The 72,089-nt window shown below is 44.7% G+C and overlaps 4 protein-coding genes across 4 annotated transcripts; all 4 read right to left on the bottom strand.

Moving 5' to 3' along the window:
* Positions 1-217: 217 nt before the first annotated feature.
* LOC127684142 (olfactory receptor 5-like) lies at positions 218-1,159 on the bottom strand. Its single transcript, XM_052181110.1, has one exon. The coding sequence runs from the start codon at positions 1,157-1,159 to the stop codon at positions 218-220; it is 942 nt and encodes a 313-aa protein (XP_052037070.1).
* Positions 1,160-11,696: 10,537 nt separating this feature from the next.
* Positions 11,697-16,427, bottom strand: LOC127673867 (olfactory receptor 5). Its single transcript, XM_052169650.1, has 2 exons — positions 16,407-16,427; positions 11,697-12,641 (listed from the first exon to the last, which is right to left on the bottom strand). Exons 1-2 carry the CDS (start codon positions 16,425-16,427, stop codon positions 11,697-11,699), a joined length of 966 nt encoding a protein of 321 aa, XP_052025610.1.
* Positions 16,428-34,338: 17,911 nt separating this feature from the next.
* On the bottom strand, positions 34,339-35,304 carry LOC127684814 (olfactory receptor 2A1/2A42-like). The gene has a single exon (XM_052181641.1). It carries the CDS (start codon positions 35,302-35,304, stop codon positions 34,339-34,341), a length of 966 nt encoding a protein of 321 aa, XP_052037601.1.
* Positions 35,305-53,132: 17,828 nt separating this feature from the next.
* Smim17 (small integral membrane protein 17) lies at positions 53,133-70,466 on the bottom strand. Its single transcript, XM_052181100.1, has 4 exons — positions 70,241-70,466; positions 58,763-59,034; positions 57,256-57,332; positions 53,133-54,558 (listed from the first exon to the last, which is right to left on the bottom strand). The coding sequence occupies exons 2-4, from the start codon at positions 58,902-58,904 to the stop codon at positions 54,448-54,450; spliced, it is 330 nt and encodes a 109-aa protein (XP_052037060.1). The 5' UTR covers positions 58,905-59,034; positions 70,241-70,466; the 3' UTR covers positions 53,133-54,447.
* Between the last annotated feature and the right edge of the window lie 1,623 nt (positions 70,467-72,089).

Below are 72,089 nucleotides of genomic sequence, written 5' to 3'. Positions count from 1 at the left end.
GGACTTGGGTCATCAGGCTTGAGAGCAATGGTCTTTGCCCACTGAGCCACCCTGTCCTCCCCTGCGATATTCCTCTTTTTCATGTTGTCTCTAAGAAGTCCTTTTATACAATGCTCTAGAAACATTCACCATCTTTCTCTGGGATTTCTTTATGTGTATTTGGCCATGAACTGTTTTTCAAGCAAGGAGAGAAAGGACATCAGCTCTCTCAAGAATCTCAGCACCGACAGGGGGTTCTCTTCAACACAGCCTGGACCTCTCTATTCCTCAAGCAGTAGATGACCGGGCTGCACATGGGTGTGGCCACCGTGTAGATGACTGACAGCACCTTATTGAGATCTGTGGATTTGACATGGCTGGGCCTGGAATACATAAAGAGGACCACGGAGTAAAAAAGACCCATTACAAGGAGGTGGGAGGCACACGTGGAGAGGGCTTTGTGACTCGCCGCTGCTGACGGCATTCGGATCAGCACCCTGCCGATAGCCACATAAGAGGCCAGAGCGACCGACAGTGACCCACAGAAGATGGCGACGGCTGAGATAAAGTGGATCAGCTCTGTGAGAGCCACATGGCTGCAGGACAGGTTGAGCAGTGGAGAGACATCACAGAAGAAGTGGTTGAGGACATTGGGGCCACAGTAGGACAGACTTGCAATGCATGTCGTCTTGATCACAGACATCAACAGTCCACCCACCCAGGAGGACAAGGCCAATCCCCAACAGACCTGGGGCTTCATGATCAGTGAGTAGTGCAGTGGACAGCAGATCGCCACGTAGCGGTCATAGGCCATGGAGGCCAGGAGAGCGCACTTGGTGCCAATGAGAGAGGTGAATAAGAACAGTTGAGCCATGCAGAAGGAGAAGGACACAGGGTAAGGGCTGGACCTCAGCCCCAAGAGCAGGGTGGGCATGGTGACCGACACATAGCACATCTCCAGGCAGCTGAGGTTGCCCAGGAAGAAGTACATGGGCTTGTGGAGCAACTCATGGTGGCTACCGATGAGGTAGATGACTAACATATTCTCTAAGAGTATCAGCAGGTAGAGAGTCAGAAAGATAACAAACAGGCTGTCCTTGATGTCTTTACTGGCAGACAACCCCAGCAGGATAAAATCCTGGTCAACAGACCAATTGGCAAGTTGTAGAGATCTCTCCATCTAAGTGAGGAAAGAAATAGGTTTATAAAGACACTGGTCTGTTCAAAAGTGTAAAGGTATCTATGGTTAAACCTTAGAGCTGAACCAGCTTAGCACGGGCTTGACCTGAAGCAAACAGAGCAATGAGGGGAAACTGGAAAACTGCAAAAGCAGAAATGGAACATTGACACACACAGGAACCTACGGAGGCTTAAATCCTAAGAAACGTACATATCCAGTATTTGTGGGTCCCGGTTACTGTGCCGGCGAAAGCAGAGTCAAGGAGCTTGAAGACGACGCAGTATTTAAGAGCACCAGCTGCTCTTGCCGAAGACCTGGGTTCGATTCCTGGCACCCACATGGCAGTTCACAGCCGTCTGTAACTCCAGTTCCAGGTGATTGATTACGTCCTTATGACCTCTGAGAGAAGCAGGCATGGACATGCAGGCAAAACCATCATACACATAATATAAAATAAATAAATCTAGAAGAAATTAAATGGGGTGAAATCCATCCTCACAAAGCCGCTAGCTCTTGTGAACATTTAGTTTTTGTTTTGTTTTGTTTTGGTTTGATTTGGTTTGGTTTGATTTGGTTTGGTTTGGTTTGGTTTGGTTTGGTTTGCTTTGCTTTGCTTTGCTTTGCTTTGCTTTGCTTTGCTTTGCTTTGCTTTGCTTTGCTTTGCTTTGCTTTGCTTTGCTTTGCTTTGCTTTGGTTTGCACGGTTGAGAATTAAACCAGGGTTCTGCTCATCATACATAAGAACTGTAAGACTTAACCATTTCCCAAACCCCTCATGATATTTAAATATAGCAATAGATAAGATTGTGCTTTATAAAATAAGGAAAATTTTCGTGCTTTTAATGACCTTAAATGACCAGTTCTGGGTCAGAGTTCTTTCTTCAAAATTCTCCCAAGATCTCAGAAGTTGTATGCTTTATTTCAAATAAGACTTACAACTATCTTTTCTGAGTATATCTCTCTTAACTGTCATCATTTACAAAGGAAAGATAGACAGACAGACAGATTAGATAGATAGATAGATAGATAGATAGATAGATAGATAGATAGATAGATAGATACCAGTATAATATAATCTTTTTCTGACAATTTTCGTGAGTGCAGGACAGGTTGGACAGAGAAGAACCATTTTGATTGATTGATTGATTGATTGATTGATCGATTGATCGATTTTATATATGAGTCTTTGGTTTACACAAATATATGTGTATTGTGTGCCTGCTGGTGCCTACAAAGATCACTATAATTCATTGGATCACCGAGAGCTGGAGCTCAGAATGGTTGTGAGTTGCCATGTGGGTGCTGAAAATCCAATCTGGATCCTCTGCAAATGCAACAAGAGCTCTCAAGCACAATGCCATCTCTCCACCCCTCACTTTTATTAGAACAATATGTTAACTGAAACTCATAAAGTTTGGCTAAAGGAAATCCTTCAAGAACAGTGTGTATTTATATCTTTGTATGTTCATATATGCATATGTGTGTATGTGCATGCATGGGTGTGCATGTCTCTGTGTTAGTAGATACATGTGTGTGTGCCAGTGCATGTGTGTTTTGCATGCACATGAGCATGCATCTGCATCTATGAGTGTATATGCAGAGCCCATAGTACACTATCAGGGTCTTCTTCTACCACTTTACACCATTTTGCCTTCAGACAGGGTTTCTCACTGAACTGTAAACTCACAGCTTTAGTTAGCCTAGCAAGTGAGCTCTAAAGATCCACCTGTCTCTGCCTTCCCGTGCTGGGATTACAGGTACCTGGCATTTTGGACTTCTTATGTGAGTTCAGCATATACAAACGTGCGTCCTCATGCTTTCTTAGTAAGCATTCATGTATATATACCTAGTATGCTATCTCATCCATACACAGCAGTCTTTGTAAAGGAAAGAAACTAGGCATATTGAGCATAACTTATGGTCTAAAGAATATTTGAAACATAAACATCAGATGTTTTACTACTTTAAATGTATAGGCATTGATCAAACCATACACACACGGGACTGTTCTGGAGCTCATGGATAATAAATCCCATGGTCAAAGAAGAGATGGCAGGTCCTGTTCTATGTGACAGATACCATGGGATTCTGTGTCAAATGTGGAGAGTGTGGTGTTTGTGTCTAATCACTAGCAAATGTCTGGTATATTACCTGTACTAGATGCCTGTAATAAAACTATGGGGGGAAATGAGTGTTTGCAACCTTTTGGTATTTTAATATTCTAGGTAATGAGAGATTTAAAAACTCAAATAGAAGGTCGAATGTAAAAATCAGACAGTAGGCACTAGGGAAATCTCTGTCATTAACCTGTCTGTCTCCCAGGCATGAGTTTAGATACCCAACACGCAGCTGTAACTCCAGTACCAGCTTTGGAGGGAAAAAATGGATGGATCCAAGTAGTTTGCTGGCCAGGTAGCTTAGCCAAACTGGTATCCCACTGGTCAGCGAAGACCCTATCCCCAAAACTATGGTGGAGAGAGACTTAGGAACTCACCCAATCCCACATGCATGCTCACGTGCACACACACATGCACACACTTACGGGAGGGGAGAGAGAGAGAGAGAGAGAGAGAGAGAGAATGCCAGAGGATGGACGCTAAAGAAACAGCTCAGGCCAAGATGCATATAGCTGTCCGGGTCTAGAGGAGGCTATTTTAAGACTCAGAGAACTCTTCACTGGGTAGGAAAGTAATGTTTTAATTTATTCTTGAATGACAAGAAAGAAAATGAACCTGGTGTCGGAATTGTGGGGAACCACTCAGTCTGTGCCTGGATAATCAGTGATCTGCGCCAAACAAGAAAACAAAAAAACAAAACAAGACACACACACACACACACACACACACACACACACACCAAAAGCTCAGTCATTAATGAAATAACCCAAATGTGATGTGGCTTTCCTGTCCGTGGCTGGGCACTCACCAGTCAGGTACCCCTGGCGTTTGAGATGCTAAGAGTTTCTGTGTTAACTGCCACATACTGCAGGAGAACAAGCTTCTCTGGCTGGAGAAGTCTCTCGTAACATTAGCAAAGCGTAGTGAGAAAGACTGTCACGGATGGGAGATGTGGGGGAGCACTGTGAACTGCTGTCTGCATCCGGATAGTGCAATCCAGAACAACAACACAACTGCGGCTGCCCATGCAAGACAGCACGGCGTGCAACGTGTGACCCCAAAGTGGGGAGGGTCAGGTTGTAAGAAACAAAGGGGCAGTCAGGAGTGGGAGAGGGCTACGGGAGGGCAACTGGGTGAACCTGTTCATAGCATTGTATACATGTGTGAAATTGACAAATTTAATGTTTAAAATCCCTAAAAATTTAGCAGTGCACAAGTATAACTTTGTGGCCTTAGGTGCACAATAATAAAGGAAAAGCACTTAAAACATCTGTCTTGTCAAAGATTTTATGAACTCACAGAGACTGAAGCAAGCACAGGGCCTGCACAGGTATGCACCAGATCCTCTGCGTGTGTGTGTGTGTGTGTGTGTGTGTGTGTGTGTGTGTGTGTGTGTGTGTGTGTATGTATATGTATATGTGTGTATGTGTATGTATATGTATATATGTATATGTTTATGTATGTATGTGTGTGTGTGTGTTTGTATATATCTTCCAGTTTAGCAGGTTTTTTTCAAATTCCTGAGTGTGTGAATGAATGAATCTCAGATTCTTGTGCTTTCTCTTAGGGTGTTTTCCTTCCATCGGATTGTCCTGTCCAAAGAATGCTTTTTGTTTTATTCTACTGTATTTTATTTTGTTATATTTTATCTTTTAAAAGTCTGTTCTTTTCTATGAGAGACAGAAAGGGAGTGGGTCCAGGAGGAGGAGGAGGAGGGAAGGAACTGGAGGAGGAAAGGAGACCAGAATCAAAATGTATTTTCCAAGAAAAGAGTCTATAAACACCTACACTGTGCAATTTAAAAATTTGCATTACCTAAAGAAATTCTGATCACCAGATTACAAGATAGGAAAATGCCCCACTGTGTGTTACTGATAAAGGGTTTATCCATAAAATATATAAAGATATTAGTTGATTGGTGTGAGAAGCGAATTCAGAGAGAGAGAGAGAGAGTCCTAGAACAGTATTCCTCAACTTTCCTAATGCTGAGACCCTTTCATGACGTTCCTTATGTTGTGGTGACCCCTAACCATAAAAATAATTTTGTTGCTACTTAACTGTAAGTTTTGCTACTGTTATGAATAGGAATATAAATATCTGAGATGCAGGATATCTGATATGCGACCCCCAGGGTGGTCTCAACCGCTGGGTCTCGAGCCACTGTCCTAGAGTGGCTTTTAACCTATTTCAATTAAAATTAACTTAAATCTAGGAAAATTTCTCATCTTATTAGAAAACAAGCAAATGGAAATTGAAGGTGAAGTGAGATACCGGTTTTTACAGCCATAGAGATGTCCTGTATATGAACATTAGGGCGCGTTGAGCTTTAGTGTATAGGTTTTCACAGCCTGGGGGGAGCCGAGATGGGTATTGCCTCTTGAGAAATGAAGTAACCATCATCTAACAAATTGTAGCATGTTGTTGCCTCAAGTCACACTAACAGCTACACTTTTTGGTGCCCTGAATAAGGTATCTAAAGTCTGCAAACAGCTGATAAGACAACTGATACATAAAGCAAGCCCTGTTTATACAATGGAATGCTACTTTGTGAGTCAATGAGTCTAGCTAGCATCCTTGGTGGCCAATCTCAGACACATAATCCTGAGAAAAAGTAAAATGCATTAACCATGCCACTGATACTAATCATATATATAAAGTAAAATTGAAAAAATGACTTCATGGCATTTCAAAGGTCGTTTCAAGGCTGGAAAGATGGCGCCGTGGGTAACGGATCCGGGCTTGGAAAGCCTGGCAGCCCTAGTCCCATTCTCTGGGCAAGGAAAAAACTGACTTCCAAAGGTTGTCTTTTAACGTCCACATGCATGCTGTGGCATGTGCGTGCCTGCATCCCTCCCCGATTATACACACAAACACACGATGATCATGATCATGATAGAATTTGAAAAATACTGTTAAGCCAGCAAGATGGTCCGTGAATGAGTAAAGAGGCCACCCGGCCTGGTGGAAAAAGAGAACTGACTCTCAAATTGTCCTCTGCGTGCGCGCATCACAGGCACACACACACACACACACACACACACTGCTTTTAATTTAAAAGTATTGTTTATAAATACGAAAGCAATACTTTTGCTGAAAGTGCTTTTAGGTCACCAGGCTTTTGCAGCAGTCAGGATGGATCCCCAGAAGCCTAGCCAGTGTCACCAGCAGGATGTGTTGTACCTGAAAAGAGTCCTTAGGGCCCTGGGGCTGCCCCTGGTGCTGAAGCCGCGTCCGGTTCCAGGACTGTGCTTTGCTGCCGGAGCTGACCGTGGTCCTGAAACTAACTCCTGTTCCTCTTCTCCTGCATACCTTTCCTCCTAGGCTGGTTGATTTCCTCCTCTGGTCCACTTACCCCTTGGTCATTTGTCTCTCAAGCGTCCCCTTATCACTCCCTGCAGCTGATATAACTTCTCCAGAAGGCTTCTTCATATTATTACTTTACCTCTCTGATAACATAGGAGGCCCTATGACCCTGAATGATTTTCTCAAGAATGGTGATAGTGTTGTAAAGGGTACTGGACGATTTGGGAAGCGTCAAAGATGTTTTAAAGCATGGGTTGAGGATGAAACAGCAATTAATGTAGTCGATTCTGGCTTTGGACTCATATAGTGACATACAGTCCTGGGTCTGTGCCTCTGCTCCCAGGCTCCGGGATGGCAGGCATGAACCACCATGCCTAGCTCTAACGGTACCTTCTTTTGAATTATCTATTACATAAAGACACTATATCATAGCTTTCAGCTGTTGCCTGTGTTCAGTGTATTGGGTGATTTAGAGATGACATGCTCTGTAAGCACTTTTACGAGGATAAGAATAAGAAAGTGTTTTCCATCATGAATACCTCACAGTGGCATGCATACATAAACACCAAGGACATTTTTTAAAGTTTAACAAGATAACACTCACCTTTACATCACACAGGTAGGTTTGATGGTGTCTTCACTTATGAGAGATATGAGTGAAGACGTTCTGTGTCCTCTTAATACTATTATTGACCCAATAAGCTGATTTTATGAATCTCAGCTTGAGATATACTGCCAACTTAAAAGCACAGCACAGAAATGACACTAAGCTGGTTCTAATCCATTACTGTCTGCATAGGTTCTGGAATTACAAAGTTCATATATTCATCCCCAGCATGAAATTGTTACCCATTTTTTTCTTTTCAAAAATATCTTATTGGTATATAGTTATTGCACAGTATTGAGATAAATGTATTATGAGGTATAAACATATTTACCTCTCCCATTTCGTCACTTTATTCTCCCCCCCCCCATACAGAAGATCTATTCTCCCATGTTCTTTGTGGTTTCATAGATAACCTTGAATTCTTACAGTTTAATAAATCTATGGAGATTTATTAACATGAAGTCTGTGTGTCATACAGGCCATTTCTAGCATCTATAGACATCTTATAGGAGGAAACTCTCTGTCGTCTCTGAAATCATGAGATCAAACTTTTCTTACCTCTCTGTTAAGGCAAAGTGGGATTCTTTCTTCCTCTTTAAGAATATCCAGTTTCTCACCTAGACACAGCAAAGGTGTCAGTGACTTAAGTGGCTGGACAACTAATTCAAAGTCAAGTATTTGGGAAAGTTATCTTTAGTTCTTGGCATTGAGTTCTCAACTACTCATATTTCTCTACTTCTGCATTTTCAAGAAAATCCTGTTCTAGCCAGCTCCAAGCTGAGGGGAAAATTTAAACCCAAGAGCGGTGCCTTAGAGGGCTGTGTTAGTCTCTGTGGGTTTGGAGGAAAGACTCAAGTGAAACTTTTCATAATGTAGTACTGGAGCTTGTGAGGGTGACCCAAAGGCAGAATTTGTTCCAAATCAGTTCTGGGGCAACTCCTAATATGGCCAAGGACGTATGCCAAACACTGGCATCCAACAGGTATACGTAACACAGTCACCACTCTTGGGTTGCTCCTAAGATAGCGAAGGGCATTGAACCTACAAAAGACATTTATAAAATCTTGTAATAAATAGAAAGTGACATGGCAGGTGCAGAGGGTGAGAATCTGGTGATTTGGAAATATTTGCAAGATGTTTATATGAACTTGGCCTCTAAAGGCTATCATAAGGACACTTCTACTTGGTACAAGTCAAGAAAAAGAGGCAGGAATTCAAAGAAACCCTCTCTCTCCACTAGCTCAGTATTGTGAAATATGAGAAATTATTTTATTAAAAAATAAATCATGCTTAACACAGAAAGTTGAAAGCAGACAGAAATTTAAAAAGCAATACCTCTTCCACACTGAGATAACTTATTTTTTCAAGATTTAATTTATTTATTTTATGTATATGAGTACACTCTAGCTGTACAGATGGCTGTGAGCCACTATGTGGTTGCTGGGAATTGAACTCAGGACCTCTAGAAGAGCAGTCAGTGCTCTTAACTGCTGAGCCATCTCTCCAGCCTGAGATAACTTATGAAAAAAGCACCAATTTCTAAAACCTATTCTATTTTCTTCTACACAAATTGCATTTTTAATTTGTTTTGAAACAGAGTCACACATAGCCTAGACTACCCATGAACTCGTTATGTAGTTGAATATGGTCTTGAACTTCAGACCCTTTTGCCTCCACCTTACAAGCTCTGAGATTACAGGCATGCATCCCTGCTCCTCATTTATGTAGGACTGCAGGACAAAGACAGATCTGTGCACACTGACAGGCACTCAACAAACTGACGGCTTAGATCCTCATCCTCCCAGGGCACTTTTAAAGCTGAAACATATGTATACTGTATGAAGCTGGTTTCATTATTCAGAATTCTTTATTTTTATTTATATGCATGTGTGTTGTGTATGTATGTATGTGCCTAGTGATGCAGAAGGCACAGAAAGATATTGGATCTCCTAGAACTGGAGTTACAGATGATTCTGAGCCACCATGTTGGTGCTGGAAACTGAACCTGGGTCCTCTGCAAGAGCAGCCTGTGCCCATAACTGCTAAGCCGTCTCTCTAGCTCCAGACAATACCCATGTCAGGTGTCTCACAACAACCGGTAATTCCAGCTCCAGGTGAATCTGACGCCGTGACACTATCTTTTAGCTTCTGGGGCACCTGTACACACACACAGAGGGAGAGAGACACACACACAGAGACACAGAGAGAGAAAGAGAGGGAGGGAGAAAGAGAAGGAGGGAGAAAGAGAGAGACAGAGAGACAGAAAGAGGGAAGAGAGGATACATACATGCATGCATACATACATACATGCATACATACATGCATGCATACATACATACATGCATACATACATACATCTTTTTAAAACCACAAAATGTCATAAATATGCTTTAAGATAGATAAAATATTCTAAATTATTTTCCTTGCAAAAATTCTTTCAGTTGTCTTCTGAGTCAACTCTCACACACATTCACATATGTAATGAATACTGCCAATTTTGCTCTGAAAATTGTATTAACCTTTGGTTAATACATTTTATTATTAAAGTTAACAAATAAAACATCACAATGCCCTTGAATGGTTCTTGCTTTCTCAAAATTCCTATAAAAATATGTATTAGATGTTTATCCTCTTTCTTTAAATGCTTCTTATTCAAATATTTTTAATTACAATTTTACTCTAAAATTTAAAGTTTGAGTTGCAAACTTCTGGTACTTTTACTAATGTGAAAAACCACAATTAGCCTTTTATATCATATTTCATCATATAGCATATTGTATTCAGTCATTGTCACATTAGTTAATATTTTTCATTCCAGTTTCATACACTTGACACAAAGTTTAATCAACCTTTTTATCTACTGTAATCTATTGCATCAATTGTCTTATTAGATATTCACATAAGTGAAGACACTGGGTCAAAGCTTACAATCAATTTTAAATGTTTTATACAGGTTAGTAGGTCATTGTCCAAGAAAGTTTAAACAGTTTGGTATGTCGAAGGAATTCATGAGTGTATGTTAATATTTCTAAAAAACAAAAACAACAAATAAAAAAACAACAACAAAAACATCCTTAAGATGTGGGAATCACCTGAATGTTCCCCACTATAGTGTAGTGGTGGTGTAACGTCCTACTTAACACTTTCTGCAAGAGCCAGTGAAGTTTTTAGATTCATTGAACATTTGTGTTGTTTCAGATACTAATTCTATGTGTATAAATATCACCACTTGCCCTGACATTTGTTTTGAGGTTTTCTGACTGTTGGTTTTTAAAAATTGAAATAAAGTAATGATTTATTAACTCATTTTCATATACAATGTTTGCCCTACCCCACCACTCCTATCATCTGCCCCCAATCCATTTCCACTGAAGTCTTTCCTCCCCACGCTCTGCATATGAACGCAGAAGGTATATGTTTGTGTGACTTTAAATGTATATATAAATTTAAGACATGTATCTTAAGTAAATTAGAAGTGTGTTCTAAAAGTAAGGTATAGAACATTTTGCCAAATAGTTTGTCAGTTACACAAAAAGTCAGCCATTCAGTTAACATCTAGCTAGCTCAGCAATTCCACACCTAAGTATAACCTCAAGAAAACAAAACCATGCTCCTTCTCAAAGGTTATGAATTATGAGGCTGGGAAGGTCATGCAGTGGTCACAAGCACTTGTCGATCTTGCAGAGAACTGGAGTTCAGTTGTTGCACCCATATTAGATAGTTCATAATCACCTGTAACTGCAGCTCCGGGAGATCCAATGCTTGATTCTGGCCTCTGCAGGGACCTGTGTGCATGTACATGTGCTCTTGCACATATATGGACACAATGAGTACATGTTCACAGACAGTCAATTGACAACAGACCTGCTGTGGAAACAGTTGAGCTATCAGTCAGAATGGACACATTAAACATAGTCTGTGCAATCTGATGTCATGTGGAAACACATGAATCACTGACACCTGCTACACTATTCGTAAACTTAATGCATTATGAACTATGAAAATATCTAGCTTAAAAGGTGGCATTACATAATTTCATATCTACAAAATGCCAAAAACAGGGAAACCTATGCAGATAGAAAGTAGATTAGTGAATTTTTTAGTAGGAGTAGAGATACCACAGAAATAATTTCCAGTTTGTACAGGTATTTCTCTGGGAGTGATGGAACTACACAGTGATGATGGTTGTGCAACTTTGTGAAATATTCTAACACTGAGTTGTTTGTGTTTAATCATGAATTTTATATTTCACGAAATAGTATGTTGGTAAATAGGGCTGGTGAGATGGCTCAGCAGTTAAGAGCACTGACTGCTCTTCCAAAGGTCCTGAGTTCAAATCCCAGCAACCACATGGTGGCTCACAACCATCTGTAATGAGATCTGATGCCCTCTTCTGTTATGTCTGAGGACAGCTACAGCGTATTTATATATAATAAATAAATAAATAAATAAATCTTTAAAAAAAAGGATGTTGGTAAATTATGTCTCTCCTCTTGGTCTTAAGCACCTGGTCAAGCTGAAGACCAGCGCATGGTTCTGTGGAGAGCTGACTGCACCTCTTTGTTCCTGAGACAGTAGATGACGGGGTTGCACATGGGGGTGACCACTGTGTAGATGACAGACAGCACCTTGTTGAGGTCCATGGCTTCTATGCGACTGGGGCGAGCGTAGATGAAGATAGTGGCTGAGTAGAAGATGCCCACCACCACCAGGTGGGAGGCGCAGGTGGAGAAGGCTTTGTGACGGGCAGCAGCTGATGGCATGCCTAGAACTGCCCTGCCAATGGCCACATAGGAGGTCATGGCCACAAGGAGTGAACCCCAGAGGATGACAATGGCTGAAATGAAGTCTACCAGCTCTGTGAGGGCCACATGGGTACAGGACAAGTTAAGAAGAGGAGAGACATCACAGAAGAAGTGGTTGAGGACATTGGGGCCACAATAGGACAGGCTTGCAATGCATGCTGTTTTGATCACGGAGACAAGCAGCCCACCCAGCCATGAAGACGAGGCTAAGCCCAGGCAGACCTGGGGCCTCATGAGCAGTGGGTAGTGCAGTGGGCGGCAGATGGCCACATAGCGGTCATAAGCCATGGAGGCCAGGAGGGTGCACTCTGTGCAGATGAGAGAGATGAAGAAGAAAAGCTGGGTCATGCAACCTGTGAACAGAACATGGCAGGGCCCCGTCCACAGCCCCATGAGTAGGGTGGGCATGGTGACCGACACATAGCACATCTCCAGGCAGCTGAGGTTGCCCAGGAAGAAGTACATGGGCTTGTGGAGCTCGCTGTGGCTGCAGACGAGGTAGATGATGAGTGTGTTCTCCAGGAGTGTCAGCAGGTAGAGAGTCAGGAAGATGACAAACAAGGCATCCCTTATGCCCAGCCTTGTGGACAAGCCCAGTAGGACAAACTCCTGGACTCTGGTCACATTTGCCAACTCAAGTGACTTCTCCATCTACAAACAAAATACATCTACGAAATATTTTCCAAATCTCTCTCCTCATATCCTATACCATCCTAAATCAAAACTATAATCACAACTACATAAACAGTAACTTTTTAAAAAAAATTACGACGTTCATGTATTTTGCAGAGGGTCTTGTGTGGAAGGGGGGTCTTTAGAGTCTGTGTGGCTGGAGGCAGTACTCCCCTCCCATCACGTAGCTTCCAGGGATCAAACCCAGCTCCTCAGGCTTGACTGTGAGCACCCTTACCCATGAACCATCTCACCAGCCCTGAAATTACTTCTGGTTGAGTCATTTCACTTCTAAATTTGACCTATAAAAGTCTTTGTGTATCATCTGGTTGGAAACATTTCTGAAACATAGCTGATATAAGATCACCCCTCTCTCTTTAAAATGTCCATACATCCTTATTATTCTTTTAATAAACATTCTCTACACCCTCCTTTTTTGAGACAATGTCTCAGGTAGTCCAGGCTGACAGTGAACTCATTGTGTATCTAACAATAGCCTTGAATTCCTGGTTATCCTACCTTCATCTCCTGAGTGCTAAGATTACAGGTGTATAGACCACACCCAATTTATTATAATGCGGTACTCTTGCCCTCCAGTGCTCTGATTTCCAACTAATTCAGGTGCAAAGTCCTCTCTGCACATCCACTGAGACCTCATGGTTCCCCTTCCTTGTCCTCAAATGCTCCAAGCTCCTTCTAGTCCTAGGAAATACCCAAATGATGTTCCTATTGTCTAGAACATACTTCACCATGTTCTTGCTTTTTATTTTAAGTATTGTCCCCAGATAGGCCTCTCTTCGAGGTCCCATGTCAAATACCATGTCATTGTTCCTTATTCTATGTCTCCCTTCTTCCTTGTGAAGTGACTGTTATTAGTTTAAATTATTGGAAGGGGGCTGGAGAGATGCCTCAGTGGTTAAGAGCACTGGCTGTTCTTGTAGATGACCTAGGTTTGGTTCTTGGCGCCCACATGGTGGTACACAACCATCTATAACTCCATTCTAGGCTATCCCATGAGTTTTTCTGACCTCCAGTGTACCAAGCATGTACTTGATATGCATAGATGCATACAGACAGGCACATACATGCACATAAAATAAAAAGAACAAATCTAAGGGGGAAATTAAATTAGTGGTATGTTTTTTCTCAATTGATTATTTTCTCTCTAGCTAATTAGTAAGCCCCCTAAGCGCAAAATTGCACTGACTGATGTCAGTCTAACTCAAGACTGTTCTCCACACTCAGTCAAGGGCACTCATATAGTGTGCTGTACATACTCAGGGGATGTTTACATAATGTTCGGTGGATCAAGGATGACTTTCTAGGCATCACCTCCCAGAGGCTTCACAATAAGTGGATTCAAGATCTTTGGGACTTAGACTCAATTTACAATGGTTGTTGAATTATTTTAACTTGGTTTTGCAGTTTACTTTAGAGAGTGTCTCAGATCCAGGCTATCTTAGCACTCACTGTGTAAACCAGGGTGACCAGCAAGCCTCCAGAGTACTGAGATTACAGATGTGATACAACACATCTGGCTCTTATGTTACTGAGTTAGAAGAGAAAACAACGTTGTGCATGTGGAAAACTGTTCCTCCTATTACAATTCTCAATGTTCTGAATTTACTCAACCTTCAAGGTTTTTTTTTCTCTATGGAAGGTTTTTTAATGATACTGACTTCCATGAACTGTGGTAGAGATGACACAAGAAAATGAAAAATGAAGTCTTATAGAATTAAGTTACAATTAATTCATATAACATTTTACCTATCCTCTTTAATACTACAGTGAATATCAGTCGTTTTTCTGGACACACTGAGGTATAACATAATTCTCACCTCCCTAACTGTGGGTTTGATTTCCTGCGATTTAAAAACAATGGCAACATTAAACCCCATCTGCTAGACGGTCGGCAGTTTTCTGGAGACATTGTTCTTTTTCACAGCTGCACTGAATGAGTATAGCTAATCTTATTTTATTTTCCATGGGTCACTCTGATGGACATTTTCCAAGTCCCCATCCTACTGATAATACCACTGAGTCATATCTTAGTTTTGAAAGCTCTTTGTGATTGTGTAGTGCAAAATGTGAATACTGAAGAGTAGTTTCATCTTCTAAGCATCCCTCTAGCATCAACACTGGGAGATGCGCCCAGGAAGGCACAGTGGAGAAACGGGAATAAGTAACACTTTGCCCCAGACAAGCGCTTTCTGTTTTCTTCTTCATTGTTGACTAAGCCTGGATAAATCACTCTAATACATGACACTTAATAGCCTTTGGAAAACAGATGTGATTATCTTCATTGGAAATGTATACCTCCACTATCAAATAAGGGTCAAATAGACCTGGGCTTCTATGTTGTTATATATTAGATTATATAGTACACATTAATAGTAATGATCACAGAAGAACTGACATGCCTTCCTAGAGCCTCCATTTCCTCCCAGACAAATTATGAGTTATTATATTGATGGTCTAACAGGACTCATATTTGCCAACTTTCTGAAAAATGTTAAACAATAAATACTACCTACTATGATTAAGACATAGGCATTCAGATGTAAATATCATATTTATGGAAGGTACAATATTTTGTGAACCCAGGTTGCAAAGCATTTTGTGGGTAGGGTGTTACCTCGTTCACTTTGCAGGAGAAAGCAATCCCAGGAAGAAGAGGAATCTTGACTGAGGACACTCAGAGAGTAAGCAGCAGAACCAGCAAAGACAGGATCCTCCTGGCTCTGAAGCTAATGACCATTGCTTTGCTCTACACGTGTGTGAAATGATGCTGCAAATCCCTCTTTCTCCTGGCCTCTGAACTAGATTCTGGGTCTGGACCGAAGGCAGCCATGCAAAAATAAACTCGGCAGGCAAAGGCACTTTCCATGAAGCTTGACAGCATGAGTTTGATCCCTGAGACCCATGTGGTTTAAGGAGAGAACTGGCCTCTCCCATGTTGTTCTCGGACTTTCACACATGTGCTGTGCCCCCCCCCATATATACACACACAAATCAATACATTAACCAGAAAGTAAGCAAGAAGAAAAGAACAGTAAAAGGGCTCAGTAAAATTTTTGGGCAAATGACAACGAAACTGTACATCCAAAATGAGAAGATGTGCTCTCACTTTGATGAGAGCCCCTCAAACAATTGAAAATTCAGGCCACATTTTTATCTCCACTTATCCTCCAGAGAAATCTTGTTGTGGCAGAAAAAAAACCTGGGGTTTAGAATCATGTGAGCCAGGACTCAAATTCAAGGTCCTAAACTAGTCAGTTGTGTGACAGTCAGCATGGACTTAATTTCAACATGGACTTAGAAGTGTTCAGTTTTTCCCACGTATAAAATAAGGGCTGTGTGCATAGCTACATCATAGGGCAGAGAGGAGAAGGCATGGAGGTAAAACAAGAAGCTTTGACAAGGCACCTGCCACGAGTGCTAGACTCTAAGATACCACTTTTCTCATGCTCATTCTTCCTCCTCCAGTCCCTGCACCATGGCTTCCACGTTGCTTACCTGAGAAGTTTAAGTACAATGCTCCTCTACTGGGGTCTCTGCTCAGTGATGAGATGACCCGTGTGTCCACTCTGTGGTTGATTCCTCAGCAATGAAGACAAAGAATTCAGCCTTCCGTGGGCCAGGGCATATCCTTGGGAGCCTGTGGGCACTGTCCTTGTTTCTGAAACAACCGTTCTAAACACTTATCCCCTCAGTGGCTGAGGATCTCTGAGACTGCCCCCAAACCTCTGTGGAATTAAACAACATATGGAAGGGATTTTTTTTTCTAACTTGCTATTAGGCTTGGGGAAGAGGGCAAATGCATGCCCAGTCTGGAGTGATTTCCCACCAAGTTGGTAAGCAAGCATCCACTGCCTTCTGTGTGATAGAAGGCTCTATGCATGCCAGCAACATGAAAATAAATCTAACACTGTCCCACCTCCCAAAGTCCCTGGCAAAGGTCGATATGAAAACAGAGGCAAAGACTGGGGGTGGCAGAGAGGAAGACAGGCTGCGTTAGCTTTTTCGAGGAAGACATGAACAAATGTCTATTCACCCCAGATAGGACACCAATAACAAACCAGTATAATGACGCCACTCAACTCCAACCTGGAAAATGTAAAGAACTGAGTGAGGCTCTGCTTGCAGGACTGTACCTAACCCCCAAATATCTACATCACCATGAAACCTCCCACCCCCATTATAGATAATGATCTCATAGAAGCTGCATCATGATGTCTCAGCGACAATTATCCTTCCACTTCTGGTATGCTCTGGCATCCCCCAAGTTGAGCCACAATTAGGGGTGGGGCAAGAAGGAACTCCACTTATGAGCTTTGTCACACACACACACACACACACACACACACACACACACACACACACTCGACTTTCACTAAGGAATGTCAAGAGTTCTTTTACTATCACTACAGACCTACCTACCCCTATGCCAGTCTACTCAATTAGTTTCCAAGGAGGTCTCCACTACAATATGTTTGTGTTATCTTGGAGAAAACTAGAATTTCCAGAAAACTCTCTATGGCTGCCTTCATCCTGAATTGGTAAGGAAACATTCCTTTGTGCAGACACCTTGAGGGTCAGGGGTGAGGAGAACACAACATCTGTCCCAACACCAGGAGTAACTGGGACCGGTAGGACCCACGCACACAGGAACTCCACAAGACCAGTGCCAGTGCTCTGAGCAGACCTTGGGCACAAACTCCACAGCCAGTCCCACAACACCCAGAAGAGGCTGTACTCACAGGCGTGTTTACATGCCCAGGATCACAGGATCACAGGAGCTCGGTCACAAGATCTCAAGATCCCAGAAGCAGCTTGACTCCCAGGAGTTTGGACACACCCAGGATCTCAGGATCACAGGATTGTGGAATCACAGGATCACAAAGACAGCTTGACCCTGAGGAGTTCTGACATAACCCGGATACAATCAGATGTAGTGAGGGCAGGTAGCACTAGAGAGAACCAGATGGTGGAAGGCAAGCATAAGAACATAAGCAACAGAAACCAAGGTGACTTGGCATCATCAGAACCCAATTCTTCTACCACAGCAAGTCCTGGATATACCATCACATTGGAAAAGCAAGATTTGGATCTAAAAATCACATCTCAGGACGATGATAGAGCACTTTAAGAAAGACATAAATAACTCCCTTACAGAAATACGGGAGAACACAGATAAACAGCTAGAAGCCCTTAAAGAGGAAACACAAATCCTTTAAAGAATTCCAGGAAGAGACAATCAAACAGGCGAAGAAGATAAGCAAAACATTCCAGGATCTAAAAACGGAACTAGAAACAAAGAAATCACAAAGGGAGACAACCCTAGAGACAGAAAACCTAGGAAAGAAATCAGGAGTCATATAAACAAGCATCACCAACAGAATACAAGAGATAAAAGAAAGAATCTCAGGTGCAGAAGATACCATAGAAAACATTGACACAACAGTCAAAGAAAACACAAAAAGCAAAAAGCTCATAACCCAAAACATCCAGGAAATCCAGGATACAATGAGAAGACAAAACCTAAGGATTATAGGTATAGAAAAGAGTGAAGATTCCCAAATTAAAGGGCCAGTAAATATCTTCTTTTTTTATTGGATATTTTCTTTATTTACATTTCGAATGTTATCTCCTTTCCTGGTTTCCCCTCCAAAAGCACCCCATGCGATCCCCTCCTCCCCCTGCTCACCAACTCACCCACTCCCGCTTCCCCATCCTGTCATTCCCCTACACTGGAGCATTGAGCCTTCTCAGGACCAAGGGCCTCTCCACCCATTGATGCCCAACAAGGCCAGCCTCTGCTACATATGCAGCTGGAGCCATGGGTCCCTCCATGTATATTCTTTGGTTGGTAGTTTAGTCCCTGGGAACTCTGGGGGATACTGGTTGGTTCATATTGTTGTTCCAGTAAATATTTTCAACAAAATTATAGAAGAAAACTTCCCTAACCTAAAGAAAGAGATGCCCATGAACATACAAGAAGCCTATAGAACTCCAAATAGATTGGACCAGAAAAGAAATTCCTACCATCACATAACAATCAAAACACCAAATGCACTAAATAAGAAATAATATTAAAAGGGAAAAAAGTCAAGTAACATATAAAGGCAGGCCTATCAGAATTACACCACCAGAGACTATGAAAGCTAGAAGATCCTGGACAGATGTCATACAGATTGTAAGAGAACACAAATGCCAGCCCAAGCTACTATACCCAGCAAAACTCTCAATTACCATAGAGGGAGAAAACAAGGTATTCCATGACAAAACCAAATTTGCACAATATCTTTCCACAAATACAGCCCTACAAAGGATAATAGATGGAAAACACCAACACAAGGAAAAAAATACACCCTAGAAAAAGTAAGAAAGTAATCTTTCAACAAACCCACACAAACGTAATTCCAACTCTAATAACAAAAATAACAGGAAGTAGCAATAACTTTTCATTATTATCTCTTAGTATGAAAATTAATATTACCAACATATCCTAATCAATTGAAATTCAAAAACATGAGGACTTAGAAATTTGCTGGCTATTACCCAGTAGTCAATCTAATTTGGTAATTGGAGAGATATGCCCAATATTGTACAACTCATAGACACTCTCTGCTTGTTTGTACGTGACAGTGTCTTGCTGTGTGCCACATAATGGTCTTGAGATCATGCTTCTCCTATCTCAGCCTCTCTCTAAGTAGAATTGTTTATTTGATATTTTTACACTGTGGTATGGTTTTCAGAACAGCTTACATATTTCAAAACTATTTATACATCCAAAAGAAATGTAGACAATTAATTTGGGAGGTGGCTTGTAAGAGAGCAACAAAGACTGAGACTGAATGTTTTGCTTGATATTTATAATTATTATATCAGTTTTGAAGAAGATGACCTTATAAGTTACTCTTTTCTGAGATAAATGCTTTTCAAAATCATCACAGCCAATGGACCAGAATCTTACCCTCACCTAATGTCTGTGCCACCCTCCAAGCAGAACCATTGTTCACTGAAACAGTTGATGAATGACTTCATGGATAGACCATCCTAATACGCATGCCATTTCTTAAATGAATGTAGCCTGTTCCCTGTGGGCTGAGAATGATGACAATCACTCAAGTCAAATAGATTTGATCATAGCAGGAAATCTGTACACAAATAATTGTGCCCACAATTCATTCCTTGGCGCAGCAGAACTGTCAACTCTTAGCTTAGCTACTATGGAGGTAAAATCCTTTGGGGATGTGAGGGACATTGAAGTACAGCCTTATTACAATGAACTCCAGTGTCTAAAAATTGTTCTTATTTTGGGTTTGTACCACAGTAAGAGCCAAGATTTTAAGCTTTACTAAAAAACAAAACAAACAAACAAACAAACAAACTTTATTTTTTATGTTCATTTAATAACATGTCCATCATTTTTATGATTGGTATAAAAATATATTATTTTGAATATAATAAAAAATAATAAAATTTTTTAAATGAAAAAAAATTTAAAATGTACAAACACCTTTTGGATTACAAATTTAAAATAGATGTTCTCAGGAGCTAGATAGACAACTCAGAGGTTAAGAATGTTTGCTCTTCTTGAAGAGGGTCAAAGTTCAGCTCTAAGCACGCACAGTAGGCAGCCCATAATTGCCTGTAACTCCAGCGCCAGGAGAGCGAATGTTATGGCCTGGCCTCTGCGGTACCCGGATGTAAGTGCACATACGTGTGAATGCACACAAAGAACCCAGATGTAAGTGCACATACGTGTGAATGCACACAAAGAACCCGGATGTAAGTGCACATATGTGTGAATGCACACAAAGAACCCGGATGTAAGTGCACATACGTGTGAATGCACACAAAGAACCTGGATGTAAGTGCACATACGTGTGAATGCACACAAAGAACCCGGATGTAAGTGCACATACGTGTGAACGCACACAAAGGAGATTAGAGGGAGGGAGGGAAAGAGAGAGCTCGGATAGGGGGAGAATGTTGTGTAACAATTTCCTTCAAAATAAAACCTTTCAGCTCTGAGGGAAGCTCCTTAAGACACCAGATGATCTAAGGCAGTGTTTCTCCACCTGTGGGTTATGACCCCATTGTGATTCAAATGACCCTTCCACGGGGATCACCTACAACCATCAGAAAACACAGATGCTTATTACATTTTATAAAGATGGCCACATCACGGTCATGAAATAGCAATGAAAATAATTTTATGGTTGGGGGTCACCACAACATGAGGAACTGTGTTAAAGGGTCACAGCATTAGGAAGGTTCTCAGGAAAATCAAATGGTCCATCCTACAGGAAAAGCTCAGGAAGCAAACAACTCAAAGGTTTCAGGAAGTTCTTGAATCTGACCAAATATACTAGACTTCTCCCCGCCTGAGCATATGTAAGTGGTTAAAAACTTCTTAAAGACACTCTGACAAGCCAGTCTACCTGGAAGATGCTCACACCAGCTGAAATGCCTAAGAGACACTCTCATCTTCCAAACTGTCTGCAAATTGTGGCGTGAGTTCCAGAGTTCCCAATTTCATGCACCATCACCAATGCTGGAGTGGGCTTTTGGTGGTGTGGTTGCCTTTGAGTAATTTCTACACCTCTAAGTAAGCCCAGTAAAACTCACTGCTTCAGCAAAGTGGACTTTGGCAGCTTCCTTACTTTGGTCTATCACTGATCCTCTATTTGTGTCTCTGTCTCTTTCTGTCTCTCTGTGTGTGTGTCTATCTATGTCTCTCCCTCCCTCTCTGCCTCTCTCTCCCTCTCTCACTCCTTCTCTCCCTCTCCCTCCCTCTCTCCCTCTCTCCCTCCCTTTCTCTCTGTCTCTCTCTCTGTGTCTCTCTATCTGTCTATCTCTCTCTGTGTCTCTCTGTGTCTCTCTGTCTTTGTCTCTCTGTCATTGTCTGTCTCTTTCTGTCTCTCTGTCTCTCTGTCTCTGTCTCTCTGTGTCTCTCTCTCCCTCTCTCCCTCTCTCTCTCTCTGTCTCTCTCTCTGTGTCTCTCTGTCTATCTGTCTCTCTGTCTCTCTGTCTCTCTCTGTCTCTCTGTCTCTCTGTCTCTCTCTGTCTCTGTCTCTCTGTCATTGTCTATCTCTGTCTCTCTGTCTCTCTGTCTCTGTCTCTCTGTCTCTCTGTCATTGTCTGTCTGTCTCTCTGTCTCTCTGTCTCTGTCTCTCTCTGTCTCTCTGTCTCTCTCTCTGTCTCTGTCTCTCTCTCTCTCTCTCCCCCCCCCCCTCTCTCTCTCCATTGACTTCAGCATATAACTGGTATTTCTCAGACTACATTTCAGGCCGTATGGTCCACTGCCAGGGGAAGCCCAGTGGTTCTTCTTCCTTGTCTGGTTCTTCTTTTTTTTGAAAGTAATTCATTTAATTTTAGGTGCATGAGTGGTTTTGCCTGGAACTAGAGTAACAGACAGTTGTGAGAGCCATGTGGGTGCTGGGAATTGAACCCAGCTCCTCTGGAAGAAAAGCCAGTGCTCTTTAATCACTGGGCAATCTCTCCAACTCGTCTGGTTCTTCTTGAGGGAGCAGAGGGGTACGAGCATCTTATTTATGGTGGCTGTATTATAATAATAAAACATTTACCTATCTTTTGTTATATATATTTTTATATTTTCTATTTTCTTTGTTTACATTCCAAATGATTTCCCCTTTCCCAGTTCCCCCCTCCCTATATGTCCCATAAACCTTCTTCTCACCACCCATTCTCCAATCACCTCCCTCCTTTTTCTCTGTCCTTATATTCCCCTACAATGCTAGATCAATCCTTTCCAGGATCAGGACCCTGTCCTTACTTCTTCATGGGAGTCATTTGTTATGTGATTTGTGCCTTGGGTATTCAGGGCTTCTGGGCTAATTAATATCCACTTTTCAGAGATTGCATTCCATGTGTATTCTTTTGTGATTGGGTTACCTCACTTAAGATGATATTTTCCAGATCAAACCATTTGCCTAAAAATTTTGTGAATTCATTGTTTTTAATTGCTGAGTAGTATTCCATTGTGTGTATATACCACATTTTCTGTATCCATTCCTCCTTTGAGGGACATCTGGGTTCTTTCCAGCTTCTGGCTATTATAAATAAGGCTGCTATGAACATAATGGAGCATGTGTCTTTATTGCATGCTGGGGAATCCTTGGGTATATGCCCAGGAGAGGTATAGCGGGGTCCTCCGGAAGTGTCATGTCCAGTGTTCTGAGGAACCACCAGACTGATTTCCAGAGTGGTTGTACCATCTTACAGCCCCACCAGCAGTGGAGGAGTGTGCCTCTTTCTCCACATCCTCGCCAACACCTGCTGTCTCCTGAGTTTTTGACCCTAGCCATTCTGACTGGTGTAAGGTGAAATCTCAGGGTTGTTTTGATTTGCATTTCCCTAATGACTAATGATGTTGAGCACTTCTTAAGGTGTTCTCAGCCATCCAAATTTCTTCAGGTAAAAACTCTTTGTTTAAATCTGTACCCCATTTTTAATAGGGTTATTTGGTTCCCTGGAGTCTAACTTCTTGAGTTCTTTGTATATATTGGATATTATCAGGTGTACGGTTGGTGAAGATAGTTTCCCAATTTATTGGTTACCATTTTGTCCTTTTGACAGTGTCTTTGCCTTACAAAAACTTTGTAATTTTATGAGGTCCAATTTGTCAATTCTTGATCTAAGAGCATAAGCTATTGGAGTTCTGTTCAGTAACTTTTCCCCTGTGCCCATGTCCTCAAGGGTTTTCCCCAGTTTATTTTCTATTAGTTTCAGTGTGTCTGGTTTTATGTGGAGGTCCTTGATGCACTTGGAGTTGAGTTTAGTAGAAGGAGATAAGAATGGATCAATTCGCATTCTTCTGCATGCTGACCTCCAGTTGAACCAGCACCATTTCTTGAAAAGGCTATCTTTTTTCCACTGGATGTTTTCAGCTCCTTTGTCGAAGATCAAGTGATCACAGGTGTGTGGATTCATTTCTGGGTCTTCAATTATATTCCATTGGTCCTCTTGCCTGTCACTGTGCCAATACCATGCAGGGTTTTTTGTTTTTTGTTTTTTTTTTTTTTGTTTTTTTTTTTTTTTTTTTTTTTTTTTTTTTTTTGGATTTGTTCTTTTTCGAGACAGGGTTTCTCTGTGTAGCCCTGGCTGTCCTGGAACTCACTCTGTAGACCAGGCTGGCCTCGAATTCAGAGATCCGCCTGCCTCTGCCTCCCAGAGTGCTGGGATTACAGGCGTGTGACACCACTGCCCAGCTTACCATGCAGTTTTTAACACTATTGCTCCGTAGTATTACTTGAGGTCTGGGATACTGAATCTCCCTGAAGTTCTTTTACTATTGAGAATAGTGTTAGCTATCCTGGATTTTTTGTTATTCCAGATGAATTTGAGAATTGCTTTTTCTAACTCTGTGAAGAACTGAGTTGGAATTTTAATGGGGATTGCGTTGAATCTGTAGATTGCTTTTGGCAAGATGACCATTTTAACTATATTAATCCTGCCAATCCACGAGCATGGCAGATTTTTCCATTTTCTGAGGTCTTCTTCGATTTCCTTCTTCAAAGACCTGAAGTTCTTGTATAGGTCTTTCACTTGTTTGGTTAGAGTCAAACCAAGATACTTTATATTGTTTGTGGCTATTGTGAAGGGTGTCATTTCCCTAACGTCTTGCTCAGACTGCTTATCCTTTGAGTTTAGGAAGGCACCTGATTTGTTTGAGTTGATGTTATACCCAACCACTTTGCTGAAGTTGTTTATCAGATGTAGGAGTTCTCTGGTGGAAATTTTGGGTCACTTAAGTATACTATCATATCTGCAAATAGTGATAATTTGACTTCCTCCTTTCCAATTTGTATCCCTTTGACTTCCTTATGTTGTCTAATTGCTCTAGCTAGAACTTCAGGTACTATATTGAAAAGATATGGAGAGAGAAGACAGCCTTGTCTAGTCCTTGATTTTAGTGGGATTGCTTCAAGTTCTCTCCATTTAGTTTGATGTTGGCTACTGGTTTGCTGTATATTGCTTTAACGATGTTTAGGTATGGGCCTTGAATTTCTGTTCTTTCCAAGACTTTTAGCATGAAAGGATGCTGAATTTTGTCAAATGCTTTTTCAGCATCTAATGAAATGACCATATGGTTTTTTTTCTTAGCGTTTCTTTATGTAGTGGATTGCATTGATGGATTTCCTTATATTGAACCATCCCTGCATCCCTGGGATGAAGCCCACATGATCATGGTGGATGATCGCTTTGATGTGTTCTTGGATTCGGTTGGCAAGAATTTTGTTAAGCATTTTTGCATTGATATTCATAAGGGAAATTGGCCTGAAGTTCTCTTTCTTTGTTAGATCTTTGTGTGGTTTTGGTATCAGCGTAATTGTGGCTTCATAGAACAAGTTGGGTAGAGTTCCTTCTGTTTCTATTTTGTGGAATAGTTTGAAGAGTATTGGTGTTAGGTCTTCTTTGAAGGTCTGATAGAATTCTGCACTGAAGCCATCTGGTCCCATGCTTCTTTTGGTTGGAAGACTTTCTATGACCCTTTTATTTCTTTAGGGGTTATGGGACTGTTTAGATGATCTATTTGATCCTGATTTAATTTTGGAGTTTGATATCTGTCTAGGAAACTGTCCATTTCCTCTAGGTTCTCCAGTTGTGTTGAGTATAGGATTTTGTAGTAGGAACTGATGATTTTTGTAATTTCCTCAGTTTCTGTTGTTATATCTCCTTTTTCATTTCTAATTTTGTTAATCTGGATACGGTCTCTGTGCCCTCGGGTTAGTCTGGCTAAAGGTTTATCTATCTTGTTGATTTTCTCAAAGAACCAGATCCTGGTTTTGTTGATTCTTTGTATGGTTCTCTTTGTTTCTATTTGATTGATTTCAGCCCTGAGTCTGATGATTTCCTGCCTTCTTCTCCTCCTGGGTGAATTGGCTTCTTTTTGTTCCAGAGCTTTAAGGTGTGCCATTAAGCTGCTACTGTATGCTCTCTCCGTTTCCTTTTTGGAGGCATTCAGCGCTATGAGTTTTCCTCTTAGCACTGCGTTCATTGTGTCCCATAAATTTGGGTATGTTGTGCCTTCATTTTCATTAAATTTTCAAAAGTCTTTGATTTCTTTCTTTATTTCTTCCTTGACCAAGGTATCATTGCATAGCATATTGTTCAGCTTCTATGTGTATGTGGGTTTTCTGTTGTTTTTGTTGCTATTGAAGACCACTCTTACTCCACAGTGATTTGATAGGAGGCATGGGATTGTTTCGATCTTCTTATATCTGTTAAGGTCTGTCTTGTGACAATAAGGTCAATTTTGGAGAAGGTACCATAATGTGCTGAGAAAAAACTGTATTCTTTTGCTTTGGGATGAAAAGTTTTATATATATATATATATGTTAAATCCAATTGGTCCAAAGCTTCAATGAGTTTCACTGTCTCCCTGTTTAGCTTCTGTTTTCCTGATCGGTCCATTGAGGAGAGTGGAGTGTTGAAGTCACCCACAATTATTGTGTTAGGTGCAATGTGTGTTTTGAGCTTTAGTAAAGTTTCTTTCATGAAAGAGGGTGCCCTTGCATTTGGACCATAGATGTTCAGAATTGAGAGTTCTTATTGGTGGATTTTTCCTTTGGCTAGTAAGAAGTGTCCTTCTGTGTCCCTTTTGATGACTTTAGGTGGAAAGTCAATTTTATCTGATATTAGAATGGCTACTCTGGCTTGCTTCCTGAAACCATTTGCTTATAAAATTGTTTTCCAGTCTTTTACTCTAAGGTAGTGTTTGTCTTTGACACTGAGATGTGTTTCCTTTATACAGCAAAATGTAGGGTCCTGTTTACGTATTCAGTCTGTTAGTCTATGTCTTTTTTATTGGGGAATTAAGTCTATTGATGTTAAGAGATATTAAGGAATAGTGATTATTACTTCCTGTCATTTTTTATCTTATTTTTATATTTGAGTGGTTATCTTCTTTTGGGTTTGATGAAAGAAGGTAACTATCTTGATTTTTCCAGGGTGTAGTTTCCCTCCTTGTATTGGTGTTTTCCACCTATTATCCTTTGTAGGGCTGGGTTTGTGGAAAGATAGTGTGTAAATTTGGTTTTATCATGGATTATCTTGGTTTCTCCATCTATGGTGATTGAGAGTTTTGCTGGTTATAGTAGTCTTGGCTGGCATTTGTGTTCTCTTAGAGTCTTCATGAGATCTGCCCAGGATCTTCTAGCTTTCATAGTCTCTGGTGAGAAGTCTGGTGTGATTCTGATAGGTCTTCCTTTATATGTTACTTGGACTTTTTCTCTTACTGCCTTTAATATTCTTTCTTTGTTTAGTACATTTGGGAGTTTGATTGTTATGTGATGGGAGGTATTTCTGGTCTGGCCTAGTCTATTTGGAATTCTGTAGGCTTCTTGTATGTTCATGGGCATCTCTTTCTTTAGATTAGGGAAGTTTTCTTCCATAATTTTGTTGAAGATATTTACTGGCCCTTTAAGTTGTAAATCTTCACTCTCATCTATACCTATAATCCTTAGGTTTGGTTTCATTGTGTCCTGGATTTCCTGGATGTTTTGGGTTACAAGCTTTTTGCATTTTGCATTTTCTTTGACTGTTGAATGAATGCTTTCTATGGTATCTTCGGCATCTGAGATTCTGTCTTCCATCTCTTGTATTCTGTTGTTGATATTTGCATCTATGACCCCTGATTTCTTTCAAGGTTTTCTGTCTTCAAAGTTGTCTCCCTTTGTGATTTCTTAGTTGTTTTTACTTCTGTTTTTAGGTCCTGGGTGGCTTTGCTCGGTTTCTTCATGTGTGTGTGTGTGTGTGTGTGTGTGTGTGTGTGTGTGTGTTCCTGTAATTCTTTAAGAGATTTTTGTGTTTCCTCTTTCATGACTTCTGCCTGTTGACCCAAGTTCTCCGGTATTTCTTTAAGTGATTTTTGCATTTCCTCTTTATTGGCTTCTATCTGTTGACCCATATTCTCCTGAATTTCTTTAAATGATTTTTGTGTTTTCCTTGTAAGGGCTTCTACCTTTTGATCCCTTTTCTCCTGTATTTCTTTAAGAGATTTATTTATGTCCTTCTTGTGTTCCTCTAACAGCATCATGACCAGTGATTTTGAATCCAAATCTTGTTTTTCTGGTGTGTTGGGGCATCCAGGACTTGCCGTTGTTGGAAAATTGGCTTCAAATGCTGCCATATTGCCTTGATTTCTGTTAGTAACGTTCCTACATTTGCCTTTTGCCATCTGGTTATCTCTGGCGTTAGTTGGTCCTGTTGTCACTGTCTGGTGCTTGAACCTCCTGTGAGTCTGTAAGGCTATTTCTGCTCCTCTGGATGACTGGGTTTTTCCTTGGCACATATTTCTGATGTGCTGCCCTTCTCTTGGATACTGTTGGAGCCCTGGTGTGCCTTGCCCTGAGCAATGTTATACTTGGGTTGTCTCTGTGTACCTGGAGCTGCCTATCCTGTCTGTCTGGGAGTGAAGATGGTGGCGGGGAGCCCCTCCAAGTGCCGATTACTCTGCAGGGCAAACGACCCACGTCAGGGCTGGCACACAGATGAACCGCAGAGCTGCCCAGGTCTTGGGCACAGGCAGAAGCCTGGCAGTCTATGTCCCAAGTGATGTTAAACTCAGGTTATCTCTGTGTACTTGGAGCTGCCTATCCTGCCCATCTGGGAGTGAAGATGGCGGCAGGGAGCCCCTGTAAATCCCTCTTAAGAGCAGGCCAACACAAAACAAATTCAGTGACATCTTTGGACGTTCTTTGTCTCACAATGTTTTGCCAGGTTTATTCATTTACTTATTTTTACCTTCCAGGGCCTTTGTGCATATATTATGACTTCCAGTTTTGTGTTTTTATTGGATTCCTCAGGATGACCACCATAATCACTGCCATCATCAACACCGTCATCAGTATCTTGTTTATCACTGCCACCATTTTCTCATCATCATCATCATCATCATCATCATCATCACCATCACCATCGTCAGATTGGCAGTCATCACTACCACCATTGCCATACCATCACCATTCCACTATAATCGTCATCGGCGTCGTCACCATGCTATTATCCATGCTCACTCTTCCCCTCAGCATGGCCCCCTCATCTTCTGGTTTTCTGTCTCTCTGACTGGGTCATAACATAGCTACTGCATTGCTCCAGGAGTTCCTGGAGCTCACTGGGATTTCAGAAACCAAAGATTTTGGTTTGGGGGTTTAGATAGACAGTGAGAGCCTTGAAGACTCCCCTTTCAGAGAACTGTGCTCTTTATGTGTCTGTGTACCCCTGGCAGAGGGAGGCAGAGAGTCTGGCGTCCCTGCTTGCCCCAAGAGACTGTGAACCTTGCCAGAGTTCCCTCTTCCTGGTTTTCTCTCCTGACCTACCTGATTGAATCAGCCTCTATCGACACACAAGAAATCTACATTCCCCTCACTGACCTGCAATGCCCTAAAGAATTCTCCTGCCCATGCTTCTGTCTTTAGGGCTTACCATGCCATGGCACACCTCTGTACAGAAGCTAAGAACCAGGTTAGTTAGGGTTTTACTGCTGTGAACAGACACCATGACCAATGCAAGTTTTATAAGACAACATTACAGGTTCAGAGCTTCAGTCCATTGTCATCAAGGCAGAAGCACGGCAGCATGCAGGCAGGCATGGTGCAGGAGGAGCTGAGGGTTCTACATCTTTATCCAAAGGACACCAGGAACAGACTGGGCATGCTCAGGAGGAAGTTCTCTAAGGAGGAGGAAGTTCTAACCCCATCCCCATAGTGACACACTTCCTCCAACAAGGTCACACCTTCTAACATTGCCACTCCCTGTGGATAGCAGGTGCAAACCATCACATTTCACTCCCTGGTCCCCATTGGCTTGTTCAAACATGAGTCTATGGGGGTGGGGCATACCTAAATCTAACATAATGCAAAACACATTTAGTCCAACTTGAAAAGTCCCCACAGTCTATAGCAGTTTCAACAGTGTTAAAAGTCCAAAGTTCAAGGTCTCTTCTGAGAGTCATCCAATTATTTAACTGTAATCCCCAAAGCAAGACAGGAAATAGCTGGGCAAACTCCAAACTTCCAAACATGCATCTCCATGTCTGATGGCAAAACAGTCTTCAGATCTCCAACTCCTTTTTCATCTTTGTGGACCTCAACAAGGTTCTGTCTCCTGGACTGATTCCACTCCCTGTTAGCAGCTTTCCTTGGCAGGCATCCTGTGGCTCTGGCATCTTTAACATCTTGGGGTCCCCAAGTCAGCTTCAGCTTCACAGCTTCTTGTTCCAATGTCTGAGATCCACACATGATCTTCTGTGCATCTCCAAAGAGCTGGTGTCACTTCTCCTGCTCTCCTCAGTAGCACTCTAAGTTCAGGTTGATTCACTCTGCTGCCACTGCTGTTCTCGGTGGTCATCGCATGATACTGGCATCTCCAATATGCTAGGGTCTTCCACTGCAACTATGCTTCACCAAACCCTCTCATAGGCTTTCTTCACGGTACCAAGCCTCAACTCCTTTGCATGACCCCTTCAGTCCTAGACTGTCAACTACAACTGAGGCTGCACTTTCACCAATGGCCTTCCATGGCCTCTCACAGTGCCGAGCCTCAGCTGTTCTTCATAACCCCTTCATGCCTTCAAAACCAGTACCATCTGAGTGATTCTTACACGGTACCAAGTACAGCTGCAGCATGAGGTACAACCTTGGCTATCTCTGGAACACAGCTTCTTTGTGCTCTCAGAAAACACCAGAAGATTTCACCTCAGTGATGCTGGTCTCTTCTTAATCACCACTAATTTCTTAGCTCCAGCTAACCAGCATCAACTGCACCAGTAGTCTCCTTCTCCTCTTGTATACAAAGCCAGAGACACATGGCGGAAGCTGCTGAGTTCTACTGCTTGCAGAAGCTGGAACATTGCCCCCCTTGTTCTATTACGTTATCACTAGCTTCCTTTATTCCAACTCCTTCACTGCCTAAACTTGGCTGTCCTGAATCTTGCTTCATTGACTGACTTTGAACTCAGAGATCTGCATGCCTGTCTCCTAAGCACTGGGATTAAAGGAGTGATCTGCAAAGCCTAGATTTAAGTTTTTCTTCACCTAGAATTTGCTCTGTTCTAGGCTGGCCTTTGCTCTGTTCTAGGCTGGCCTTGAACTCAGAGATCTGCTTATCTTTGTCTCCAGGGATTAAAGGCTTGTACTACCAAGCCTGGACCTAAATTTACCTGGGTGGAATCTTGCCCCCAGGTCACCACTCCCTTAATTCAACTTAATATCCTGGAATTCAGCTCCATTTCACTTCCTGGAGTCCCTTTAATACTCAAACTATATATGTTGTACTTTTCCTTTCTCAGCTTGATATGCTTGTTCAAAATGCTCTTCATCTGACTTAACCAGAGAACAAAGTCTCTGTTGGGCTTTTTTGAGACTTCCTTTGCAGACGCAGTTAATATAAATCTCTTTACCTTAGCCCTAGGCAGTCTCTTCAGACAATGGCAAAAAGCAGTCTTGTTCTTCACCAAAACATCACAAAAACAGTCTCTCAGTCACATATTAAAGTTCTTCTCCACTGAAGCCTCTTGGGCCATCAGGCCTACACAGTTCAAATGACCCTAGCACCACTGTCTTCCATATTCCTACTAGGCTGGCCCATTAACCACCACTTAAAGCATTCCATGGCTTTCCAAATCCAAAGTCACCAAATCCACATTCTTCCAAACAAAAGCATGGTCAGGGATATCACAGCAATACCCCACTCCTGGTACCAACTTCTGTCTTAGTTAGGGTTTTACTGCTATGAACAGACACCATGATCAATGCAAGTTTTATAAAAGACAATATTTACTTGGGGCTGGCTTACAGGTTCAGAGGTTCAGTCCATTGTCATCAAGCAGAAGCATGGCAGCATCCAGGCAGGTGTGGTGCAGGAGGAGCTGAGGGTTCTACATCTTTATCCAAAGGAAGCCAGGAACAGACTGGACATGCTCAGGCAGCTAGGAGGTAGATCTCTAAGCCCACCCCACAGTGACACACTTCCTCTAAGAAGGCCACACCTTCTAATAGTGCCACTCCCTGGGACAAGCATATACAAACCCTCATGGTGTGTTTAGAAACTTACCCAGAACCCCAAAATCTCTCAATCTCTCTCTGTCTCTGTCTCTGTCTCTGTCTCTGTCTCTCTCTCTCTCTCTCTCTCTCACACACACACACACACACACACACACACACACAGTTCACTGTGAACTACCCTCAGAACTACCCAAGACAGCTTTTCCTCTCTAAACTGAACACAAAAGCATTCTCTACTTCTGTGTCCTCTGTGTGGACACTTCCGGTGTACCTATAGAGCGATAGAGTAAATAAATCCCTGCACCCTGCAGCACGCGTCCTCCCCCAATGGGAGGACAAAAGAACATAACCTTTTCTCACTATAATCTGGTCATTTTAGGCATTTGTCACAGCGGTAGGAAGTTGACAAAAAGAGATCACATGCCGACAGTTGTTACCACCTCTGATATAATCCTCTTCTCCTGTCTTACCCAGTGAACATCTATGCAATAGTGATGTGGCGTTTAGACTAAGGAAACCAAAGCACACGGTCATAAACAGAGGCAGTGCCAGGCACGGGAAGTACGTTTGCTTTTCTACAAAGGTAGAAATGGTGTGTGGAGAGACGGCTCAGCAGTTAGAGCACACAGCGCTCTTGCACAGAGCCTGAACTCAGCTCAGCACTTACACGTGGCGGCTCACAACAGCCTGGAAGTCCAGTTCCAGGAGATATGCCTTCTCCTGTATCCTGAGACCACCACCACCCACGTGCACCATATACACCCATACACGTGCACATACCCAGGCACAGACACACATGGGCACATAACCAAAAATTACACCATTACCAAACCAACCTTCCTTTATGATACAAGTCCTGAGAAAACTCAGAATAGAAAGATTTGTCAAGACAATAAAAGATTTATAAGATACCTATAGACAACATTCTATTAAAGGGGAAAAACCTCAAAGCATTTCTAGTTTTGCTTTAAGGACAGAGAAACACAGAGGACTAGAAGTCTGGGGGGTCAGAAAGAAGAGGCGCTGGGGGGCAGGTATTGTCAAAGCGCATGACGCACTTGGGTGGGAGAACACATGTGTAAAGTCGCCATAGCGGGCAGTGTGTTTTCCATCCCCGTGACGCTGCCTCCGCCTCCGAGCGCGGAGATAACAGGCCCGGCCTTTGGGTTTCCCAAATTGCTGAATGTGCTCTTTCCTGACGTCGGGGTGCTAAAGCAAGGCCTTGCTATCTTCAAATTATTTCCACAGTTTCAAGTAATTTAAAAAGTAAAAGAGTTAGTGCCGGAGAGACGGCTCAGCAGTTAAGGGTGCTAGCCAGTCTCGCAGAGGACCTGGGTGGAATCCCAGCACCCACACAGCGCTCACAGTCATCTTCGGTTCCAGGGGCTCCGGCACCTTCTGGCCTCCTGGACATGGCATGCTCACGCTGCACATACATGCATACACGCATGCACGCAGGAACACGCGCGCGCACACACACACACACGCACACGCGCACGCACATGTATAAAATAAATACTTTTATTTTCAATTTTTTATACATTTTTACTTAAAATAGAATTATCTTGCTTTCCCATTTCCTTCCCTTCTCCCAGGCCCTCCAAGTATCCTCACTACAGAGTTCCTGATGCACAGATATTCTGTTCTGGGTGCGGCCCGTGGTCCTTTCTTGCTTTGTCTGTTCTCTCTCCCTTCCCCTCCCCCTCCCTCCACAGTCACAAAAGCAAAGTAGCCACAGCAACTCCAGAAGTATTTATCATCTAAGTCTTTATTTGGAAGTTTCAGCAGGGGCTGGAGAGATGCAGTTAAGGGCACTGACTGCTCTTCCAAAGGTCCTGAGTTCAAATCCCAGGAACCACATGGTGGCTCACAGCCATCTGTAATGAGATCTGACGACCTTTTCTTGGGTGTCTAAGACAGCTACAGTGTACTTACATATAATAAATAAATAAATCTTTAAAAAAGAAAAGAAGAAGAAAGGTGGTAGCGCACACCTGTAATCCCAGCACTCTGGAAGGCAGAGGCAGGCGGATTTCTGAGCCAGCCTGGTCTACAGAGTGAGTTTCAGGACAGCCAGGGCTACACAGAGAAACCCTGTCTCCAAAAAACCAAATCCCCCCCCCAAAAAAAACCCCAAAAACAAAGAAACAAAGAAACAAAGAAAGGATTCAGCAGGCCTGGAGGTGTGACTCACCTCTTCCGGTAAGCACTAGTAAATGCAAAACCGTGCTTTGTTTAAGAGCCCCACACCCATGAGGATCTATGGAGCAAAACTGAGCTCGAGGGTGTTTTTATTAAATTGGGGAATGGATGGGGGTGGATCATGGAGGAGTTAGGGAAAATCACAGGCAACGGACATGATCAAAATACAGTCTGAGAAATTATGTCAAAAAGACATAATATTAAGATTTTTTTTCAAAGAAATCTTTATGTAGTGGCATAGCCATTTAATTCCAGCACTCAGGAGGCAGAGGCAAGTGGATCTCTGTGAGTTCGAATCCGGTCTAGTCTACCCAACGAGTTCCAGGCTATCCTGAGATCCTCTCTCAAAAACTTAAAAATAAAATGAAAAGGAAGGTTCCTCCAAGGAATTTGAACAGACCAGACTGAGAGAAAATTCTATGTCCCGCAGCAAAGACTTAGTACAACACAGTGCGCGTCCCCCGCAGCCGGGTCAGGGCATAGCGAGCTGCCGTGTGGACCTCGTGGTTTCGAAGGCTGTAGATAAGTGGGTTGAGAACAGGTGTGACCACCAGATAGAAAACTGCCACCAATTTATGGTGTCTAGCGGGAAGCTCCCTCGAGGCTTTGGGCCGCAGGTACATGGCACTCACGGTGCCGTAGAAGAGCCCCACCACAGCCAGATGTGAGCTACAGGTGGACAGAGCTTTGTGGCGACTCCCAGAAGAAGGCAACTTGAGCACAGCGGCCAGAATCCAGGCATAGGAAGCTAGGATGAGGACCAAGGGTGCCAGGAGGATGGGCACGCCCAGGCCGTAGACCAGCCTGTAGTTGGCTGTGGTATCCGCACACGCTGTCCTCAGCACCGCAGGCAGCTCGCAGAAGAAGTGGTCCACCGCTGGCCTCCCGGGACAGAAGGGCAGGCGCAGTGCGGCCACCGCATTGGGCACAGAGAGTGCAAAACCCAGTGTCCAGGATGCTCCAGCCAGCGCCGCGCAGCGAGGCGCGGTCACCAGGGTCGCATAATGCAGGGGTCTGCACACAGCCAGGCAGCGGTCCAGGGCCATCGCGGCCAAGAGGATGGCCTCGCAGCTGCCCAGGGAGATGCCCACGTACAGCTGCGCGCCACAACCCACCAGGGAGAGGCGGGCACGACGCATGGCCATGTGCGCCAGCGCCTGAGGTAGCGTGGTACTCACATAGGCCGTGTCCAGCAGGGCCAGGTGGGTCAGCAGGTGATACATAGGCCGGTGCAGCCGTCTGTCCAGGGCTATCAGAGCCACTAGGGCACCATTCCCCAGCACAGTGGTGAGGTAGGCTAGAAGAAGAGAGGCCCACAGCAGGGGCCGCAGAGAAGGTGGGGCCCACAGTCCCAGCAGCAGAAACTCTGTGGTTCCTGAATCATTGAGGGTTCCCGGGCCCATCCTGGAGACAAAGACAAATGGCAGGGTCACCGCAGGCAGGCAGTCCGGGCGGGGAATGTAAGCGTTGGCAGGACCAGCAACTTCTCCCTTAGCCTCCCTCCCGCCCAGCACTCTCCTTCCTCACCCTTCTTTTGTTGTCCTGTGCCCCTCCCCTCCACCAAGCCCCCTCCCGAGAGACACACACACACACACACATGCACGCATGCACGCGTGCACACACACACACACACACACACACACACGCACACACACACACACACACACGCACGTGTGCGCGCGGGCGCGCGCACACACACACACACACGCACGCACTCCAACTCTTAAGTTACATCTTGCTTTCCGCCCCCCCCAGCCTCGCCCCGCCTCTTTACTTTTACAATAGCTTGCTATTGTAATTTGCACTTATATTGAAGGTAGCAGATTACATTATATTGAAAAATGTTTCTGAGTCTGAATTTTTCCCTCCTAAAATAAAGGTTTTGAACGAAAGCCCAATGAGCTGAGCTTAATCTTTGAGACACACACACACACATACGATGGAAGGAAACAACCAAATCCCAACCTCCACATAACACACACACACACACACACACACACAGACAGACACAAGGAGAGAGACAGACAGAGACAGAGAGACAAACAGAAAGACAGAGAGGAGGATAAATCAACTAATTAAAATACATTTTCCATTGTAAAGGACTCTCTCTCTCTCTCTCTCTCTCTCTCTCTCTCTCTCTCTCTCTCTGCCTCTCTCTTCTCCGTGAGCTGGACCTCAGATACACAAATAGCCAAAGTCTTGCAGTGGTTATAAACGCACGGAAGTTATAGTACCTGGGAAGTCAATCGTGAGAGATTCCTGCAGACATACCTAGCAAATATCGGGTCAAGACTATGAGAGAAGAAAGATGGAGAGAAAACATATCACTCAGAAACATCTCTGCTCTATATGCACGCAATGGCTTTGTACAATGGTTCTCTGAGACACAGAACATCTTGCTGACTCCCTGGGGGCCTCCCTCGAGAATCTGAGACCTCAACAGACTCACCTCCCAGAAACTCCTCACCTCCTCCTTTACCACATGGATTCTTTGCCCAGTTCCCCGCTTAGGCTTGCTTCATGGCTACACAATCCCCTCGTGAAGCGGACAGATCCTCCCACCTACAAGGAAGGATACACGTGTGCGTGAGGCGCCTGGGCTCAGAAGCAGGACAAAAAGCAAATTATCCCAACTGTGATCAGTGTAGGATGAGCTAAAGCTGTCAGCCCAGCCGCACAGAGAGCTCTGACACAGAGGGACTGGGGTGCCAATGACAGAACTCCCGCCTTGTTTCTCAGGGCATTGGGACCACACGTGACTCCCACAAGGACCCGCTGTTGGCCATCAGTAATGAGGCTCCAGTGAGGTGATCATGGCCCTGGGTCCCCCAGGGCCCCATCTACCTTTTCCAGATGTGAGAATGCAGATCACCCTGAGAGAAAGGCTAGAAAAACTTCTCTCTGTTCTATCATTTTCTCCATCTTTTTGTCTCCTCTCTTTTGTTCTTACATTATTTGTTTCTTTGTTTACTTATCTGTGAGGAGCAGAGGGGGCCTGAGGACGACTTGTTAGGACTCAGTTTTCTGGGAGCTGGTCATGGCTCGGTGGTTGGGAGCACTGGCTGCTCTTCCAGAGGTCCTGAGTCCAATTCCCAGCCACCGGTGGGACCTAGAAAGGAATCTGACGCCCTTTTCTGAAATGCAGGCGTGCATGCAGACAGAGCACTCATACCTTTAAAAAAAAAAGTCTTTCATTCTTTCCTCCCACCATGTGGTCCTGGGAATCACACTCTGGCCTCTGAGGCACCACGCTATCCCACTTCCCTTCTCCTCCATCTTCTCTGACCTTAAGCATCTCTAAACTCTAATTTCTCTCCTCTCCCATCTCTGGGTCTCTGGCGTATCTCCCCTAGTATTTCTCTGTTGTTCTTTCTATGAAAACGTCTCCTGGTCGCCCCTGCCACCAGATTCCCATCTCTTCCTCGGTGACTTCTTCAACTCTGACTTCAGTCTTCGCATCTCCCTGAATTTGTTTTACTCTATCTGTGATATGAATATTTTCTCTGCCTAGCCCTTTAACTGACTCTATGCTCAGATGATTCTTGCACTTCCAGGAATAGGGGTGGATATAAAAGCCAGCAGAAGCAGGGAGGTAGGGAGTGAGAACGGAATTGGAGAGAGAGGAGGAGGAAAAAGAATGCAAAAGTAGGGTCCAGGAGACTGGAGAACGCAGTCAGAGGAGGACATGGTCAGAGGTGGCAGCTGATGCGGGAAGAAGTTTGAGTAGGGGTTGAGAAGAGAGGGGAGGGGAGAGAGGGGAGGGGAGGGGAAGGGAGGGGAAGGGAAGGAGAGGAGGGGAGGGAAGGGGAGGGGAGGGGAGGGGACAGGAGGGGAGGGGAGGGGAAAGGAGGGGAGGGAAGAAGAGGAGAGGGAAGAAGAGGGGAGGGGAGGGGAGAGGAGGGGAGGGGAGAAGAGGAGAGGAGAGGGGAGGAGAGGGGATGGAGGGGAGGGGAAGGGAGAGGAGGGAAGAAGAGGGGAGTGGAGGGGAGGGAAGAAGAGGAGAGGGGAGGGGAGGGAAGAAGAGGGGAGGAGAGGGAAGGGGAGGGGATGGAGGGGAGGGAAGGGGAGAGGGAGGAGGGGAGAAGAGGGGAGGGGAGGGGAGGGGATTCTGGGGAGTGAAGATAAGGGACAGTTGAAAGTGAACTGGGCTGGCGGACTGTGGAGAGAGTGACAGCCAAGTCAGAGAGGACTCTGTTAGGAGACAGATAAAGCAGGAGACCAAGTCGAACCCACAACCAAAGTAGGTAAATTACTACAAAGACAGAATTAGAAAGCAGAAAACAACCATTTTACAAAAAGCTACATGTCTGTTGAACTTTCCTTCTCTCTCTCTCTCTCTCTCTCTCTCTCTCTCTCTCTCTCTCTGTTCTAGAATCTTACACTGCCTGCTCTGCTTCTCCATCTCTGTCTCCCTTCTAGTTTTATAGTTTGTGTTTTGTTTTGTTTTTATTTAAGTTTGTTGCAAGGGTCAGGGCCTCCCAAAGCCAGAGAGTGCCAAAGTGAAGTTCTGTATAGATAACCCCAGTCAATATTTTATCTCTGTCCTAGCACCTACAACCCTTAGCTCCCGTTTTAGGACCTTTGATTAATTGTTTTACAACCTCTTGGAATGTGCTCTGACTTCTCAGCTTTCAGTGAACCTGTGGAGCTGTGACAGGTGATGAACATTTAGCCAGATAATTAATTACTCCTAATGGATATGCATAAAAGCATTCTCTGTTGTACACTTCTATTTCAATTTATTATTTGATTTTATGTGTGAACTTGTGATGAACTTTTCTACCATGTGAACATATATTCTGAAAGATGTATAAGAGCTGAGGACAAAGAGAAAGTAGAGTAGAATAGTTTTCCCTTATTCCCCCTTTTCCACTCATTCTGCCTTTCCTTCTTTTTCTTAGATAGCTTTCAAGGGAAACTTTTTACAATTTAGAAATAAACGCTATAATCACTTTTCAAAGTGTCCCTTCTTCGTGCGGTGACTTCTACTAGCAGACTGAAAGTTAGATCTCTGCATTTCCTGCTGAGATAGAACAAAGGCCACACTGCTTTTTTGTTTTTAAGGGAAATAAAAACACTTTATGATAAAATTAAAGATTTACATGGAAAATATTTCAGATAAACACCTTAAAATTGACAATTTTCATGGAAAATTAAAGAGTAAAGTGGTAGACATGTAAAACATTGCTAAATTAATTAAAATATGAGATAGAAATATTTTATGATAGAATTGAAGATTTACGTGGAAAATATTTCTGATAAAATTGTAGAAAAACATGTTAGAATTGAAGATTATGGAAAATTATATATTTGATGTCATTTTTATGTTTGTGTGGATATAATAATGGTAGGCATTAAAGTATTCCTAAGTTGATTGAAAGTGGAATTATAAACATTTTCTGATAAACTTGAAGATTTACATGGAAAATATTTCTGATAAAATTGTAGAAATATATAGAAAACATGTTAAAATTAAAGATTATCATGGAAATTATATAGATACAATGATAGGCATAAAGATAATTCTAAGTTGATTAAAGGTGGAATTATAAACATTTTCAGATAACATTGAAGATTTACATGGAAAATATTTCTGGTAAAATACAAGAAATAAATAAACAAACACATTAAAATTGACTATTTCATGGAAAATTTACATATAAAATGGTGGATATAAAACCTTTTTCTAAATTAATTGAAGGTGGAATTAGAAACATTTGTGATAAAATCAAAGATTTACATTGAAAACATTTCTGATAAAATAGCGGAAGTATATAGAAAGACATTAAAATTGAAGATTATCATGAAAAATAATGCAGATAAAATGGTAGACATAAAAAACATTACTAAATTAATTAAAGGGGAATTATAAACATTTTCTGATAAAATTGAAGATTTACATGAGAAATATTTCGTTAGTCTATGTCCTTTTATTGGGGAGTTGAGTCCATTGTTGTTCAGAGATATTAGGGAATAGTGATTGTTGCTTCCTGTTACTTTTGATGTTATTTTTATGTTTGTGTGGGTATCTTCTTTTGCTTTTGTTGGAAGAAGATTACTTTCTTGCTTTTTCTAGGGTGTAGTTTCCCCCCTTGTGTTGGCATTTTCCATCAATTATCCTTTGTAGGGCTGGATTTGTGGACAGATATTGTACAAATTTGGTTTTATCATGGAATATCTTGTTTTCTCCATCTATGATGATTGAGAGTTTTACTGGGTATAGTAGTCTGGGCTGGCATCTGTGTTCTCTTAGGGTCTGTATGAGGTCTGCCCAGGATCTTCTAGCTTTCATCGTCTCTGGTGAGAAGTCTGGTGTGATTCTGATAGGTCTTGGGCCACAGACCTATCTTAATCTATCTTAATCTCCCCCCTCCTCCCTTCCTCTTCTCCTCCCTCCCTCCTCCTACCCTCTCCCCACCCCCACTGTCAGGCTACAGATGACAATTGCCTAAGTGAGCAGCTTCTTACCCTCAGAAAAAGCAAGAAAGTTTTTAGGACTTTTTAGAAGTTATCATCGGCATTTCAGGATCGTTAGAGAGCGTGAATGTCTGGAGACCCTCAGACTTTAAAGCTACCCCTGAGTGCCACTGTGTGCCCGCCACCACCCTCTCCAGTCCAGCAGTCTCCGCAGGGCGAAGGGCATGTTCTCAGCTTACAATTCCATGCTACAATCCATCATTGTGGGGAAGTCAGGGCATGAATTTCAAACAGCTGCTCACATCATACCAACTTCAGGAGCAGAAAGAAATGCTCCCCCATTTGTCTGCTCAGGCATAGGTCTCTGTGCTTGTACATCTCAGGACTTCCTGCCTAGAGAATGATGCCCCTCACAGTGGGCCTCTAGCAACCCATCCCAGCTCTGTGCTCTGTGTGTGTGTGTGTGTGTGTGTGTGTGTGTGTGTGTGTGTGTGTGTGTGTGTGAAAGGTGGACACCCAGCTTGTGAATGTGGAATCAGGTCATTTACCTACATAACTCTGATTTAATTAAGACAATCCCCTACCGGCATGCCCGAGGCCAACCAACTGTACACAGAGCCTCATTGAAACAGTCTGCAGGTGACTCTATCTTGCATCAAGTTGACCAAATATTGTCTGGCACTATTCCTGGGGAGACATTAACAAACATTTACACATCCCAGACAGGGAACTAATGGCAGACCAAAGTAAGGACGCTGTCGGAGTCCACATTGCCAAGCCAGTGGGTTTTCTTTGGGAATGGAGGGAATTACTTTCAGGAAAAGAAATGGCTCAAAGACGGTTATCTCTTAGAGTATTTTCATTTCTGTCAGGCCAGTTAGTAAAGGACATTCATTGCATTTCCCACACAACTTTAGGCTCAGGGAAAGAGTCCCAAATGATAACAGCAACTTAGAATCAAATACTAGAAACCTTGCAGGTGTGCAAAGGAAACTTCGGGGGGGGGGGGGAGGAATATTTAGGAATTTAATGTAAGAAACTACTTCAAAATATACTTTTTTTTACTCTTTGACAATTTTGAACTTGTATTCTATGTACTTCAATTGTGCTGGTTCTCTGTGCCCCAGCCAGCCCGCCCTCCACTGAGCCCACTTGCCCCTTAGGTGTCTCTTGAGTCTGATGAGTGCTGGCCACACCCACTCTGGCACAGGCAGACTACCAGGGGCCACATTCTTGAAGAAAACTGATTCTCCGCCTTCCAGCACCCATCAACTGCCCAAGTCCTCCCCCATCTATGCTGGCACACTGACTGCTTGGTTATAGAACCTCTTTGCATTCCCAGAGACATTGGTGACTTCTGCCAGGATGTCTTGGGCATCAGTGTGACTGGAATGGAGGAGTAAAGAAGGAGGGAAAGAAGGAGAAAGAGAGGGGAGGAAGGAGAAAGAGAGGCGTCATGATATCTGAACACTTCAGGAAAATAACGTTGGATGTGTTGGATCCCTAAGAAGTCCATGATCTCGACAGGTGATAGTGGTGCACGCCTTTAATCCCCGAACGCGGGAGGCAGAGGCAGGCGGATCTCTGAGTTCAAGTCCAGCCTGGGTCTACAGAGGGAGTTCCGGGAAAGCCAGAGAGCTCTACAGAGAAACCCTGTCTCTGGCGCATGCCCTTAATCCCAGCACTTAGGAGACAGAGGTAGACTCCCTGAGTTAGAGGCCAGCCTGGTCTACTGAGTGAGTTCCAGGACAGCGAGGGCTACACAGAGAAACCCTGTCTCAGGAAAAAAAAAAAAAACAAAAAACAATAACAACAAAAACAACAACAACAAAAACCTGTCTCAAAAGAAAACCAAAACAACAAATCCCATCCCAACAATTTATGCAAGCAGATGTGAACAACAAACGGTGACCATCAGAAAATGACGTGAAGCATCTACAAGCCTACCCTAGTCCAGAAAGCCACCCTGGAAAGTAGGGAGCCGCCCCTCCCCCACCACCTTTGCTCTGTCTCCTTCTCACTCCTCACATTCTCACTCCTCTCCAGAGCTGGGCTATTTGTGTTGCTAGGCAACCAGAGCAACTCCTCCAGTCTCTCCCCTGAAGAGAGTGCTACACTTCCGGTGTTCCATCGCTATAGCCGCAGCTGCCTGCAGGGGAACTGAACATTAGATTTTTTATTTTAGATTTTTTTTAATTGCATCTTATTATTCACTGTTCGGGCACACGTGTAAGCGTGCGTGTGTGCTGCCAGAGAACAACTTCTGGGAGTCCAGTCGCTCCTTCCTCCTTGTTGTTCCTGGTAATTAAACTCAGGGGTTATTGGCAAGCACCTTTACCCACTGATCCACACCTCCGGCCCCAGATCTGGACACTCAAAGGCAAAGGCACAGGCAGCAGTGCCCACGCCTGGCGTCACGTGACTACTAGATTCGATTTCAGCTTATCTAGAGGCTAGAGTGCTGGCTCAGTAGGTAAGAACACTGTGCTCTTCCAGAGGGCCTGGGTTCAATTCCCACAGCCCTGATGACAATATACAACGTAACTCCTGTCCGGGGGAGCGCGTGCTCTCTTCTGGCCCCCTTGACCGCTTCCTTTGTGTACTTCACAAACGCCCATACATATTAAAAAAAAAAAAACAGCAACCAAAGATCACTAGATCTCTCTTTATTTCCTCTTTTGTCCTCCATCTTTCAATGCCGTTTTCAAGATCAAAAGGAACTCTCCACAGCTCCACGTCACAGGACTATTTTCTTAAACAGTCAACAGATGTGTTTGCAGACCTGCTCTCTAACTCTGGGGACGCAGTGATACAATGTATCACTCACATATGCAACTGGCAAGAGTATTTTTATTTCCAGAAGCCTGCAAACAGGTGTCGGTCGGCCACTTACAAAAAATGACAAAGACCCCAGACAAAGGTCCGCAGGCCTTTTTATAGGGAACTAGGAGATTTTAGCTAGGGTTCGGCAACCTAAAACTCCATCGGTGGCTGTCTGGGACATTACATGGGTCAGTTTTGAACTGGCTTGAGTTCAGGTGGTCAGTGGACGGCATTCTGGGGTCATGAGTGTGTAATCACAGAATGAGACACCCACACCGTATGGGGCTGCCCAGCACAGTGGCCATCCTGGGGTACGGTATCTCCCCATCCTTAGGGTTATCTCCAGGCTGATCCTTGGAAGGGGATTGTATGGCCTTGGTCCTAGAACTGATGACTTAGGAGGGGTTGTGATCAGTTCCTGGAATGGATGACTTCCCTTTTGAAGTCAGGCACGGTCCTAAAATGGAGTTTAGGTCATCCCTTTAATAGTCCTAACATGTTTGAAAAAGTCATTGGCTCAACATGCGCCTTTTTTAAATGTGGCACTTATAAATGCATTTTGGTCTTTTCCCTCTGACTCCCATGTCAATAACATGAATGTTGGACAATGGTATGTGTGAGCACATTGCACATGCGTGTCACAGTGTACGTGTGGAAGACAGAGGACATGGTTCTCTCTTTAAACCCTGCCAGGAATCCAACTCGCACTTGGCCACAAGCACTTTAACATACTGAGCCATCTTGCCAGCCTCCTAAATATACTCAGTGGAACCAGCAACCTCCCTTACCCCTTGTCAACTAAGACACGGTCTCAGTATTTCCTTCAAATATTTCTTTCTTGTCGATGGAGTGTCAGCCTTGGGGAGAGATGCAGGAGGGTAAGGAACTCAAGGTCATCCTCGGCTGAAATAGTGAGTTTGAAGCCAATATGGGCTCCACGAGGCGCTGTAGTGGTTTGAACAAGAATGGCTCTCCTGGGCTCATACATTTGAATGCTTGGTCACCAGGGAATAGAACTGTTCAGCAAGGATTAGGAGGCGTGGCCTTGTCAGAAGAGGCGTGGCCTTGTCGGAAGAGGCGTGGCCTTGTCGGAAGAGGCGTGGCCTTGTCGGAAGAGGCGTGGCCTTGAAGGTGGACTTTGAGGTTTCAAAAGCCCATACCAAGCCTAATCTCTCTCTCTCTCTCTCTCTCTCTCTCTCTCTCTCTCTCTCTCACACACACACACACACATACACACACACACACACACACACACTCACACACTCGCTTTCTCTCTGCCTCCTGACTGCAGATCAGGATGCGAAGCTCTCAGCTACTTCTCCAGCACCATGCCTGTCTGCTTCCTGCCCTGATGATCACAGACTAACCCTCTGAAACGCTAAGCAAGTCCCCGGTTAACGCTTTCTTTATAAGAGTTGCCTTGGCCATGGTGTCTCTCCACAGAGATAGAACAGTGACTAAGATGAGCATGATCTCAAATAAGCAGACGAGTCCTAAATAATTTATGGTCTGATGGGGAAAATGATTAGCTGTTATAACCACGAGAGCTGGGGATAAAGAGTTCTGGCTCAGGGCGTAGACAAGATTGAGGAGAGGATTATCCGTACACGGTAGACATGGAGGTTAAGGGTAATAACCAAGAACGTGGTTTCCTGTCTCTTTAGTCCCTCGTCGAATCACAGCATCAAATTAAAGTGCATTTTCCACTTATTGTTAAAGTGAGATGGACAAAAGGATGCCAGGCAGTGGTGGCTCATAACTTTAATCCCAGCATTCAGTCGACAGAGGCGGGTAGCTCTCTGAGTCCAAGGCCAGAAAGCAGAGGCTACACAGACAAACTCTGTTTCAAAAAAGACAAAAAACAAAATTAATTAACTAATTATTAGCTGATTCATTTTAATTAATTAATTAATTTAAAATTGATTAATTACTTACTTTAAGATTAATTAATTAATTTAAAATTAATTAATTATTAGTTGCTTTATTTTGGAAAAATAAACCAAACCAAGTTTTGAGTTTTAGCCGTGTCTGAGGAAAGTAGCTTGGGAGAGCCCAATGTCTTGATTATGAAACCCGGTAAGAGCTGCTGGAGAGCTGTGGTGTGCAGATGCAAGAATTTACATTCGACTTTCTCTTCGGACAACTCTCAACTTGCTGGTATAGGGGAGACACTCCAAAAGAACAGGATCCTAACACTCCAAGTGCAGGAGCTCCTTCACCATGTTTAACGTAACAGGCTGACTGGAAGGTTGATAAAAGTCAGATCTGCACAGAGCCTATCCGTAAGAGTAGTTTGTCTCCCCACTGAGACGTTCATCGAGGAAATTAGAGCTTCATTTGTAAATCGTTATCAATTGGAGATCACCTTTGGATTAGGGATGGAGCGCATATCCACTTCTTTCTAGGACCATGGCAGGTGCAGACACACCTGTGCAGGTCCTGGGCGTGCTCCCACGGGCCCTGGGCGTGCTCCCACGGTCCCTGGGCGTGCTCCCACAGTCCCTGTGTGTGCTCCCACGGTCCCTGGGCGTGCTCCCACGGTCCCTGGGCTTGCTCCCACGGTCCCTGGGTGTGCTCCCATGGTCCCTGTGAGTGCTGCCACGGTCCCTATGTGTGTGTCACCATAGTCCCTGGTGTGCTCCCACGGTCCCTGTGCATACTCCCAAGGTCCTTGTGCATGTTGCCACAGTCCCTGGGTGTGCTCCCACGGTCCCTGTACATGCTCCCATGGTCCCTTGCATGCTCCCACGGGCCCTGTGCGTGCTCCCATGGTCCCTGTGCATGCTCCCACGGTCCACGGTCCCTGTGCGTGCTCCCATAGTCCCTGTGCATGCTCCCAAGGTCTACGGTCCCTATGCATGCTCCCACAGTCCCTGTGCATGCTCCCACGGTCCCTGGGCGTGCTCCCACAGGCCCTATGCATGCTCCCACAGTCCCTGGGCGTGCTCCCACAGGCCCTGTGCGTCCACATGTGTGTTGATCTCCTTGGTTTAGAGAGCCTTGTTTTCACGCTCTTTCTACCTCCTCTTTGGAAGACCTGAGCTATGCGGAAGGATTTAATAAAACACGGTGCTTTTAGGACTGAGTGCTTCGAGGGGTCTGTGTACGTTGTCTGGCTGCGTGGGTCTCTGTGTCTGTTCCCATCTACTGCAGGAGGAAGAGTCTCTGACGATGGCTGACCTATGAGCAGAGCAGAATGCCATTAGGAGTCATTTCATCTCTACTTTTTTTCTTTTCTTTTTTTTAAGAACAGTAGTATTAGCCGAGCGGTGGTGATGCTCACCTGTAATCCCAGCACTTGGGAGGCAGAGGCAGGCGGATTTCTGAGTTCAAGGCCAGCCTGGCCTATGCGGAATGAGTTCCAGGACAGCCAGGGCTACAAAGAGAAACCTTAAATTGAAGAAGAAGAAGAGGAGGAGGAGGAGGAGGAGGGGGAGGAGGAGGAGGAGTGTTTGGTTTTACCCTAGGTCCCGAGGATATCTAATATCGAGTTCTTGGTCACCCAAGCAGTGTTGGGCGGAGGTTCCACCTGATGGCGTGGTCGTAAGTCAAACCTGATATCGGTCACTCCCACTTTGTGCCTCCGCGGCATCAGGATATCTTAGCGGCCAGACACCTTGGGAGATCAAACCTCTCTGCCTGGGTTGTTAATGTTTCTTCTTGTCAATAGCAGAATGTCTGCCTGTTCCAAACGTGCTGGAATGTACGTTGAACGCTCTATGTAGGCGGCAGCTTGACTTCCCCTAGTTCTATTAGTGGTGTAGCGTTGTCCTCAGGCTAACGAAGATAAATTCAAGGACATCTTTGAAGGTTCCTTGTCAGATAATAATTCAGGGCTTTTCCTTTTTCTAAATTTTAGTGATATATATATAAATATATAATTTATATATAATTTATATATATATGTAAATTTCTTCTCTCCATTTATCCTATAGGGGCTTCATGTTTATGTTAGTTTCCAGTTTAACTTTTTTAGTGGATTCCTGAGTGTGTGAATGAGTGGGGACCTCCGTTTCTTGTGCCTTCTCTTGGGTCCTTTTCCTTCTGTTTGTTGTTTTGTCCAACTCTGATGTGTTAGTTTTGGTTTATCTTATTTTATTGTATTGTTATCCCTTAGAAGCCTGTTTGTTTCTAATGAGAGACTGAAAGGGGGGCAGATCCAGAAGAGAGGGGAAGAGGGGAGGAACTTGGAAAAGGAGAGGGAGGAGAAATCATGTTGAGGATTTATTATGTGAGGGGGGGGAAGTCTATTTTCAACAAAAGGGAAAAGCAAAGCAAAGGAAAGAAAAGAAAAGAGAAAAGAGTCAGACCTGTATTACATTTTCTGCAAGCATTTAGAGTTAAAACAATTGAATAATTTCACACAGCCTAACATCCATCATTTACCAAGAGAGTTAAATATCTGCATCCTGGGCTGCCAAGATGACGCAGAGTTAAGGGAGCTTGCTGTCAAGTCTGCTGGCCTCAGTAGGCCCATATGGTAGAAAGAAATCCACATTATTGGGTCAGGATCAGTGTAGGCAGTGCAGAAATAAGGGAAAGAGGACAGGCGTCTCCAGAGAGGAATTATTATTTTAATCAGCACATCAGAAGGACGGCAGTCTCTCAGTGGCGTGGGGACACCACGTGTGGCATGGGGTACTTGAGATTTCCCTGGAGTCTCAGAGTGGTAGATGCAATGATCCTCTTACTAGAAAGTTCTGGAACCTGATAGCCCACAGGTGTCAGTGGTGAAGTCAGGATTCTGACCCAGAGGCTTTGAGGTTATTAGACCTCCACACATGGTTCAGTGGCACACACACACACACACACACACACATACACACATGCATACACACACACACACACACACACGCACATACACAGACACAGACACGTGCACACACGCGCACACACATACACACATGCATACACGCACACATACACAGACACAGACACACACACACATACACACACAGAGCAAATGAGTGTAATCATTTTTTTATTACATCTTGGTCCTTTGACACAGGAAAACTACTTCTACTTTTAATTACCACCTAGGATGGTAATTCTCAAACACATTGGTTTGTCTCAAAAATTACTGTCAGTGTTCAATGATCTGTTCCTTATTTGATTTATACCTATATTTGTGTCCCATATTTAAGCCAAAATGGGTTAAATACTTTAAAGTAATGAATTTTTATTATACTATATTATTATACTGTATATATGTTATTATACTGTATCATTATTAATTATATAATATGATTATTATAATATACTTTGAATATACAACAATTAACTTCTCAAAAACAATACTTGGTAATAAATGTGGCTTTATTTCATACTGACACCTTCCCTAGTGAAGGACAGTTGAATTTTCCTATCTATGTTTTTGAATTTTTATTTGCCGGGGATGTTGTCCATGTCCTGCATGCATTTGGAGGTCAGAGGACAACTTGTGAAAGTCTGTTCTCTCCTGTCATGTGGTCCGGGAATCAAGCTCAGGTCGGCAGGCTGTAATGACACATCCCTACAGCCTCCAGCCAGCTCGACCTCCTGTCCCACATCTGCTACTTCCTAAATCAAACACATGCATTATTACATCATGTGGAAAACTAAGTAGAAAATGACGCCCACCGCCAAAAAAAGAAACAAAACAAAATTTAAAAAAAGAAAGAAAGAAAGAAAGAAAGAAAAGAAAAAGAAGAAAATCAGGGTCCCCTGATTTCTCCCAGGGACCCATGAGCGACGTCTGGTCAGTTACTGGCCTAACTTGTGCGAATGCTAAGCTTGAAACTGTAAACACACACCAACTGAACACGCAAGCAACAATGTTTTGGTAAGGCAAGCGGGCTTGCATACCACAGTCCCTAGTCTGTGCGGTTTGCAGGAGCTGAGGCGAGCACCCCGCCCCCGCCCCAGGCTCATTCTCATTCCTGACGATTCCCCTCCAGGAGATCAGCATGCGTTGCTAGGCAACCAGGCCAGCACTTCCTTCTCTGCTCCCCGGCGAATACTGCATCTTCTCCTGCCCTCTGCTGCAGGATCTAGATTGTTTCATGCAGAAGCCACTCGATAGCTGGTGTGCAGGAGAAAGTGAAGTTGTGGATCCAACACTCCAGGGATGTCCCAGTGCACTGTTTCAGGACATACATTAATGGAAAATGGAAATAAAGTATCTCTCCTATTGGAAAAAAAATGTTACACACCCAGGGTTACACACCTGTAACCCAAAGAGAATAAGCCAGCAGGATGGCTCAGTAGGAAAAGGGGTTTTACTGTCACGGCTAACTGATGAGTTCCAGTCGCAGGAACTCAGGAACTCATCTCCTTCCAAACGATGGAAGGAGAGAATCGATGTCCACAAGTTGTCCTCTGACCTCCATACACGTATGACTTCCACTCCGTGTGTGCGCGCTCGTCACACAAAATAAACAAATAAATAAGACAGAAATATAACAGCATGCTATCAGAATTTGGATAAACTGCAACCTTGTGCTCCGTTGGTGGAAATGTGACATTCATTCTCTGTGGAAACAGTATGAGTCTCTTCAAAAAAATTCTAAAATATTTAAAACTATTAGAATGATAAATAGTAACTGTTGGGGTTTTAGCACTTCAAAATGAAGTTATCTACTGTGCTCAAGCATTTCATCTTAAAATGTTTAAAACCAATCACCAGGTACCATATTTTTCCACATTAAATTTAATTTTAAATCGTGTGCCTGCTTCCTTGTTCCTTATTAAATACTGCCATCTAGTGGCCGCAAAGGCATCTCGTAATCGCGTACTGGAAGAGAAAATGACATCATTTAGATTCTTTCTCAACCTTGGGCTTCCATTTGCGATGGGTAGTGATGGATGCCAAGGCTGTTTACCTGCCCAAGGGCTGAAAATACACAACCACGACTGCTCAGCCTTAGTCCAGACGTCAATATCAACCCTCCTCCCAGAGCCTCGGGGATCACAGGTTGGGAGGAGGGGGAGGCAGGAAGAAAGAATTCAGGGCGGATGATGGGAAGGAAGGAACGACGCCAAATGTTGTCTTTTACATAGAAATGGTTATTGAACTCATAAGCTCACCAGCTGGGGTTTCCGGTGTAAAGCCTGCACAGAATCAAGCCAGTTAAAAATTCCAGCATCCCAGGACAACCTATACAGAAAAACCCTGTCTCGGGGAAGGAGGGAGGGCGAGAATCCAGCATCCGCTGGGCAGTGGTGGCACACACTTTTAATCCCAGCACCCCGGAGGCAGAGGCAGGCAGATCTCTGTGAGTTCAAGGCTTGCCTGATCCACAGAGCTAGCCCTAGGACAGCCAAGAAACCATATCATAAAAAATAAAATAAATAAATAAAAATAAAAGACCAGCAATAGCTAGATGTGGTGGCATGTGCCTTTCTTACGGCACGATCTCTGTGGGTTTGAGGTCCACCTGATCTACACAGGGACTTCTAGGCCACGGAGGGCTGCGGAATGAAACCCTGTTGCAAACAAACAAACAAGAATCAAAGAGAGACAAAGAGGGGTTTCTGCAGTCCCACACCCTAGCTGTCGTGCTGTCGGAGAGAGCCATTTTTCTTTGGAAGGGGTGGCCACTGATAGGTTCCCATGCCTCAGGAAGCGACCGCGCACACACACACACACACACACACACACACACACACACACAGGGCAATGCTAATTGGATTTAGTGAGGTTTTTTTTTTTTTTTTAAGACAAGAAGTAGGGCATATGATGAAAAATATGTTGTCAGGGTGGAGGAAGCTTGAAGAAACGGTAGGAATGGATACAACCAAGGTACATTGTATACATGTGTGACATTTTCAAAAAATGGAAAATAACTAGGGCTGGAGAGATACATTAGTTAAGAATGCTTTTCAAACAAAATGTGTCAAAAGTATTAGCAGTGCAGGGAATTTGCTTCTCCTGTCTCTGAGCCTATCTTCCTCTCTCGGGCTCCTGTGCACTCCGGCCTCCTCCAGATGACTCCATCTTGAGTTATCTAGGGGGTACACTGAGTCACAACAGCCACGGAGAAGGGCCACACAGCTTGAGTTACCGCGGCACAGAGTGACACTGCTGGGACTGCAAGGCGGCAGCCATTACCCACGCTGGAACCGCCCTCGGCTGACTCGGACCTGAAGAGCCCTGCTGAGCTGCCTTCCTGAGCCGGGACACTGACTACACCCCACTGATACACACCCAAGCGCATACAAACAAACAAACAAACAAATAAGGATTTTTTTAAAGAAAGAAAACTATAGATGCTCGGGAGATGGCTCAGCGGTGAACAGCACTGGCCGCTCTTGCAGAGACCCTGGATTTGCCCCCAGCACCCGGAGTGGCTCAGAATCACCCTCAAGTCCACTTCCAGGGGTCTGACCTCTGTGGGCACCAGGCACACATGAGGTAGACATACATGCATGCAGGTAAAGCACTCAAACACACAAGAGATAATAAATACACCTAAAAATAAGTGAAATGAAAAAAAGTCCATAAAGCAAAATAGTACAATGGATATATTCTGTGCATGACCGAGGGGGCTTTTAAAGAGAAAACACTCGCACCAACTGATGTTTGACAAGGAGAATTTCAAATTATTGAACTGGCCAACGGCAATCATTCTCTATGTAATAAAAGAGTCAGAATCTGGTTTAACCTGGCATTTATTGAGTGATTATTATACGCCTGGTGTGCTTGGTGTCTTACATATATCAGTTAATCGGCAAGTTACATTAGTTCTGGGTATGTTAGTGTTGGGTGACACAACTAGTGCACACAGAAAGTAAATATTATAAAAGCACACTGCTGAGTTAAATGAACAGATGACGCAGTCCCAAGCCAAGCAGCAGCAGGTGAGGCTGCGGTCCATCACCGACGAGGCCGAGTGGACAGACATACATGGTCCTCTCGTCTTCAAGGAGCAGATATCCATCTTAGACATCCATCAAACGGTTACAAAGTCTGGACACGTTCTCGGTCATAGTTGAAGCTTCACAAAACGTTGTGGAAGCAAATATAGGTTACATTCGCAGAACAGGAAAATTAGACAACTCCATTTCCTTTGGCATGGAGGGGCGGGGGCGGGGGCTGGGGGGTTGGCAGCACGCATGTGAGTATGAATGTGTTCAGCCATGCATGTGCCTGTGTACGTCAGAGCAAGGCGTGGTGCCTTCCTCCATCCCTTCCCATCCTATCGCGAGGGACAGGGTCTGTCACTGAACCCTGCCTTTTTGTTAAGGCCGGCTGACCAGGGAGCCCTGGCCACTGCCTCCGCCCACTGCTGCCTCCCAGTGCTGAGATGACAACACAGACATCTGTGTGTTACATGGATCCCAGGGATTCAAACCCAGGTCCCCACGTTTGCAGAGCAAGCACTCTTACCCACTGAGTCATCTCCCCAGCACCCCGGCCCTACAAAAGTGTTTTTAGACAGAAAACAAATGAAACCACTGGACTTTGAAGCATTTACTAGGACTGCTACAAAAAACAAAAAAGTCAAGATAAGCAAGGATGTAGATTATATAATGTGAAGACATGGCCAAGGTTATATCCAGAAAATCTTCCTATGATTGAGTATGCTACTGCAAACGTAGAGAGAATGTGAACTATGTATGCCGCCTAAGAGGTAAAGAAGAGATAGAGGCAGTCAGCACTGAGCATGGTGTGTGCGTTCTATAATTCAACATATTAAAAATAACAAGAGAAATAATAAATATAAATATTTATAATTTTGTAAATTATAAATAAATATAAATAAAGCCAAACACTAGATCTCTGGAAAGGCAGTAACAAAATCCAGATAAGTGTTTGGTAAAAGCAAATAAGTAACAAGGAAACCACAGTGACAGATTAAGAGGAGAACAGTGATAGAAAAAATGCAGAGAACTTTTTGTTTAATTATAAAAATAGTGTTCATAATTAAGCTTATAATCTCAAAAGACCTACAGAATGAAGAACTCTCTGGAGGATAAAGGACTATTATAAATCATCAAAATGAATCCAAGAAGTAACAAAGTATTCATAAGCTACCAAGATAGAATTATCATAATAATGGCTTATGATAATTCAAACTGCTTTCCAAATCTCAGAACTGAGTACTGGTGAATTCTTTTTAAAAAAAAATTTAAGATTTATTTTTTAATTATATGTGGGGGTGGGAATTACGGGTGGGTGTGTGCGTGCGTGCTTGCGTGTATGTGCCATGCCCTGAGGCCTGCAGGGGGAGCCTGAGCCCCTGGCGCTGGAGCTCCACACAGGTGGGTGCTGTGAAGCTGCAACAGTGACACACACTCTGAACCATGACACCATCTCTCCAGCCACAGTAAACTCCTCCAAGCTGTCAAAGACCTGATATTTCTCAAGCTTCAGAAATTATTCAAAAGCATGGAAAATTACTCAGATCTCTCTAAGATGTAAGGTTACGCCATGAGATTGAAACTTCACAAAAATAGCACCAACTTAAGACATCAAAATAGAGGCAAGTGTCCTTATATAAATTAGCAAGAAAAGGAAGTGTATGTGGAAAGACTGTGCACACTGAAGATGCTATGAGAATGGCACTAGAAAATGACTCCCCATTTAAGAGCACGGGCTGCTCTTCCAAAGGATCCAGGTTCAGCTCCCAGCACCCACATAGTGGATCACAACCATCTGCAACACCAGGTTTGAGAGATCCACCACCTTCTGGCCTCCACAGGAGCCGGGCACGTACACGGTACATCGACACACAGGCAAACAGAATGCTTAATTGTACAATGCTAATTTTATAGAAGACAGAGATGGCTCAGCAGTGATCCTAAGTTGCACATTTTCTAGCTTCTCTGAAGAATGTCTTCCAATTCATAATTGGAATTGGACAATTAATTCACCTTTTTTTTTTCTTTCTCAGCAGTGTACCAAACTTCTCAATACTGTACAAAATAATGTGTTTTTATAATCGATGATGTATTCATTTAAATACATCTTAGTAAAACAAAAAAACCTCATAATAAAATGTTTTATGGGGAAAAAGGAACCTCTTGACGCTATCGACAGCTCAGCGGTTTAGGGTATCTGCTGCTCTTGCGGAGAATGGCCCAGCACCCATTAAAGCCAGCTCACAATTGCCTACAACGTTAGCTCCAGGGGCTCAAACTCCCTCTGCTGGCTTCTGCAGGCACTGCACTCACAATAACACACACACACAGAGAGACACACATACACATAATTAAAAATAAATTACAAATAATTACAAACTCATCTCAATGGACGTGTGAAAGGCATTTCTCTCCAGGGCGGTGTCTTAGCGTGACACGGGGCATGTGTCTCCACACGGCGGTGGTTAAACGTGAAGCATCATGGGCATCCCGGTGAGAACCAAGAATAAGAACAGCACGCACACTACCAACACGATGGTTGTGTGCTGTGGCGCCTTGGACCACTCCATAAAGCCCTAAAGGAGGGAGAAAGAGGGGCGGGGAGAAAATATCAGCACTGGAAAGGAAGGAGGTTGACACCATTACCCCTGGGAAGATGAGTGTGTGACTAAGGGTCTACCAGCATAGGAGTTGTTGGAATCTAAAACTGCATGGCAGAATAACCAGATATTACATAAACACATGGAAGCAAGCAACGCACCTATGTTCTGAAGAAAAAAATTCAGAATAAAGGATGAAAATTGCAAAATATCACTGTACAGAAAGACTTAGCTTTGTGGCACAAGTGTGTGGTTCTTGACCCAACCCCTCTCTTAAATTTCCAACTGTCTATTTTATTGCATTCATTCGTAAATATAACAGCCACCTTGAATTTTTCCCACATGTTTGTGGTGTGCGGCATGTGTATGGGCACATGTGTGTGTGTGTGTGTGTACGTGTGTGTGTGCAGCCATATGTATTACATGCATGTGGAAGCCTGAAGTTAACATTAGCAATCTTCCTTACTTGACCTCCACCTTCTACACTGAAGCAGGGGCTCTCAATCAAACCCAGAACCTGGCGACTCATACACTGAAGCAGGGGCTCTCAATCAAACCCAGAACCTGGCGACTCATACACTGAAGCAGGGGCTCTCAATCAAACCCAGAACCTGGCAACTCATACACTGAAGCAGGGGCTCTCAATCAAACCCAGAACCTGGGGACTCATACACTGAAGCAGGGGCTCTCAATCAAACCCAGAACCTGGCGACTTAGGCTAGTGTAGCCGGGTTGCTTGCAGCAGGGATTCCCCAGACTCCGCCTTCCACAGTCAGAGCCCTAGAATTACAGGCAGCTTGCCACACGCACCCCGATTGACATGGGTTCTGAAAGTCAGAACCCTGTTCCTCACTCATCCTCTCACTACAGACAACTGTTTCTCCTCTTTTAAAAAAATAAATATCCACTTTAGTTTTGTAAACTTTTAATTTTTTTATAGTATATGGGGGAGGGTACCTTGCCTGCATGTATGTCTGTGTGCCATAGGCATGCCTAGTGCCCCGGGAAGCCAGAAGAGGGATTCAGATCCCCTGGAACTGGAGTTACAAATGGTTGTGAGCTGCCCTGTGGGTGCTAGGGATTAAACCTGAGTCCTCTGGTACAATTAAAGCTAAGAGCCGGTGCTTTTAACTGTTGAGCCATCTCTCCAACCCCAGATTATATTAAATTACATGTATATGTGTGCCTGTTGGCGGTAGCGGGTTCTGTACACATAAATGCAGCACCACAGAGGCCTGAGGAGAGCACTGGATGCCCTGGAGCTGAAGTGCTGTGAGGCGTATGACCTGGGTGCTGGGAATGGAACGCGGATCCTCTGGAACAGCGGAACCACTCTAACCACTGAGCCATCTCTTCAGCGTCAGGTGCTCAGACTCATTTTTGTCTTCCCAGGTCAGACAGTGTTTGCTATGGTCTCATTCTGGATATCTCCTGCAGACCCCTGCTTCTGCAGAGTGTTTGTCTACGCCAGCAGTGCTGCGCTGGGAGGCTGGGAGGCTTCAGGGCAAGCTGAGTGAGGTAGGCCTGAGGGCGAGCCCACACAAAGCCCAGCCCTGAGCCTGTCTTGCAGCCTCACTTTTCTGTGAGTGGCCAGCCTCCACCAAATGCCCCACCTCCACTAACTGAGCTGATGGACTAGAGCCGTCTAAAACCGTGAGCTGAAATAAACCTCGCCTCTCACCTCTCACCAGGTGTTGTGGTAGCAATGGCATGAATGCTAAGTAGTACGTGGTTCCTTCTAGAGTTGAAATAAACTTGAAGATTACCGATATGCACTAACATGTACATGTGTGCTTTCTGCGCTACCCTATTTAAATAGAGCTTTTTTACTGAACATCCCGATCACAGCTTCCCCTCCTTCCTCTCCTCCCAGGTACCCCTTCTCACCTACTACCCTCCCCCTTCCCCAGCCCCTTCCCTTTCCCCTCAGTGAAGGAAGGCCTCCCACAGACATCAACCGCCTTGACATGGGATGTTAATTAGTTAATTAGCATTAATCACCTAATTAACTAATTGGAAAACCTTTTAAAATGGTTTCTTGAGACAGTCTTTGTGTAGCCAAGACTGACTTCAAACTCACTACATAGCCAAGAACGACCCTTGTGGTTGTTGTTCCCTGCCTCTGCCCTAAGGGCTAGGATTATAGATCCAGGCCATGAGGGAGATCAAGCCCAGGGTCTCAGTGCGAGAGGGAGGGGAGGGTGACTGCCTGAAGGGGATGGGTGGATGGGTCGGTGGGCAGATGGACGGAGGTACGCATGGTATTGTAGGTGGCTGGCAGGTGGGTGGATGAGTAGGTGGGTGGATGGATGAGGAGGGTGAGTGAAGGTAGGGGTTGATAAACGCATCCGTCCATGAGCGGACAGATGACTAGGTGAACAGATAATGGGTGGATGGAGGGTGGATGGATGGATGGATGGATGGGTGGATGGATGGATGATGGATGGATGATAAGTGGAGAGCTATGGATGGTTTGTGTGCAGAGATGCACACATATCACATGGGGACCCTCCACCATGTCTGACCACCACAGGGATGGGGAATATCTCCCACAAAAAAAGCACCTGGAGCTTCTGAGCAGTGAAGTCATTCCAGGCTGAGGAAGGAAATGTAACAACTCACTGAGATCTTCAGGGTGACATTTACAGTACAGGAAATAATCCCTACACACACCTGGGAGTCCTCCGACTCGTCATCTTCTTCTACTGAGCTCCATTCCTGAGGCAGCCCAGGCTCTGGGGAAGACAGATCTGTGAAGGCAAAAGAACAGAGAGGCAAAGGGCTGTGAATGAGCAGCAGACATGGAGGCCGTGCTCCCCAGGCTTTCTCCATGGCATCCTCTCTCTTCTCTACCAGCCACCGGACACAGTTAAACACACACACACACACATATACACACACACACAAATACACACACAAACACACAAATACACACACAGATATATACATGTATATACACATATACAAACACATGCACACAGATATCAGATATACATATGTACATACATGCATTTACAAACACACACAAACACAAATACACACAGATATATACATGTATATACACATATACAAACACAGACACACAAATATACATATGTACATACATGCATTTACAAACACACAAACACAAATATATACATATACATACATATACATATACATGTATATGTGTATATGTGTATTATGTGTATATGCATATGTGTATATATGCATGTATGCATACATGTATGTATGTGTGCATACACACATATACACGTGTATGCGTGGACATGGTCATACACGTATACATGCATATATATAAGTATGTATATGTGTATATGTGTATATGTGTATATGTGTATATGTGTATATGTGTATATATGTATGTGTGTATGTGTGTATGTATGTATATGTGTATATATGTATATATGTATATATGTATATGTGTATGTGTGTATATGTGTATATATGTATATGTGTATATATGTGCATGTGCATGTATATGTATATGTATACACAAGCACACACACTTGGCTCATGTGGGGCTGATAACATATCAGGCCTGAACTCTGACCCTGCAGCTGACCACATAACTGAAACTGGGCCACTGACAGGCTCCTCCTTCTGCCTGCCCAGAAGGTAAAAGTTCCCTAACGGGGGAAAAAGAAATTATTCCAGAGCTTCCCTACCTACAAGAGATGCTTCCAGGGAAGAACTTCCCACGCAGTTACAGTTATCATTACTGTTACCATCAGAGATCAAACTCAGGCATCAGCCTTAACAGCAAGCATCCTTATCCACTGATCTGACGCACTCCCTTCAAGGACCCATGAGAATAACCCTCTTGGAGACACAAGGCTCGAGGACTTGAGTTAGTCAACCAACCCGATGTGTGACGGAAGCCATCTAAGAAACAGCTCTGCCAGCTCCCGAGGACCCGCAGGAAGTGCAAACACAGACAGCAGGAGAGATGTCCCCTGAGGTTGCATCAAACTACAGAAATAGGAGCATGCATGCTCGGGGCACCAAGTGACTAAACGTGCAGAAAAGAAAGACAAAAGACCAGTTCAACATTCCGCAAGCCTGTGAGTGGCCGATCGATTGGGTGCTCAGCCTCTCTGAAGCCCTGCAGAGAGTCCCCGGCTCAGCCTCTCTGAAGCCCCGCAGAGAGTCCCCTGCCCAGCCCCACAGGCCCCCTCACCTTTCTCGTCGCTGTCACAGCTGCAGGCCCCGACCTCCACAGCCTCCCAGTCCTTGGGGAAGGTGGCGTGGCATGGCTTCTCCCAGGCTCTGCTGTCCCAAGGCAGAAGTCCCTGTGTCTGCTCAGTCCTGAGGCTCTGCATCTCCTCGGGAGGAGGCGTGGCTTCCGGAGCACTCCTCCTGTTCCAGTGTCCTGTGGGGTTCCTCAGGTACAGGATTCAAACCCAGACACACAGTCATCCAGTGAATGGTGCCTGGTTGTGGTGTTGAACACTAGAAAGAGAGCAGGGGCCAGAGAGACGGTTCAATTCAGTGGTAAAAATGGAAGGATTGACTTTTGGCTCGCCGTCTGCAGAAGCGACCTGTCACTTGGTGGGGGAGGGACATGGCTGCAGGGGACAGGGCTTCAGGTCGCTGGCTGCCTGTGGTCAGGAAGCGGAGGGCAGAGGGTGCTAGGGCCTTCACTTTCTCCTCTGTAGTCAGCACGTTCCCTACACTGCGGGCGTCATTCAGGGTGGGCTCCTCCCAGTCAGTCAAAGCTGACTGGAAACCTCCTTGTAGACATGGCCAGAGGGTTTCCATGGTGAGTCTACGTTGCCACCATAGCTGGTAATTGAGATGACAAGATAAACCTTCATGGTGGCAGCTTCCAAGCAGCGTGTTATGAAACAAAAATACTTACTAAAAAAAATCTAAAAACTGTGTGTGGGCTGGGAATTTAACGAAACCCAGTATTTGTTCCTGGCTTTATTGATTGTAGGGATGGTATCAGAAATGTAAGAAGATGTCTGTCTATGACAAGGTCTTGTGATATAGCCCAGGCTAGCCACAACTTTCTGTGTAGCCCAGTCCTGACTTCCATCTCAGCGCACACAGTGCTGTGATCACAAATGTTTGCCGCCGCTGCCACACCAGGAAATAACCAACTTTGTCTTCAAGGAATCCTTGAATTGACGTGAGAGCTGCCGACATCCTTGTGCGGAAGATAGACAGCTCATGATCACACCTTCACTTTTCAAAGAAAAGGGGACGGCAGGCTTTATCAGCCTGACACAATATTGAACACGTTGTATGACAGAGTATTAGTGAGGGATGGTCTACACTGGCTGGCCTGGGTGCGTGTCTGTAGGGGATCAGCCGAGTTGAGTGGGGAGACCCAGCCCACTGTGGGTGACACCGGTCCCTAGGCAAGGGCGCCAGTGTAAGGGTGAAGAAACTGAGCTGTGTCAGCGAGTGACCATGGGATGCACCCAGCTCTCTCTGCTCTCCACTCTGCATTTGGTGGAGCCAAGTGTCTCAGGTGCCCGTCAGTGTGACTTCTCTGTCATGGAACTGTGTTCTACAGCACACTCTCCAAGAAGCTGCCTGTTGTTGAGACAGTCTATGACAGTAACAGGAATGAAACTAGGACAGGTGCGCAAGCTAAAAGCTAGCATCCTGGATGTTAGTGTGAGGTAGTGTCTGGAGCCTGGGGAAGTACAGGGGAAGGGACAGAGCAAGAGAATGAAAAACAGACTTTAGTGCTCGCTTTTTGTTAGTAGGAGTAGCTGCGGGTAACTGTAGTTGACCTCAAATAATTGGATGCTTCAGAACAACAGACAGGAGTTTGAACACTCTTGTATAAAGAAATAACCAGTGTCTGAGGGACAGATAGCCAGTGACCCTGATCTGGTCATAATACACTCATTGTAACGAATCATTTAGCCCCTTGAATGTGTCCAACCACCATCTGCATATTAAAGAAATACGTCTAAAAGGAAAAGGGAATAGAGGGCCAGATGGCTCAGTGGATAGAGACGGCAGCCAACCAAGTCTGATGACCCGAGTTTGCCTCCCAGGACTGCGTGAGAGGAGAGAATTGACTCCTGTGAGCTGTTGTCTAGCTGTCAGCTGTGTCTGCTGGCATGCTTGCATGATACATACACACAAATAAATAAAGTACAATACGACTGAATAAATAAAATACATTGTTTAAAGTTTGCACTTAAGTGGGGGAGAGTAAATAAAAGGACACAAGCTTGAAGATAAAAATATTTGAAAATTTTTCATAAGTGAGATATGTGGGCCAGGAAGATGGCTCAGTCAGGAAAATGTTTCCTGTACAAAGACAGGGACCTCATTCCCAAGAAAGAGGCTCGCTGGGACTCACTGGCTATCCCTAACCAACAAGGCCTAGGCTACTGAGACAGCCACTCTCCAAAACCAAGGTGGGTGGCACCTGAGAAATGACTCCCAAAGTTCCTCTGACCTTCATACCCCCCAGCACACAAGCATGTACACTCCCACATACACGTGCACTGCACACACACACACACACACATACACACAAACGAGGCATACAATTTATACTAAATGATCTCCATAGTAAATAAATGATACAATAACACATTTATGTTAAATTGTGTATACTGGCTATGGAAACCATGTCTTTTCTATCTGTATGACCAGTTTTTACTGAGGAGACTCCCATGTTTGAAACCTTGGCCCCATAGGGAGTGGCATTATTAGGAGGTGTGGCCTTGTTGAATAGCTGTGTCCTTGTTAGAGGAAATATGTCGCTGTGGGAGCAGACTTTGAAGTCTCATCTGCTCAAGATACGCCCAGCGTGCCTCTTAGTCTGTCTCTCTGCGGCCTGGGGATCAAGATGCAGAACTCTCAGTTCATTCTAGCACCATGTCTGCCTGCCTACGCGAAGCCATATTTCCCACCACGACAATAATGATCTAAACCTCTAAAACTGTAAACAAACCCCAAGTTTTCCTTTAAAAGAGTTGTTGTGATCATGGTGTCTCTTCACAGAAATAAAACCCAAACTAAGACAACCACTTACAGATTTTTGTTTATTTTTTAAATTATATTTATGCATGGGTGTCTTTGTATATGTGTGCCTGAGTGCTGTGCCCTCGGAGGTCAGAAGAGGGCAGCAGATTGTCCTGGAGCTGCACTTAGAAGAGGTTGTGAGTTGCCCAGTACAGGTTCTGGAAATCACACTTGGGTTCTCCTAACTGCTGAGCCACCGGCCGTCTACAGCCCGCCAACCATCATCTGTCTCTCTTGGCCTCTGAAAGCCGCAACTAAACGCATCATTTTCCAAGGCAGTTTAGCTCTCTGTTACCCAAGCCCGTTCTCCTCCCACGACCTCCTCTCTTGCTCAGAATCCCCCCAACCTCCCAGAAGCGCTTTCCTTGCCTTGTACTGCATGCGGCCAATCACCGAGCCGGCCTGCCGTCTTTGTGCTCTGCCTGCTGCCCCAGCCTTCACCCTTGTCTGAGACTTTGGTCCTCGGGACCCAGAAGCTTCTGTCATGAGCTCCCTACCTCCTGGGATTAACTCACCCGTTCACACTGATGACGCCAACTCTTAAACCTACTCCCTGCCCACTCAATAGCTCTGTGCTGAAGACAGGTTCAGCGGGCAACGCTGCTCGCTGCCGAGCCTGATGCCCGTGAGTTCGATCCCTGGAACACATGGCGGAATGAGAGCCGCCCCTAAGTTGTCTTCTGTCCTCCATATGTGCACCACGCCCCCACCCAACCCACCCCAACCCATCCTAACCCACTCCACCCCCCACACACACACACAAAAGTAAATAAGAAGTGTAAAATACCCGCCAGCTTTGTCCTTCTCTATTCTGGCTGGGTACAGTGGTATAGCTTTCAGTCATGGGCAAAGGGCACCAGCCCCTTACACTAACATCCAAAGAAACACAGGCAAAGATTCTAGACCCACCCAAGAATGAGAAACACTTGCTGTCAACTGGGATCAGGAAGAATGCCTCAGCTTAGTGCTAATGTATATGTTGTTTGTTTAGTTGGTTGTGTGGGTGTGTGTGTGTGTGTGTGTGTGTGTGTGTGTGTGTGTGTAAATCAGAGGACAGCTTTCTGGGGTCAGCTCTTTCCTTTCTCCATGGGATCCAGGCTTGGAACTCACATCACTAAGTTGATAGGCATATACTTTGACTCCCCAAACCATCTCACCAGACCTCGTTTTATTTTATTTCATTTTTAGACACTGCCTAGGTAGCTCAGGGTGGCCATGAACTCACAACATATCCCCAGCTGGCCTCAAACTCCCGTTCTCTTGCTGCTGCCTCCTAGACAGAGGCTGCGGGTGTGAGATGCCACACCCCGCGCTGTGTCCTCAGTGTCTTTCCCACGGGGGTGCCCTCAGTCAGCCAGTGAGGAGCACCCGCAGGTGACATGGGGCAGCCCCGCAGGGATGCTCAGAGCAGAGTCCTGTATCTGCTCGCTTCTGCTGTGTTTGCTTGCATTATCATTCTCAATAACTATAAAAAAGTAGACATGAAAAGAGACTGGCTGGCACTCGGTCTCCCCGTGAGCGGAAGCCTCCCTGGGAGCTCTCAGAGGTCGCTTTTAAAAGCCAGCTGACTCACGGGCTGGTGGGAGTGTCTGTTAGCCCAACACCACTTAGTAAAACCCCACAGCAGCATCTGCTAAAGCTGAACATATGCATCCCCTGAAAGCCATGCTCCCAGCCTGGCCACCTACAGAAACAGAGGGAACTTGTTTGCGGAAGCTGTCACGCCTCTGTCTATGCTCAAAAACCACAAAGACAAAGCAAAGCTGTTCGGGCGCCTGGTGCAGGGCTCAGTGGGCAGAGCATGGTGCACACACATGAGGTCATGAGGTCGAAGCCCAACACCTACATCTGTGACCCCAGCACTGCTGGAGCCGCAGAGACAAAAATCCCAGTGCAAAAAGTGAGCACCCGCCAGGCTCAGCGGTTCTGAGACACCGGTTCAGTTCCTAGCACCGGGATCAGACGGCTCCCGACAGTCTGTAACTCCATGTCCAGGGGAGCTAACATCCTCTTCTGGCCTCTGAGAGTGCATCCATGCAAATGTGTGTACATGCTGCTTCAAAGTTAAATAATGTTAAAAAAGAAAGAATTGAGGAACGCACCCTTTGATCTGTGTGTCCTGCATGGGCTGCAATGTGCACACATCTGCATATGCTGTGCACAGACACCGGAGAACAACACAAAACTGTTTGTATTCAAAATCGAAGCTAGTAGATACACCTCCATAGTTAACTGGAGCTGGAACAACGGCTCACTGGTTGCAAGCACTGACCGCTCCTGCAGAGGACCCAGGGTCAGGTCACAGCACCCACATTCGACAGCTCACGACACTCTACAACTCCACTCCCAGGGAACCTAACATTCTCCTTTGGCCTCTGATGGTACTTAGATGCACATGCGTGTACATACACACAGATACACAAATACATTTTTAAAAATACAAATATTTTTTTAAAATATTAACTGCTGAGCTGGGGAGCTGGTAGAGCACTTACCTAGCATGCTCGGAGCCCGGGGATCAGGCCCCAGCACTACACAGGGTGGGCGTAAACTGTGGCGGTGCAGCCATCTGACCCCGGCCTTCAGAGAGTGGAGGTAGCAGGAAAATAAGTTCGGCTGCATAGGGAGTTCAATATACGAGCCTGGGCTACATGAGACCAGGAAACTAACCTTAACAACCACTGGATGCAGCCAGAACATCTGTAATCTCAGCATTCCAAAGACCAAGACAGGATCTCAGGTTTGAGGTCAGCTTAGGCTATGCAGTGTCTCCAAGAAGTCAAACAATGCATTTGTAACTTAGATGTCTATCGACAGGAAGTGGGTAGATAAATTCCTATTCATATATACAAGGGAGGCAGGTGTGGATTAACTTGAAATATATATTTGCCTGCATATAAACTATATTACCTACACATGTCTATGTATACATATGAATACATAGTATATATCTAAACATATGAAGACCCAATATATGAATTCCAAGCACTCACATTTTCTAAAACCGCCAGTACAGTGGGAAGACAATGGCTACAGTTTTCTGGCCGCCAACCACCACCAGCAGCAGGTAAAGCAAACACAGAGATAAGCACTGCGAGCCCCGGAACGTAGCCTCCGCCACGCACTTGCTGTGTGTCTGGCCCACACGACCGCTCTGAGCTTCAAGTTGCTCATCTGTGAAAGATGCTGGTAACAGCATCATGAAGGCGTTCTGAGATTTCTGCAGGGACAGAACACCCGCTGAATGAACCTTTAAAGGGTATGCTCCTTCTCCTTGCATTGCTGGCTTGAAGCTGCACCTGCCTTCAAGGCTAACTGTCATAGGGTTTCCATTGCTGTGAAAGATGCCGTGACCAAGGCAACTCTTGTAAAGGAAAACACTTAATTGGGGCTGGCTTAGAGTTTCAGAGATTTCGTGTGTTACCATTGTAGTGGGAAGCATGGTAGCATCCAGGAAGACATGGTGCTGGAGTAGCTGAGCGTTCTCAGATCTGTGGGCAGCACAGAGGAGACTGTGTTCTACACTGAGCAGAGCTTGAACAGAAGAGACCTCAAAGCCCATCCCAACAGTGACACACTTCCTCCCACAAGGCCACACCTACTCCAGGAAAGGCCACACTTCCTAATAGAGTCACTCTTATTGGACTGATCATTCAAACACAAGAGTCTGTGGGGGCCATACCTATTTAAACCACCACACTAACCTTAATTTAAACATCACCTCTCCATAAATAAATACTTGCTACCCATGGATATGAAATTTCCCAAAGTTTCTCATCAGGACTTTGGGCTAGGCCCAGCAGTGGAGTCTTGAGAGCCTGTGGACAAACCAGTCGCACGCTGGATAACTACAGATATCCTGGGGGTAAGCAGGCAGGAAACAAACAGGAGAGCCCATGGGACTGTCTACAAGGATCGTCGGAAACGGAGCCAGAATAAGATAAATCAACCAAGAACCTCCCAGTGGCTCCCACTTGGCAACGGACAAACGAAACGCAAATCCAGAGGAATACGTCACAAAGCAGATGAGAACGCTGCATTGCAGCATGGGTTATCTGACGACTGTAGGAGAAGATCAACCAAGCGTTCTTTTGGGAGGAGCTGCCCTGCCTCTGCAGCCTGGCAAACACAAGGACACCTGGCTGTCGCCTGATTTCTCAGGAGACTGGAAAATTATCTTCTCAGACGACATCATCTGCACTTTTAAAATTTTTAAATAAAATTGCTTTTTTTCTAATGAATTCACAGATAAAAGCACTGCATGGCAGGGGTTAAGTCCAGCCCACAACTATGTTTCTCTCAGTGATGATAGATACATTATCTACACAGTTGGGATGGCCGTTCTGAAGCCCTGGTTTTGCACTTACTACTAACATTTAGTTAGTTGGTTGGTTAGCTTATGTCATGGTTCTTACTGCTTTAGTTACCAGAAAGTTGGATCCACTTATCCACCATTTAAAATGTGTGTGTGTGTGTGTGTGTGTGTGTGTGTGTGTGTGTGTGTGTATGTGTAGGTAGCCAGGTGGTGGCACACGCCTTTAATCCCAGCACTTGGGAGGCAGAGGCAGGCGGATTTCTGAGTTCGAGGACAGCCTGGTCTACACAGAGAAACCCTGTCTCAAAAAAAAAAAAAAAAGAAAAGAAAAGAAAGAGATGGGTTTGTTTATTGCTTTACTTTCTACACGGACCATGGTTTATTGCAGGTTTAGGCTGAGAAGCAGGAGCTAGAGTAGAAAGCTACAGGTGTGGGAGGGGGGTGGCAATGTGGCTCAGCGAGTAAGAGGCGCTTGCTGCCAAGCCTGACTGGATGAGTTCAGTTCCTAAGAAAACCAACTTCCACACGTTGTCCTCTGAATTCTGTGTCCCATACAAATAAATGTTACGTAAAAATAAATAAATAAACAAATAAATAAATAAGTAAGTAAGTAAGAAAAGGCAGGTGGGCGCCAGTGGCACGTGGGGAAACGTGAGAACCGTGGAACAGCGGATGGAAGGGAGGAGGAAGAGAGGGCTCTGGGGAGTCACGCTCACTAGCTGCCTGCCCGCCTCTCTGTGAATTAGAAACTATCACCTGCAAAGGAGGTGCAGAGGAGAGGATGTGCATCAGCGAGAGCGAGGAAAATGGTCGGAATAGTGATGGAGATGAAGATGATGACGATGATGACGATGCAGCAGCAGTAGAGCACTGGTTCCGGGGTGGGCGTCCTGACTGCAGGCCCTACTTAGTAATTACAGTCAATTCTGGCTCTATTGCACAGATGGGCAAGGGTCTCTCTCCATCACAGCCTCAGAGCCCGGGAGAGGTGGGACTGTCCCTTAAGCACCGCACCTGTGGGACTTCATAACCCATGCTCCTGGTGTGTTGCAGGATACTACACGCAAGACGGCCCAAGACAGACACAATGCACACATGCAACCAAATTCTCAGGTGTAGTGAGCCCAACAGAGAAACTGGGGACCTCCCTTAGGGGACGGAGAGACAATGTGCACGTGCGGAGCCACGAAGGAACACGAAAACCTGAGTGTAAGCTCCCTGCGGGGTCCCTTCTTCCTGGTTGCTGAAATGTGTGTTCGGTGTTCAGGCACCAAGTGTAAAGGATCAGGTTGGCGGAAAAGAGGGCCCAACCTGATGAGACGCCCCTCTCCGCGGTCTTCACCCACAAGGACTCTCCAGTCCCAAACCCCAGATCTCCAGTAACTGTACTGTGAGCCCGCCCACCCCAGAAACACACATGCACAAGCATGCACAGTCACACGTGAACGCACCTCCCGATCACTGCCCACGCCCCCAGCCCAATCTCCCGCCCCCTTCCCGCCCACAGGGTCCCTCTAAGGACTCACCCTCCCCAATCAGACCCTTGCAGGCACTGCAGAGCTGGAGCTGCAAGGACTGCGGCTGCGCAGAGTTGGTCGGAAGCTGCGGGTGGGAGGTGGGACGTTGGAGGAAAACAAGGAGGCGGCCTTCTCTCTTCCGCCTCCTCCCTCCAGGGAGCCTGCGGTTGAAGAAAACTGGGGACAGATCGCAGGAGTGATCGAGCCCGGACCCTGTGGTGTAGTTGCAGGAGAACGGATGTAGTTCAGGTCCTGAGGATCTAGCCAAGGTGGAGTGCGCCCTCCAGCCCCAAAAACCTCTACTCCAAAAAACCCCGGTCTAGAGTGAGTGCGCCCTCCATCCCCAAAAACCTCTACTCCAAAAACCCCCGGTCTAGAGTGAGTGCGCCCTCCAGCCCCAAAAACCCCGGTCTAGAGTGAGTGCGCCCTCCAGCCCCAAAAACCCCCGGTCTAGAGTGAGCAGAGACTGGAAGGAGCTGGGTCGCGACAGCCTGGAGCCCGAGGTCCCACAGCTGGAGTTAGGTGCTGGCTGTGGGTGTCATCTAGGGATATCACTTGATATTTCTGTGCTTGAGTTTTCCATTCTGCTAAGTGGAGAAAATAGGAATAACCACTCAGGATTTCTGTGAAGGTAAATATAAGAAAGTAACACACGCAGAGTTGTTTATTGTTGTTTTGTTCGCCCCGCCCCCACCCAGGTCCGATCTATAGCCCAGGCTGACTCTGAACTCGCTACGTGGCCTTGAACTTCTGATCCTCCTGCCTCTCCCTCCCGATTGCTGGGGTTATTAGGGATGTGCCGCCAAGCCCCATTTAACGTGCAGAATTCTTAGAAGGCGTCCAGTAACTGCTGGCGGTATGGTAATCACCACCATTCAAATTTTACAACAGAGACCACTGCCAAGTTGCTCTCAGAAAGGTCACATTAAAACCTTTTTAATTCAGGTGGCTGAAGAGATGGCCCAGCAGTTAGGAGCGCCATACACAACCTCGTCACTCCAGCTCCAGGGGATTCGGTGCCCTTTTCTGGCCTCAGTGAGCAACTTGTACTCAGATGCATGAACATAGACATGTCTACATACATAGGAATAAAATAGATGATTGTTTAAGGTTATGACTGAGCTGTAGGTGAGGAAACAGGTTTTTTTGTTTGGTTTGGTTTGGTTTTTTTTTTTTTGTTTGTTTTTTGTTTTTTGTTTTGTTTTGTTTCTTTGAGACAGGGTTTCTCTGTATAGCCCAGGCTGTCCTGGACTCAGTCTGTAGACCAGGCTGGCCTCGAACTCAGAAATCTGCCTGCCTCTGCCTCCCAAGTGCTGGGATTACAGGCATGCGCCACCACCGCCCGGCTAAGGAAATGTATTTTCACTTATGTCCCTGGTAAATTTTCTTTCATTTCTCTAGTTTGTCGTAAAATAGAGCAAATGTGACCGTCAATCAGATTAATTTTCTCTGAGAACAAAAACACTAACCAAAAGCAGATTACAGGAAGAAAGGGCTTATTGGCTTACAGCTCCAGGCCACAGGCCATCGGTGAGGGAACCTGGGACAGGAACTTAAAGCAGTAACCACCACAGAGGAACACTGCTTGCCGGCTTACCCACAGGCTCGTACCGGCTAGCTTTCCCACACAGCCCAGATCACCTGCCCATGGTGGATTAGCCCCTCCCAAATCAGTTAACAGTTAACATGACGCTTCCCCAGACATGCCCACAGATTTATATGGCCTAGAGCAGTAGTTCTCAATCCGTGGGTCTCCACCCATATGAGGAACAAAAGGCCTTCTCCTGAGGGTCACATATCAGATACCCTTCCTATCAGATATTTACATTCTGATTCATAACAGTAGCAAAATGTCAGTTAAGAGGTAGCAACAAAAGCAATTTTATGGTTGGGGTCCCCACACCATGAGGCGCTGTAGTAAGGGGCGGCAGCATTAGGAAGGTGGCAAGCTGCTACCTCTAGATAATTCCTGTCAAAGCGTTCCTCCCAGAGACCTCTACGCTGTGTCAGGTTGACAAGTTAAAGATGGCCGGGGCACTTAGGCACAAGGGTGTGGGCGTGCCTGTGAGAGGTTATCTAGATGGGGTTAGCTGAGGTGGGAAGGGACCTCCTTCACCCACAGTGCTCAGTACCATCCCACGGTCTGGCGTTCCGGACAAAGGGAGACATGAGCAGGGCACAAGCGTCCACCGCTCCCTGCCGCTGACTGTGGATGCAGTGTGACCAGCTGGTCCGAGCTCCTCCTCCTGTGACTGACTCTACCCCCAAAGGGTGCAGTCAAAATAAACCCTTTCCTCCTTGACTCATTTTTGTTGGCTGTTTGGTCATGGCTTCAATGTAAGTAACTGAAAGAGCTTTCTCATTGGAAGAGGATCCAAATGGGAGATTTTTATTAAGAACATAGCAAACAAAAGTAGAAAGAAAGAAAGAAAGAAAGAAAGAAAGAAAGAAAGAAAGAAAGAAAGAAAGAAAGAAAAGAATGAACAAATGAATGAATGAATGAGTGAGTGAGTGAGTGAGTGACTAGCAAGTAGCAGACAGACAGCAAGACACACCAGGTGCTTACAACACCCAGTGGACAACTGAAGTCACCTTATAGAATAAAAGTAGCTTCAAGCTGACGGTTATAATTCAGCAGAAGTGACACGCAAATACCTGCTTTAACAGGACTTACCTGTGAATTGCTTTAACTATAGTCACTGATTGAGAGTCCCAGGAAGAGTTCAAGGTTCACTCCCTACAGGACCTTCCGGCATCTCTTTCCCACCATGGGCAATTTTTTATAACACGGAATAAACAATGGTAATGCCTATTGGGAATGGCTTACCTGCTGGTTCTTCTCCAAGACAGTGTGGTTTTAGTTGGTTGGCTGGCTGGCTGGTTTGGTTTGGTTTTTTCATTTCTCTGTGTAGACCAGGCTGGCCTAACACTTACAAACACATGCCCGTCTCTGCCTCCTGAATTAAAGGTGTGTGCCACAGCTGCCTGGTGAACAGCATGTTCTTAACACCCTTGGTTGGTTGTTGTTCTGTCTTCCCTGTGACGGAGGCAGGGGTCCAGCCTGCCCCAGGTCAGAAAGCCTTGGAGGGCACTTGAGATAAACAAGACGGAGTGTGGGACACACAGCTGCTTATCTCTGAGGCTGATTGTAACAGGCGCAGACAGCATGTGCTCAATGGAGAAGGGACCTCGCACTGGTTAACTGTCACTACTGATTATACGTATAGTTATACGTTCAAAGAACAGGAAAGCTACTGCCGCCTTCTGTTCTTCCTGCCGACCCCTCCCAGGCTCCAGTGAACAGTGCCCTGCTTTACAATAATAGATCACAAAACAAAGCCAAAAATCATGAACCTGGGATTGTTGGGTCAGGGGTAGGGAATAATAATCACAGGAGACAATGAGGGGGACAGAGTAATGAAATATATATATATGCATGCATGAAATGGTCAAAACTCAAAGTAACATTTTTAAAATACATGGCAATGCACCAATATGACTGATACTGCACTGACGCATCCTTGCTGAGAGACACTCTGTGTTTTGGAAACCTGGAGACGAGTGTCCACAGACAGGACAGCTCCGGAATGTGAACTGAAGGGAGAAGAGCTGCCAAACACAGCACTCCGCTTGCTTCCCACCATCTCCTCTAGTGCCAGAATGTTCGGGAGGCAGCAGGCTAGAGCAGACAGCTGGTTCGCGATGTTGTGAGGGGCTTGCAAGCTAGGTTCCTGAACGGAGATTCGAGTGTGTACTGGGGTAAACTTTGGGATGTGGATTAACTGGGTCCCAGTTTCTTTGCCTGAAAAAAAAAGTGAGGGCAAGAATATTTCCTGCCTCTGAGGGTAGTTCTGAGAGGTAAATGTGTCAGTGCTCATTCCTTATGCGGAGTGAGTGTTTAGTAAAGCACTCTACCACCAGGGACCAGGGAAACAAGAAACAAAGCACTTGCTGCTGAGACCTGAGTCCGTCTCCAGGACCCACGTGGTGTGAAAGGAAAGATCCTCTGACCCTGCGTGCACGCACTTTGACAAATGTGTGTGGACACACGACACACAGGAAATAAACGAGCAAACAAGTTTCTATCAGACTATTATTTAATTTTTTCTTTGTACATGTGGTGTATAGGTGTGTAGGAAGGAACCCTCATTTATACCTGTGCTTGTAGAGAGTAGACCCTGGAATCCATCTGCCTCCCAAAGCCCTCCCTGCCAGCCCTGAGGTCAGAGATGTATACCGCCATCGTGGCTTTTATATGAGAGCTGAGGCCCTGAACTCGGATCATGAGGAGTTTTGCCCACCGAGCCATCTTTCCAGTCCCTATTAGAACTACTGAACATGTACTCATAGCACAGGAAAGAACTCTAGTTTTGATCTTCTTCAAAGACAGGCCTGGGAAAATGGTGTCAATGAACAAATTCCCTGGGAGTGGTTCTCTTTCAGAAGGAAAAGAGGATTGAAGAGATGGCTCAGTGGTTAAGAGCGCTGGCTGCTCTTCCAGAGGACCTGGGTTCAATTTCCAGAACCCATATGGCGGCTCACAACTGTCTGTAGCTCTAGCTCCTGGAGATCAGGCGCCCTCACACAGACATACATGCAGGCCCCAAACCCGCCATATAAATAAATAAATAAATAAATAAATAAATAAATAAATAAATAAGCTGTAAAGTGGTGAT

Source organism: Apodemus sylvaticus, chromosome 1 (assembly GCF_947179515.1).
Source record: "Apodemus sylvaticus chromosome 1, mApoSyl1.1, whole genome shotgun sequence".
Lineage (NCBI taxonomy): Eukaryota > Metazoa > Chordata > Mammalia > Rodentia > Muridae > Apodemus > Apodemus sylvaticus.
Note: the sequence above shows the minus strand (reverse complement) of the source record. Positions and strands in the feature narration are given on the sequence as shown.

Bases quoted from the DNA above. Each gene is read 5' to 3' on its own strand.
- LOC127673867 (XM_052169650.1), bottom strand. From the start codon at position 16,427: ATGTTGTTTAATTCCACAGAG. The intron at 12,642-16,406 runs GTTTGGGGGCAG...TTTTGTTTGTAG, and splicing joins TGTTGTTTAATTCCACAGAG to ATGGAGAAGTCACTTGAGTT.
- LOC127684142 (XM_052181110.1), bottom strand. From the start codon at position 1,159: ATGGAGAGATCTCTACAACTTGCCAATTGGTCTGTTGACCAGGATTTT.
- Smim17 (XM_052181100.1), bottom strand. From the start codon at position 58,904: ATGCAGAGCCTCAGGACTGAGCAGACACAGGGACTTCTGCCTTGGGAC. The intron at 57,333-58,762 runs GTGAGGGGGCCT...TTGCCTTCACAG, and splicing joins CTGTGACAGCGACGAGAAAG to ATCTGTCTTCCCCAGAGCCT. The intron at 54,559-57,255 runs GTGTGTGTAGGG...TCCCTCCTTTAG, and splicing joins ACGAGTCGGAGGACTCCCAG to GGCTTTATGGAGTGGTCCAA.
- LOC127684814 (XM_052181641.1), bottom strand. From the start codon at position 35,304: ATGGGCCCGGGAACCCTCAATGATTCAGGAACCACAGAGTTTCTGCTG.